Here is a 72,089-nt window from a genome sequence, read left to right as displayed (position 1 = left end):
GATTAGTCTACACAAATAAACCTTACTAAAATAACTCATTTTCCATTAGTTTCTCCATATATTTACCTTTCCACAATTTACTGCTCCTGAAACCCCCAAAACCGTCTTCTACTTGTCTAGTCACTTCTCCACAATTTATTACCCTTTATTAAAATGGGATATAAACTTCCAGGTCTAACCACTTCTGTGAGTTTCCACTTCTTTTCTGTGAAGTCATGTGCATGTAAAAATATTAACACCAATAAAGAAACATATATTTTCTCCTGTTAATCTGTTGCTTGTGAGTTTAATTTACAGACCTCAGTGACAGGGTCCAAGAGGATGGAGGAAGTTTTTCCTCCCTTATAAGTGGCAAAGTTAAGTCTAAGATTCCCTGATCTTTTGATAAACTTTTTGGCAACCAAAATAGAATGAAAAACAAAAATTATATTCTATTTGTGATATATTGTTAATATATTACATATAAATATATTCTATTTATGAAATATTCTTAATACACTACAAAATACATGAATACATTACAAAAATTATATTCTATTTATGAAATATTCTTAATACATTACAAAATATCACCTTGTATCTTTTGTTATATTTCCCTGTTTCTTGTTGAGAAAGTTTGGAGGATTAAGATTAAGGTAATATTTTCTTTGAATTCACTGGAGAATTTTCATATAATCATCAACTCAGGAAGAAAATTCTGGTTTGCTTATCCTCCCTCAACTGACAAGTGCTTATGCAAATGAGTACAGGAGAGTGTATAAAAGCTCAATCTTTAGCCATATGGGCCTGAGTTAACCCAACGATATATTACATCAAGGCTGGTTATGAGATCTTTGACAATATTACTTTTGTGTGTGTATTGACGCCGCAGACAAATTGCTTGAGGGGCCTGAAATCTCAATCTGATATTTATCTTAGCCTTTTGAAAAACTACTTTTTCTGCAGCTTCATTTAAGCAATTGTTGAAAATCCAGAATCCAGGTAGGGTAGAGTGAGCCTCAGTGCTTGATTTTCTATTTTCCTCAGTGAAATCCAGCCTATGCTTTAGAGAAAGTTGTGCATTTTTCCCAGCCAGAGCAAGAAGCTGATGGAATCCTTTTGGTTCTGTGTAGCGGAAATGAACTGACTTACGAAGGCTACAGTGCTTATGTATGTGTAGAGCTTAATGCTAAAAGGTGCCGTTAAAGGTGAAGACCGCATCTAATGTCAAAGCAGTTAAAATCTTAAACATCCCTAATGACTTCTTTTAAGTCATAGCTATTCCTTTACAAAAACACACCAGTGTTAGATTAAGTGCCGGGCACTCACATTACAAATGATACCAGTCATCTGGATTTCTCATCATGGAGCTTCTGCCAAGTTCAGACTCTTTGCCAAGGATGATTTAACCATTCAGTGTCAAACTGACCTTGCACTTGGGGATGGGAGTGGAGAGAAGCCTAATTGCCTGAGCATTATTTTCTTGAATTCTAAATTACTGAGGGCATGAAATTTTAAGCTGAAGATCTTTCTTCACCACTGTAGTTACGATCTACTCTCCATAATTGCACTATTGAAACTGTGTGTGTGGAGGCCTCTTTTGCTTTTGCGTATTAAATCAAACAAATACTTTAAAGAACGGTTTTAAGGGACAATGGAAGAAAAAGGAGATAAATGGGTTAGACCCTAAGAGTTGGCAAAATTAATGAAGACTGTTTAATTGTTGGTGTCTGCATATGTGTGTTTGTTTCTTTTTGTTTTTAACATCTTTATTAGGGTATAATTGCTTTACATTGGTGTGTTAGTTTCTGCTGTATAACAAAGTGAATCAGCTATACATATACATATATCCCCATATCTCCTCCCTCCTGCGTCTCCCTCCCACCCTCCCTATCCCATCCCTCTAGGTGGCCACAAAGCACCGAGCTGATCTCCCTGTGCTATGCGGCTGCTTCCCACTAGCTATCTATTTTACATTTGGTAGTGTACATATGTCAATGCTACCCTCTCATTAGTCCCAGCTTCCCCTTCGCCCTCCCGGTGTCTTCAAGTCCATTCTCTACGTCTTTATTCCTGTCCTGCCCCTGCCCCTAGGTTATTCAGAACGTTGTTTTTTTTTTTTTAGATTCCATATATATGTGTTAGCATATGATATTTTGTTTTTCTCTTTCTGACTTACTTCACTCTGTATGACAGACTCTAGGTCCATCCACCTCACTACAAATAACACAATTTCATTGCTTTTTATGGCTGAGTAATATTCCATTGTATATATGTGCCACATCTTCTTTATCCATTGATCTGTAGATGGACCCTTAGGTTGATTCCATGTCCTGTCTATTGTAAATAGAGCTGCAATGAACATTGTAGTACATGACTCTTTATGAATTATGGTTTTCTCAGGGTATACACTGAGAAGTGGGATTGCTGGGGCATATGGTAGTTTTATTTTTAGTTTTTTAAGGAACCCCCATACTATTCTCCACAGTGGCTGTATCAATTTACATTCCCACCAACAGTGCAAGAGGGTTCCATTTTCTCCACACCCTCTCCAGCATTTATTGTTTATAGATTTTTTGATGATGGCCATTCTGACTGGTGTGAGGTGATACCTCATTGTACTTTTGATTTGCATTTCTCTAATGATTAGTGACGTTGAGCTCATGTTCATGTGTTTGTTGGCAATCTGTATATCTTCTTTGGAGAAATGTCTACTTAGGTCGTCTGGTCATTTTTATATTGGGTTGTTTGTTTTTTTGATATTGAGTTGCATGAGCTTGGTCAGTTGCTTCATTTGCAAATATTTTCTCCCCTTCTGAGGGGTGACTTTTCATCCTGTTCATGATTTCTTTTGCTGTGCAAAACCTTTTAAGTTTCATTAGATCCCATTTGTTTATTTTTGTTTTTATTTCCATTTCTCTAGGACATGGGTCAAAAAGGATCTTGCTGTGATTTATGTCATAGAGTGTTCTGCCTATGTTTTCCTCTAAGAGTTTTATAGTGTCTGGCTTTACATTTAGGTCTTTAATCCACTTTGAGTTTATTTTTGTGTATGGTGTTAGGGAGTGTTCTAATTTTATTCTTTTACATGTATCTGTCCAGTTTCCCCAGCACCACTTATTGAAGAGATTGTCTCTTCTCCACTGTATATTCTTGCCTCCTTTATCAAAGATAAGGTGACCATATGTGTGTGGGTTTATCTCTGTGCTTTCTATTGTGTTCCATTGATCTATATTTCTGTTTTTCTGCCAGTACCATACTGTCTTGATTACTGTAGCTTTGTAGTATAGTCTGAATTCCAGGCGGATTCCTCCAGCTCCGTTATTATTTCTCAGGATTGCTTTGGCTATTCAGGGTCTTTTGTGTTTCCATACAAATTTTGAAATGTTTCTTCTGGTTCTGTGAAAAATGCCATGGGTAGTTTGATAGGGATTGCATTGAATCTGTAGATTGCTCTGGGTAGTACAGTCATTTTCACAATGTTGATTCTTCCATTCCAAGAACATGGTATATCCCTCCATCTGTTTGTATCATCTTTAATTTCTTTCATCAGTGTCTTAAAGTTTTCTGCATACAGGTCTTTCTTCTCCTTTGGTAGGTTTATTCCTAAGTATTTTATTCTTTTTGTTGCAATGGTAAATGGGGGTATTTCCTTAATTTCTCTTTCAGATTTTTCATCATTAGTGTATAGGGACGCAAGAGATTTCTGTGCATTAATTTTGTATCCTGCAACTTTACCAAATTTGTTGATTAGCTCTAGTAGTTTTCTGGTAGCATCTTTTGCATTATCTATGTATAGTATTATGTCATCTGCAAACAGTGACAGCTTTTCTTCTTCTTTTCCAATTTGGATTCCTTTTATTTCTTTTTCTTCTCTGATTGCTGTGGCTAAAACTTCCAAAACTATGTTGAATAATAGTGGTGAGAGTGGGCAACCTTGTCTTGTTCCTGATCAAGTGGTTTCATTTTTTCACCATTGAGAACGATGCTGGCTTTGGGTTTGTCATATATGGCCTTTATTATGTTGAGGTAAGTTCCCTATATGCCTACTTTCTGGAGGGCTTTTGTCATAAATGTGTGTTGAATTTTGTTGAAAGCTTTTTCTGCATCTATTGAGATTATCATATGGTTTTTCTCCTTCAATTTGTTAATATGGTATAACACATTGATTGATTTGCATATATTGAAGATTCCTTGCATTCCTGGGATAAACCACACTTGATCATGGTGTATGATCCTTTTCATGTGCTGTTGGATTCTGTTTGCTAGTATTTTGTTGAGGATTTTTGCATCTATGTTCATCAGTGATATTGGCCTGTAGTTTTCTTTCTTTGTGACATCTTTGTCTGGTTTTGGTATCAGGGTGATGGTGGTCTCGTAGAATGAGTTTGGGAGTGTTCCTCCCTCTGCTATATTTTGGAAGAGTTTGAGAAGGATAGCTGTTAGCTCTTCTCTGAATGTTTGATAGAATTTGCCTGTGAAGCCATGTGGTCCTGGGCATTTGTTTGTTGGAAGATTTTTAATCACAGTCTCAATTTCGGTGCTTGTGATTGGTCTGTTTATATTTTCTATTTCTTCCTGGTTCAGTCTCAGAAGGTTGTGCTTTTCTAAGAATTTGTCCAGTTCGTCCAGGTTGTCCAATTTATTGGCATATAGTTGCTTGTAGTAATCTCTCATGATCCTTTGTATTTCTGCACTCTCAGATGTTACTTCTCCTTTTTCATTTTAATTCTATTGATTTGAGTCTTCTCTCTTTTTTCTTGATGAGTCTGGCTAATGGTTTATCAATTTTGCTTACCTTCCCAAGAGCCAGCTTTTAGTTGTATTGATCTTTTCTATAGTTTCCTTCATTTGTTTTTCATTTATTTCTGATCTGCTCTTTATGATTTCTTTCCTTCTGCTAACTATATGGGGTTTTTTTTGTTGTTGTTCTTTCTCTAATTGCTTTAGGTGTAAGTTTAGGTTGTTTATTTGAGATGTTTCTTGTTTCTTGAGGTAGGATTGTATTGCTATAAACTTCCCTCTTAGAACTGCTTTTGCTGCATCCCATAGGTTTTGGGTTGTCGTGTTTACATTTTCATTTGTTTCTAGGTATTTTTTGATTTCCTCTTTTATTCCTTCAGTGATCTCTTGGTTATTAAGTAGTATATTGTTTAGCCTCCATTTCTTTTGTATTTTTTCCAGATTGTTTTCCTGTAATTGATATCGTGTCTCATAGCATTGTGGTCGGAAAAGCTACTTGATACGATTTGAATTTTCTTAAATTTACCAAGGCTTGATTTGTGACCCAAAATATGATCTATCCTGGAGAATATTCCATGAGCACTTGAGAAGAGAGTGTATTCTGTTGTTTTTGGAATGAATGTCCTATAAATATCAATCAAGTCCATCTTGCTTAATGTATGATTTAAAGCTTGTGTTTCCTTATTTATTTTCATTTTGGATGATCTGTCCATGGATGAAAGTGGGGTGTTAAAGTCCCCTACTATTATTGTGTTGCTGTCGATTTCCCCTTTTATGGCTGTTAGCATTTGCCTTATGTATTGAGGTGTTCCTATGTTGGGTGCATAAATATTTACACTTCTTATATCTTTTTCTTGGATTGATCCCTTGATCATTATGTAGTGTCCTTCTTTGTCTCTTGCAATAGTCTTTATTTTAAAGTCTATTTTGTCTAATATGAGAATTGCTACTCCAGCTTTCTTTTGATTTCCATTTGGAAATCATGGAGTATCTTTTACCCTCCCCTCACTTTCAGTCTGTATGTGTCCCTAGGTCTGAAGTGGGTCTCTTGTAGACAGCATATATATGGGTATTGTTTTTGTATCCATTCAGCCAGTCTATGTCTTTTGGTTGGAGCATTTAACCCATTTACATTTAAGGTAATCATCGATATGAATGTTCCTATTACCATTTTCTTGATTGTTTTGGGTTTATTATTGTAGGTCTTTTCCTTCTCTTGTGTTTCCTGCCTAGAGAAGTTCCTTTAGCATTTGTTGTAAAGCTGGTTTGGTGGTGCTGAATTCTCTTAGCTTTAGCTTGTTTTGTAAAGGTTTTAATTTCTCCATCAAATCTGAATGAGATCCTTGTTGGGTAGAGTAATCTTGGTTGTAGGTTTTTCTCCTTCATCATTTTAAATATGTCCTGCCACTCCCTTTTGGCTTGCTGAAAGATCAGCTGTTAACCTTATGGGGATTCCCTTGTGTGTTATTTGTTGCTTTTCCCTTGTTGCTTTTAATATTTTTTCTTTGTACTTAATTTTTGATAGGTTGATTAATATATTTCTTGGCATGTTTCTCCTTGAATTTATCCTGTATGGGACTCTGTGCTTCCCGGACTTGATGGACCATTTACTTTCCCATATTATGGAAGTTTTCATCTCTAATCTCTTCAAAAATTTCTCAGACCCTTTCTTTTTCTCTTCTTCTTCTGGGACCCCTATATTTCGAATGTTGGTGCATTTAATGTTGTCCCAGAGGTCTCTGAGAGTGTCCTGAGTTCTTCTCATTTTTTTTCTTTATTTTGCTCTGCAGTAGTTATTTCCACTATTTTATTTTCCAGGTCACTTATCCGTTCTTCTGCCTCAGTTATTCTGCTATTGATTCCTTCTAGAGAATTTTAAATTTCCTTTATTGTGTTGTTCATCCTTGTTTGTTTGCTCTTTAGTTCTTCTACGTCCTTGTTAAATGTTTCTTGTATTTTCTCCATTCTATTTCCAAGATTTTGGATCATCTTTACTCTCATTGTTCTGAACACTTTTTCAGGTAGACTGCCTATTTCCTAGTTATTTGTTTGGTCTGGTGAGTTTTTACCTTGCTCCTTCATCTGCTCTGTGTTTCTCTGTCTTCTCATTTTGCTTATCTTACTGTGCTTGGGGTCTACTTTTTGCAGGCTGCAGGTTCGTAGTTCCCGTTGTTTTTGGTGTCTGTCCCCAGTGGCTAAATTTGGTTCAGTGGGTTGTGTAGACTTCCTGGTGGAGGGGACTAGTGCCTGTGTTCTGGTGGATGAGGCTGAATCTTGTCTTTCTGGTGGGTCTGCGTCCGGTGGTGTGTTTTGGGTTGTCTGTGACCTTATTATGATTTTAGGCAGTGTCTCTGCTAATGGCTGGGGTTGTGTTCCTGTCTTGCTAGTTGTTTGGAATAGGATGTCCAACACTGGAGCTTGCTGGTCATTGAGTGGAGCTGGGTCTTAGCGTTGAGAGGGATATCACTGTGAGCACTTTCGTCATTTGATATTACATGAAGCCAGGAGGTCTCTGGTGGACCAGTGTTCTGAACTCAGCTCTCCCACCTCACAGGCACAGGCTGGAGCACCAAGACCCTGTCAGCCACATGGCTCAGAAGAAAAGTGAGAGAAAAAGAAAGAAAAGAAAGAAAGAAAGAAAAAAAAAAATAAAATAAAATGAAATTGTTAAAATAAAAAATAATTTTTTAAATAAAAAAAAGTAAAAGTAAAAAAAAAGAAAATAAGGAAAGAAAGAAGAGAGCAACCAAAGCAAAAAACAAATCCACCAACAATAACAAGCGCTAAAAACTATACTAAAAAAAAAAAAAAAAAATGACAGAACCCTAGTACAAGTGGTAAAAGCAAAGCTATACAGACAAAATCACACAAAGAAGTATACACATACACACTCACAAAAAGAGAAAAAGGAAATATATATATGTATATAAAAAGAAAAAAGGAGGAAGAGAGCAACCAAATCAATAAACAAATTACCAATGATAATAAACTCTAAATACTAAACTAAGATAAACCTAAAGCCAAGAACCAATTAGATGCAGAAAGCAAACCCCAAGTCTACAGTCCCTCCCAATGTCTACCACCTCAATTTTGGGATGATTCGTTGTCTATTCATGTATTCCAGAGATGCAGGATACATCAGGGTGACTGTGGAGATTTAATCTGCTGCTCCTGGGGCTGCTGGGTTAGATTTCCCTTTCTCTTGTTTGTTTGCACATCTCCTGGGGTTCACCTTTGGATTTGGTCCCGCCTCTGCATGTAGGTCACGGGAGGGCGTCTGTTCTTCTCTCAGACAGGACGGGGTTAAAGGAGCAGCTGCTTGGGGGGCTCTGGCTCACTCATGCCGGGGGGAGGGAGGGGTATGGATGTGGGGTGAGCCTGCGGCAGCAGAGACCAGTGTGACGTTGCACCAGCCAGAAGCATGCCATGTGTTCTCCGGAGGAAGTCGTCATTGGATCCCGGGACCCTGGCAGTGGCGGGCTGCACAGGTTCCCAGGAGGGGAGGTGTGGATAGTGACCTGTACTCACACACAGGCTTCTTGGTGGCTGCAGCAGCATCCTTAGCCCTTCATGCCCATCTCTGGTGTCCGCGTTGATAGCCGCGGCTCACACCCGTCTCTGGAGCTCGTTTAGGCGGTGCTCTGAGTCCCCTCTCCCCGCGCACCCTGGAACAATGGTCTCTTGCCTCTTAGGCAGCTCCAGATTTTTCCTGGACTCCCTCTCAGCTAGCTCTGGCACACTAGCCCCCTTCAGGCTGTGCTCACGCAGCCAACCCCAGTCCTCTCCCTGGGATCTGACCTCCAAAGCCCGAGCCTCAGCTCCCAGCCTCCACCCGCCCTGGCAGGTGAGAAGACAAGCCTCTTGCTCTGGTGAGTGCTGGTCGGCACCGATTATCTCTGCAGGAATCTCTCCGCTTTGCCCTCTGCACCCCTGTTGCTGTGCTCTCCTCCGTGGATCTGAAGCTTCCCCCCTGCCCACCCCCATCTCCACCAGTGAAGGGGCTTCCTAGTGTGTGCAAGCTTTCCTCCTTCACAGCTCCCTTCCAGAGGTGCAGGTTCCGTCCCTATTCTTTTGTCTCTATTTTTTCTTTTTCCCTACCCAGGTACGTGGGGAGTTTCTTGCCTTTTTGGAAGTCTGAGGTCTTCTGTCAGCATTCAGCAGGTGTTCTGTAGGAGTTGTTCCACATGTAGATGTATTTCTGATGTATTTGTGGGGAGGAAGGTGATCTCCATGTCTTACTCCTCCGTCATCTTGAAGGTCTCTCTTTGTTTTGTTTTGTTTTATGGCCCTGAAAAATATTAGGCTTCAGTGGCAGGGCTATGTAACAGGGAATGAAATATTGTCTGAGCCATAAGTCCACCATTCTGAATGCATTAAAAAATAAGATCTTATGTCTTTAGTTTTAAATGCTTCCTTGTCACTCTGCTATTATACTGGGAGATATAATTGCTGTAGGGTTAGTTAAGGGAACCAAGCTTTGCATGATCATTAAAGTAATTAGAAGTATTACCTAATCTGAGTTGTCATTAAATCACCCTCTTTTATGCTGAATAGGACGGCATTATATTAAGGGGTCCTTAAAATATTCTGGAAGTAGTTTGTTATTTATGGTGTCTAGATAATGCTGTGGGGGGGGAAGAGATTAAGGCTTGCTGAGCTCCATAGCACACACACTGAAGCCATTTTTCTCAAAGCACAGAGGGTGGCCTAAAAAAACTACTCTGTACCAGGAGGCCACTGGTGGTAAGTGAAATTCACAAGATTCACTCACTTAACCAAACTCTTTACAAGTCCTACGGATACAACTTATCCATCTAGACCTGACATTTGCTGATAAGGAATTGTATACCTCCTTCTGTGGTCCTGGCTTGTTGGTATACATGATGATGTCTTCTCCAATGTTACTGGCTTGCCCAAAAGCTCACCGAAGTCCCAGGGAGATATTTGGGACAATTTTATCGGCAATAGTGCAACTCCTTTTCATGAACATTTACTACATGTCAGGTACTATTTTACATGTTATCAAATTAAATTTATTATTCATGCAAATCTTATGAGGAAGGTTTTAACCCCGTTTACCAACTAGGACTGAAAGATAATTTAAGTATATTGCTTAAGATTGCACAATATTCAGTGGAAGTGAGGTTTAAATTAGGCCTGGCTCACTCCAAAGCCCAGTTTTCCATCAGAACATTCTGTGCATGCTGGCCCCAATCAACCACCCTGGTGGTATCAGTGATTGTTAGTTATTATTTTCCTTTACGATGTCTCATTGATTTGCTTCTGTAGTTATGAATTTAGAAGAGGCTGTAGAATCTTTCATTTGAGATTTTTTTTAGTTTGTTGTTAAATAAAAGCTAATTTGGAAAAATGGTTTGAATGCAGCCCTGCTCAGAAGCTACTCCATGAGCCTATGATTCCAGGAACCATCAGTAGACTTGACATTTATTTATTTGTAAGTTGCTTGCTAGGAGAGAGTTTTGAGAACTCAAAAGTAGTCACTACTTGGTCACTATTGCATGCTACATTTATTGGACAAGTTAATTGCCCTTAGGTTCTAAATGTTATTTTCAGGTAGACTTGAGAGAAAAGGTTAAAAACTAATTAGCTAAGAAATTTTTGGAATGATCAGGAAGATTCAATACCTGGATAGGATTTTAGAAGTTCTCACATACACAGCCTCTAAGCATTTCTGTTTCAGCATTTTCCTTTGCATTCTTAATCTACATGTCCCAGCACTTCTTTGTTTATTTTGGTGGTGAAAAAGTTTGCAACTCATTGTTTATATTGCTAAGAGTTGCTTCTTCGAATTGTCTTCCTCTAGGCGAACGGCAAAACTTTGCTAGGGGCAAAACTGCAAAAATGTTCATCCTTGGCACCTTGCTAATCTGTCTCACCCTCAGCCCCCATTCTTGGCCTTTTAATTGGTTGCTATTACTAGCGCCCAGTGGTGTCATATTTCCTCATCCCCTACCCAGGATAAAATATTGAGTAAACCCATTCATACCAAGGGATTTCCAAATGAATAATATCCTTACCAGTAGCGTTTGTTTGCTTTATCTTAAAAAACCTAGGGAGAGCATCAACAATTATTTCAAGAGTATAAAGGACTGATAGTACTAGACAAATGCTGTGTGTGTATGTGTGTGTGTGTGTGTGTGTGTGTGTGTGTGTGTGTTTATATTCCCCCCCCTCCTTTTTGGGAAAGCACACTTCTGGCGCTTGATGCCAGGGAGAGGCATGTGAGGCAAATGGGCTAATTATTTGTGCATCATCCCCTTGGCAATAGAGATTAGCTCAAGGCTTCTGTGATGGAGCCAACTAAGTTCAAAGTTCTTTCTTGGAATCAACATAGAGAGGGAGGGAGAGAAGTGTTCTTTCTGCTGGGGTTGCTAAAACAGGTAAGCGTGAAAATGAAGTACCTAGGCAATCATTTTGGCCCCACGTAAGAAGCGTCTATGCAGTGAGAAAAATAAAGTCAGCACACAGAAAGAGGTACTAAGAGATGGAGAGACAGCACTGCCACTGTGACTCATTTCAAGCCAATCTAGCTGTACCTGAAACTAGATTTAACTGTACTGCTCAAATTGTGTGTGTGTATGTATGTGCACATTGTATGTATACGTTATTCACAAAATCCTTCCTTATGTGGGATCACACTTCTCCCACTCAGTGCCAGGGATGAGTATGTGAATCAGGATGACTAGGCTTCCCATCAATTTCTACGCTGCTTTTGGTGAGAACAGGTATTGGGTCTTGGGCGGATTCAAGGTTTTTGGTACTTGGAAGTGAAAGGGTCCTGACTAATACATTAATGGTAGGATTTAAAACACGTTTCTTTTTTTTTTTTTTTTTTTGCGGTATGCGGGCCTCTCACTGTCGTGGCCTCTCCCGCTGCGGAGCACAGGCTCCGGATGCGCAGGCTCAGCGGCCATGGCTCACGGGCCCAGCCACTCCGTGGCATGTGGGATCTTCCCGGACCGGGGCACGAACCCTTGTCCCCTGCAGCGGCAGGCGGACTCTCAACCACTGCGCCACCAGGGAAGCCCCTAAAACGCTTTTAAGTGAAATATTTTTGGGTAGACAATATTCCTGTTGCCTTGCTTATACCCTGGGAATATCACTTTGCTGCTGGTTTTGAGTAATAATGCTATGCTGATGTCACAACCTGAAGTTATTTCCTGATAGGCAGCAGTGATCTGTTGTCCACCATTTCTTGTTGGTGTCCTCGATATGATTCAATGCAATTCAATTTTGATTCAATTCAATTTAATTCAATTCAATTTAATTCAATTTTGTCCAGTCTACTTAATCTGGACTAGGGGCTCAATGAGGTCCTTTTCTGGAAGTAAGCAGTGAAGTGTTAGGAAAGTATGAGCTACCGTTTCAGATCTTGTAGGACAATCTACACATCTTAGGTCCATCTGTTGAGCACTGATAAAAAATAATGACTTGTCTCTGTTTTGACCCTGGGTGCAACTCAGAGGCCTTTGGTGAGCAGAAGATGAGATTGGTGACTACAAGCTGATACTTGACAAATTCACTGAAAGGAAAAAGACCAACTTGCATTTGTATTTCTAGTCCTGGGTGGTCATATGGCTTTTTCAACATCATTGCCAACACCTCAGTTAATGAAAGACTATACAAACGTGAGATGAAAGTATGAATTCTTTGGTTCTTGGTTTGAATTTTTATTTATTTAAGTGATTACGGCTGTGTATTTATTTATATGCACGTAAACTCACGCAGTTCTTTATAACACTCTATAAATAGCAATAATAAGCAACCTAGTGAAATATCACATGGATTCCAGTGGAAGAAAAGACCAAACTGGTGGGACTGTTGTAACTTTCTATTACTGCTCACTCCCTTTTTTCTTTTCTAATAGACTTTATTTTTGACTCCTAAACTGTTGCCTTTGGGTGTGACTAAGTCTTTGCCCTGAGAACCTTTCAGACTCCTAGTCACTGACCTTTGCTTCCCATCTGGAGCTCGGATTGTCTTTGACCCTCTGGGATGACTCCAGGCTCACCATGCAGTCAGGGGTCCTGTGTAGGAGGCTCCAGTAATGTGGGTCACTTCCCTGGTCACCAAGTCAAGGTCTGCACATGTCAGCTGAGGACTTTTTCAAACTTGCTTTTATGAGGCTCAGTCGTAGATTGGACCAAACAATACAAAATCAGCTGGTTGAAAAGTAAAAAATTCAGGCAGTCATGGGCCGCTTTTGTCTACAGATTGGCAGATAACCAGTTTGCGTGATTGTTTTTTTTCAAATTTAATTATGCAGGTTTGAAGCTATATCTTAACAAAATCCAGCGTGCTTGCTTTGATTATCTTGACTGGTCAAGAAAGTCATTATGAAAAAATAATGTATGAATTTTGTGTATTGAATCATTAAAATAACCAACTTAAATTTTTTGTGATAGATTTATTTGATGAAATTTGATATTTTATTTTATGGCAAATAAGCCTGTGGACATATTACAAATACAATTTTGGTTTTTTTTTCCTTCCTCCTTTTTTTTGACAAAGGCCATTTTTATTTTATCAATTTTATTTATTTATTTTATTTTTGGGCTGCATTGGGCCTTCGTTGCTGCTCGTGGGCTTTCTCTAGTTGCGGCAGCTTCTGTTATTGCAGAGCACGGGCTCTATGCGTGCAGGCTTCAGTAGCTGTGGCTCGTGGGCTCTAGAGCGCAGGCTCAGTAGTTGCGGCACACGGCTGTAGTTGCTCTGCCGCATGTGGGATCTTCCCAGACCAGGGATCGAACTCGTGTCCCTTGCATTGGCAGACAGATTCTTTTTTTTTTTTCTTTTTTTTTGCGGTACGCAGGCCTCTCACTGTTGTGGCCTCTCCCTTTGCGGAGCACAGGCTCCGGATGCTCAGGCTTAGCAGCCATGGCTCACAGGCCTAGCCGCTCCGTGGCTTGTGGGATCTTCCTGGAGTGGGGCACGAACCCGTGTCCCCTGCATCGGCAGGCAGACTCTCAATCACTGCGCCACCAGGGAAGCCCCGGCAGGCGGATTCTTAACCACTGAGCCACCAGGGAAGTCCCTCTTTCTTCTTTTTAAAAAAATTTTTATTTTATATTGGAGCATAGTTGATAAACAATGTCATGTTAGTTTCAAGTGTACAGCAAAGTGATTCGGTTTTACATATGCATGTATCTATTCTTTTGCAAATTCTTTTCCCACTTAGGTTATTACAGAATATTGAGCAGAGTTCCCTGTGCTATACAGGAGGTCCTTGTTGGTTATCTATTTTAAATATAGTAGTGTGTACATAATCCCAAGCTCCGAATCTATCATTGAATTTTAATTTTCATGTCATCCATAACCCAAATGAGATAAATCTTTGATGATCAGAATTATTTTAGTAATAGGAGCCTTTAACAAGAGAAAATATGTTTATAGCCTTAATTGGATCTTTTTTCATTATATCAAAGCTGAGTTTCTTAACCAGTTGTATAGTAGACTGTGACAATACATGTAAATTTTACTGATTACTTTCATTATAAAGATTTGCATATTTATGAGAAAAAAAAACCCAGGAATTATTTAAACACCAATTATTTTCTTTTCACCAAAATGACAATCTCACTTAAATTATGACTTTTCAATGTGTTAGTCTGACTTTATAAATAGATTGGTTTATGCATAGAAATATGTCTTTTCAAATGACTGGATCAGGTTGACTGGTGATCATCCATTTTGATGTTAGAAAAAAGCAATTTGTGATTACGATTCTGACACCAACTCTGATGTGTGCTTTTTTTCTGTACCACCAAGCAAATCTCCAACCCCATCTGGGTGTCCTACAGCTCAACTCAATTCTGACACTGTCTTCCTGGAGATAGTGTCAGATCTCAGAGGCTAAGGGTTCCGTCCTACAAGACTGCAACCTCCCCCCTTCTCCCCCCAGGTTGTCACCTGTGCTTCTGACCTATCAACTATAGATCAGAGGTTTTCACAACCCATCATGGGGTTCAATTAATTTTGGTGGAGTGGCTCACAGATCCTAGAGAAACATTTTACCTGCTAGATTACTGGTTTGTTATAAAGGGACGTAACTCAAGAACAACCAGATGGAAGAGACGACTCTCCAGATTGTCCTTCTCTCCTAGTTACCTCCATGTGTTTACCAACCCAAAAGCTCTCTGGGCCCTGTCTTTTTGAGTTTTTATGGAGGCTTCCATACAGAGGCTTGATAGATTGAATCATTGGCTAGTGGTGACTGAACTCAACATCCAGAACTCTCTCTCTCGTCTCAGGAAGTCAGTGAGTAGGACTGAATGTGTCAACCCTCAAAACACATGGTTGGCTCCACTGGCAACCAGCCTCCAACCTTGGGTACTTTCAACCTTGGGAAAGCCATCTCATTAACATAACAAAAGACACCTTTAGGGCTCTCATCACAGGAAATTCCAAGGGTTTTAGTAGCTCTGTGCCAGGAATGGGAACAAAGGCCAAATATATATTTATTATGTCACAATATCACAGCTATCGAAATGGTGTATCAAAAAAATTCATCATGGAATATTATAAAGCACTATGTTACAGTTCAATGGGATGCAGAAGTTTGTAAACTGAAATGTTATGACATTACTGAATTTATAATCTATTTGATGAAGGTATGTGAAGTCATACACATACACACATGTACTCTAAATAACAAATAAATGTTGTCATCAGAAGGGTAGAGAAGTTTGGAAATGTCCCAGAGGGCTAAGATGACCAGGGACTTGAGAGGGGCTTGAAGAACGAGACAATTCGTACGGTTGAAGAGGGAGAAGAAAATACTGTGGAAACAAAATTGTAAAATGAGTCCTTATTCTTCTCACAGAGAAGTAGTGTAGCAATATTAAAAAAGTAAAGAAGGATAGGGTTTTAATAAAAGGTCAGAGAAGTGACCTGATGTCTCTGATCAAATCCCCGTTATTCATAATCTTTTTCTACATACTGGTTCAATGTTTCTCATTAACCAAATTAACAAGCTACTTGATTAAATTAACAGGTCAGTAGGTGCTCTGATTTCCTATTGCTTTATAATAAATCACTCCAAAATTTAGTGGCTGAAAACGATACTATATATTTACAGTCTCTGATGCTTTCTGTGGGTCAGGAATTTGAGGAGCGTTTGATTGGGTGGTTCTGGCTTGGGGATATCTCATGTGATTTTAGGCAGATGTTGGCTGGAGCTGTCAGAGCAGGGATGAGGGATGCTAAAGCAGTTGGGGGTTGGCTGGGTACCTCTTTTCATGGATTCTCAGAGCCAGTGTATGTGGTCTTCCCATACAGGTTAGTTTGGGCTTCTTACATCATGGTGGCTTCAGGACTGTCAGATATAAACAGGGCTCCTGAAAGCGACAAGAGTTAGAATTCTAACAAGTCAAAAACTTTGTTGCCTGAATTTTGTGACCTAGCCCTGGAGGTCACACAGCATCAGGACCACCTCACAGTCATATTGCATCCAATTGCAAGAGGAGGAAACACAGACCCCAACACTTGATATCAAAATTCAGGTATAAGAAGGGAATACTGAATAGAAGATACTGTTTTATCAATTTTGGAAAATATAATCTAAATCATTTTGGGCATTTTGCTTGGTTAAGCACTCTCTTTGAGGAGTAAGAAAGTAGTAGAAAAACCTTGAACAAGTGATGCTTATTTATGATTATTGGTTGAAATGGATAAATAGTATGCACTCAAAAGAGTGGGTAGCATTCATTTATACCCTGGTATAATCACATTTACTAGTGACCCAAATAACCCATCTCCCATCCACAATTCGTGGCTTTTGGTCCATAATAATCATATAACATTTGGAGATTGGCCCTGTTAATAATAGAAAAGTCATCTTCAAAACACTTCACAGGGTTTTAAGATTTTATTTTCTTATTTATCCTTCATTTGAATCAAAACCCAACCTGGTAGTGTTCCACAGTAGTTTTCTTTAGGCTGGATTTAATTGCTGGAGAGATGTCTTCTATGAATCCAAACTGTAACCTGCATTCTTGAGACGTGGGCTCATGTGTTTTTGTTTTTTTGTTTTTCCTTCTTATGTTTTTTTATGTGGGCTCATATTTTAAAACAGAGCTAAGGGTGAAATAGACTTTTGAAACAGAACAGCTTTTTATATTATTATTGCTGTTATTGTTATTATTTTAAACATGCAGCTTCATGTTCCAAGCATATTTCTTATGTCCGTTTACAAGAAAGAGTAATCCTCCTTGTAATTCTCAAACATGAGCCAGAAAAAATATTACTGAATACCATCCTCTCACCTAAATGAGAAATAGATTTCCTCTTCATTTCCTGGCATTATTTTTCAAGAGACATGTTCTCTTGCCTCTGCTTTGGGATTCTTTTCCTTGTTTTCCCTTCTTTCATGGATGAAACATCACCAGGGAAACATTAGCTACAACTGCACGTGGTTAACTTGCTTTCACCCCAGTTTTACAAGGCACTTTGGACTGAACCAGATTACTCCACTAAATGCTTCTTAACTGTCTAAAATTGTCATAAAAGTAAAACTTGTGTTTGTACACTTTCCCTGAGTGCCTTCACCCCTTCTCCAGCAGGGTCCTGCTTCACTAAGGATCATTGGTGTTTTATTGGCAGTCCATATAATACAAACTGTTGTTTACATGAGGGAAGCCAAAAAGACTGTACAAAAGGTCGATGGCATTGACCTTGGCTTGTTATGAATATCCCCTGTGTATAACAAGATTATAATGAAGACTTTGGTTTAATATCCAGAATTCTAGACAGCATCCCTAGAGTTACAATTTGGAATAATAGCTATTTGTTTTGCCATCAAGAATAGGAAACTGGAAAACACAATTTTCTAAGAAATATGCTTTTTAAACTGTCAGCATTTCCAATCATCAGGTTAGATAAGATTGCTACTAGCTTAAATGTTTAACTAGTAATCTCTTCAAGTATTTCTCCTTATGTCTAGATGCTGTTAGGGATACGACTAAGGAAGCAGTAAAACAACTAGAAGCTTGGTTAATTCATTAAAAACTATGGTATGATTTCTTCATCTCTAGATACTAAAAAAAGCAACAAGCTTTTGAGAATTTCACTTTAGTTTCTACTTTCCAACTCTAGGCATGCATTTCTGACTTTTTTTTCTCATTGGTATCCTCTATGAGGATTAAAGAAAAAGTTGTAAATAAACTTCAACCTGAACTTTACACCTTATATAAAATGAACTCAAAATAGGTCATGGGGACTTCAGTGTAAAATATAAAAATATTACAACTTTTAGAAAGAAGCATAGAAGAAAATCTTTGGTACCTAGAGCTAGGTGAAGAGTTTTTAGACTTGACACCAAAAGCACAATCCATTAAAAAGTAAAATTGATAAATTAGACCTCATCAAAATTAAGAACTTTAACTCTGTGAAAGACCCTATGAGGAAGATAAAAAGACAAAGCTATTTATTGGGAGAAAACCTTTGCAAAACACATATCCAATAAAGGCCTCATGTCTAGAAAATGTAAATGACTTTCAAAACTCTATAGTAATATCATGAACAATCAATTAGAGAATGAACAAAAGATATGCGCAGACACTTCAAAAAAAGGACATACAGCTGGTAAATAAGCACATGAAAATATGTTCAACATTAATGGCTGTTAGGGAAATGAAAACGAAAACCACAGATATCACTATATGCCTATCAGCCATTAAAATAAGAAATAGTGACAACGCCAAATGCTGGTGGGAATGCAGAGAAAGCAGATTGCTTACACATTGCTGGTGGGAATGAAACCGTCACAGTCACTCTAGAAAATAGTTTGGCACTTCCTTTAAAAACTCAACATGCACTTACTGTACAATTTAGCTATTGTAGCCTTGGGCATTTATCCCAGAGAAATAAAAACTCATTATCACAAAAACCTGTACATGAATGTTCATAGAAGCTTGATTTGTTATAGCCTCAAACTAGAAACAACCTAAACATACTTCAACAAGTGAATGGTGAAAAATTCTGTGACACGTCCATACCAGGATGGTTATCTAGCAGTAAAACTATTGATATAGGCAAAAACTGGGGTCCATCTTAAGGGAATTTGGCTGAGTTTAAACACCTACCTCAAAATGATACTTTATATGATCGCATTTAAGCAACATTCCTGAAATAACAAAAACTATAGAGACTATCTCTATAGAGATGGAGGGGGTTGAGAAAGCTTAGGAATGGAAGGGTATAGAGGTGGCTGTAAAGGGTTAACACAAAGGCTCTTTGGAGATAGAGCAGTTCTGTATCTTCATTTGTGGTTATGGTTATGTGACTCCATACATGGGATAAAATTACACAGAACAAATAGACACACTTGTGGGCAGGGAGGCCCCTCTCCAGCCCTCCACATACAAATGAGTGTATGAGGGCCTGCAAAACTTGTGAAATTTGAATAAGCTTCCTAGATTGTGCCATTTTCATTTTCGTGGTTTTGATATTGTACTATAGTTTTGCAAAATATTACCACTGGAAAAACTGGGTGAAGGATACTGGGTGAGACCTCCCTGTACAATTTTCCTGCAAATTTCTGTGAACATATGATTTCAAAATAAAAAGTTAAAAGTCATTTGCTGGACTCAATTTAAGGTGTAATCCTGTATTGTTAAGAAGGATGTATTTATTCCTGCTAAGAGAAAGGAATAAAAGCGATTAGCACCAAAACAAGATATATTAAGAAGCAAGGAACATGGAGAAGGCTGTCACTGTAATTTATTAGTAATTCATTTAGAAATTCGTGTATGGTAGATATGTTTGATAAGTGTTATGCTTGCTTACTTATTTTTTTAATGACTATAATTATAGGAGGGTGAGAAGGAGAGCAGAGGTAAATGCTACCAAAACACAGTGCAAAGCCTCATAGCCTGGGCTCAAATTCTTACTGGCTTTGTTGTAGTAGCAATAGCAGTTTCTTCCAGATCTAAGCCTAGAGAAGACAGTAACAATTGAAAATATGCAAAAAGTAATAAATCTATTTGTTCCCCAAAAAGTTTTAATCATATTTTAAAAATTTCTCATTTTATATCATCCATGTTGGAATTCACTTAAGCCTGAAATCAGATGGTTTTTGGAGAAAGAAAAGCAGTTTGGGAACAAAATTTTGAGATGTTGGTATGCTTAGTCTTTCATACAAATAGATAAGCAAATATTGAAACCTTTTTACGTCTTTTCAGCAATGGTAGTATATTTGAACTGTATTTGTGTATGTGTGTGTGTGTGTGTGTGTGTGTGTGTGTGTGTGTGTGTATATGTTAAATTTTGGATGGTTCCAAAGAAAATGTCATGTTTATTAAGAACCTTCAAAAAAGTGCAGAAGTTGTATAATTGGTTTTTGAAAAATCACTATTTGTTATAGCAATAGGAGACTTCTTTAAGAATTATAGCACATTCACACAAAGAATAATTATGCTATAAGCTGTATATGTCAGACCTCAATGTATTACTATGGGGAGGGGTCTCTAGAAAATATTATTTAAAAATTCAGAATAGAGAAAAGTATGTAAAGTCTCCACCATTTAGCTAAAAAGGGGGCATACAAAAGTGTGTATATATATTTGCTTATATTTAAAAAAATCAAAGGAAAAATATACACATTTTAAAATTCATTTCTTAGAGGGGGGTAGAGAATAAGGTGAAGGTCACAGGGACAGAAACTCAACTTCTTTCAGTCCACCTTGTTTTGTAGATCTGACATTGAAACCATATATATAGGTCACATAATTTTATTTATTTTTATTTTTTAAATTTATTTATTTTTGGCTGTGTTGGGTCTTTGTTGCTGTGCTCGGGCTTTCTCTAGTTGCCCCAAAGGGGGCTACTCTTTGTTGCCGTGTGCAGGCTTCTTATTGCGGTGGCTTCTCTTGTTGCAGAGCACAGGCTCTAGGTGCACGGGCTTCAGTAGTTGTGGCTCACGGGCTCTAGAGCGTAGGCTCAGTAATTGTGGCGCACGGGCTTAGTTTCGCCGCGGTATGAGGGATCTTCCCGGACCAGGGCTCGAACCTGTGTCCCCTGCATTGGCAGGCAGATTCTTAACCACTGAGTCACCAGGGGATCTCACGTAATTTTAAAATAAAATTAAAAAGCAATCCTTCAAACTTGAAAGGAAAATGAATCATATGATCCTAACTATGCACAGAGTTGGTGGCATAGCCTCACAGAAGAGCTAAGTGACTGTAAAGCACAGAAGTTTCCCTGTACAATCCAAGTGGGATACAGTTTAAAGACAAACAGAGCTGCAGAACATTTTTCAACTTTTAAAATATTTTTGAAATATATTTTTGATGTTAGTGTTAGCATGTTATTAAGCAATGATTGGACATTTGATACTAAAGAATTAGCAGTTTTTTTAGATGTGATTGTACTTTGAGTATATTTTTAAAGAGTCTTCATCTTTTGGATAAACATGCTAAAATATGTACACATGAAATAATATGATGCTTATTTGTTTCAAAATCATCCAGGGGTAGGGAAGTGGGGGAAGGGTAGTTGAAAGATGGCCATGAGTTGGTAATTACTGAAGCTGGGTGATGAACACATGAGGTTCATTATCTTTTTCTTTTTCCTTTCATGTAAATTTGAAAATTAAAATATTAAAACTTTCAATCAAATCACAGTTGAAAATTTAAAATAAAAGAAGATGTGCTGCTTCTTTCAATACCAAAGAAGATGGTCTCTATGGAAACTCATTATTGATAAGCTCAGGATAATTTTTAAAAATTACAAAAGCAGGGCTTCCCTGGTGGCGCAGTGGTTGAGAGTCCGCCTGCCGATGCAGGGAACATGGGTTCATGCCCCGGTCCGGGGAGATACCACACGCCACGGAGCGGCTGGGCCCGTGAGCCATGGCCACTGAGCCTGCGCGTCCGGAGCCTGTGCTCCACAACGGGAGAGGCCACAACAGTGAGAGGCCCGCGTACAGCAAAAAAAAAAAAAAAAAAAAAAAAAAAATTACAAAAGCAAATGTTCTCCATCAAGGTTCATTAATTTACTTTATTTCAGACTACAGGAGTACAGGAGTCTGGTATAAGATTTTTGAAAATCGTCTTCAATTGTACAAATGGAAGAAAAGCAGGGCTTCCCTGGTGGCGCAGTAGTTGAGAATCTGCCTGCTAATGCAGGGGACACGGGTTCGAGCCCTGGTCTGGGAGAATCCCACATGCCGCGGAGCAACTAGGCCCGTAAGCCACAACTACTGAGCCTGCGCGTCTGGAGCCTGTGCTCCGCAACAAGAAAAGCTGCGATAGTGAGAGGCCCCCGCACCGCGATGAAGAGTGGCCTCAGCTTGCCACAACTAGAGAAAGCCCTTGCACAGAAACGAAGACCCAACACAGCCAAAAATAAATAAATTAATTAATAAACTCCTACCCCCAACATCTTCTTTTAAAAAAAAAAGAAAAAGAGAAAAGAGAATTAGTTTTTTCTTGGGCCTGGAAGAAAATACCGCTTGTTAGATAGCTTTCTGTGAGAAAATGTTCAGAAACACGGAAGCACAAACTTGCATCTCCTGCTTGTCTGGTCCTGCTGATGGGAGTCTCCATCACCCACCATTACTCTGCTGGAGAGAAAGAACCATGACCATTAGAAGGCCGAGTGTCAGACCTGGAGCTAATTTTTCTGAACTTTATATATTTTACTGTAAAATGAAAAGACTATACCTATTTCATAAAGCAATTGTGAGGCTTAAATGAAAAGAAAGAAGGTAAAGTGCTGAAGATGGTGGCTGGAAATCAGCAAGTACTCAATAAATGGTTTTTTTTAATGTTTTATTTTTCCTTTTTAAAGGAAATAATATCCACTGCATGTGGTTATTAGCTTCAAGTGAAATAATGCATGTAGAAGTCGTTATTATTATGCCTATGTTACTGCTGGGTCACAGGATGACGATATCACCACTTAGCAGACCTCTTATCTCATACGGGGTTTTTGAAACACATGGGGCTCAGAGTCTGATGGACTTCCAGAGCCATAAGTAGGCTGATATCATCGATGGAAGCATATTTATTTGGGTGAGACTTACTGTTGACTTGGTGACTTATGGCACTCAGAGCTTTGTTTACTGGAGTGAGTCTGCCCTTGATTGTTTGACTTTCAGAAGAGAGTTGCTGATACTGGTTGCTTGGCTTGCAGAAGTGTGTTCAGTGAAGTGAGTTATTGATGGACCAAACAAGTTAAAACCTGGTTTTGATGACTCTGCTACCAAAACTACAGATCAATGAATCTTTTCCTAAGCTTGTGGGGACTTTTAGGTTCGCAAATCTCATTTTGCGCATACCTAATTTTTGCGTGCCCAATTTTCTTAGGAGCTATCTCATCTAAAAGAAATACATCTTACATCCCCTGACGCTGAATACCAATCTACAGCTCCAAAGCGAAGAGAAGTGAAGAAGCAATCCCCTACTAATGGTTTTAGGATGGACCAAGATGTTTAAACTCAAGATGGAAGATTTGACAAAATTGATTTGTCCATTTTGTGATTCCTCTCATTTTGTCTCATCCATGCTCATCACCTGGTTGGCTGGAGAACTGAAATTTATTGGTGAGTGTAGCAGGTGCTTAGCAAATTTCACTAGTATTACTCTTGGTGAGAGGAACTCATATTCCTAGGGAGTAGGTGGGGTGCTCACCAATTCAACTGTTTTCAAGACTGTTGAGAGAGTTATCTATGAACAGACTCATTTTCTCCTACCTGTAATTTCTTTTCAGGTGGAGAGGTAACCAAAACATTTTTGAGTCACTTATGATATTTATTACAATTGCATTTGTTTTTTTAAACTTTTAATTTTATATTGGAGTATAGTTGATTAACAATGTTGTGTTCGTTTCAGATGTACAGCAAAGTGATTCAGTTATACATATATATGTATCTATTCTTTTTCCAATTCTTTTCCCATTTAAGTTGTTACATAATATTGAGTAGAATTCCCTGTGCTGTACAGTAGGTCCTTGTTGGTTATCCATTTTAAATATAGTAGTGTGTACATGTCAATCCCAAACTCCCTAACTATCCCTGCCCCCCATCCCTCCCCTCTGATAACCATAAGTTCATTCTCTATGAGTCTGTTTCTGTTTTGTTTGTATGTTCACTTGTGTCATATTTTAGATTCCACATAAAAGTGATATTGTATGGTATCTGTCTTTCTCTTTCTGACTTACTTCACTTAGTATGATAATCTCTGGGTTCATCCATGTTGCTGCAAATGGCATTATTTCATTCTTTTTAATGACCGATTAGTATTTCATTGCATATATGTACCACATCTTCTTATCCATTCATCCACTGATGGACATTTAGGTTTCTTCCATGTCTTGGCTACTGTAAATAGTGCTAGGCACTGTTCTTGATGCTTCTGAAGATAGAGAGATGAAGACAAAGTCAATGCTGCTTTAAAGCTTAAGCTCCACCGAGGAAGGTTATGAACAAATAAACAAATAAATATAAAATGCATGAATGTCAGGTAACAATAAGTTATTTAAGTGCTGGGGTAGAACTTGTTAGGTCCCTTGAAGAACTAACAATTTGGTGGAGGAGACAAAGCATGAACATACAAAAAGTTAAATGGTTAAAAGTGTCAACAACCTAAATAAGAATTGAAAAAGGCATCAAAGATTAATTTCTATTAAGTGTTGTAGAAAGCAAATGATGGAAGTGTGGAAGGGGGCAAGATTTGCTCTGGGCGTCAGTGTTCTGGGGACGTTGTGGGGAGAAGACTGAAGAATAGATACGGCTTGGCTGGTTGGAGGGAGGAAGGTGTATTCCTGGGGCAGTGAAAACAACTTAATTGCCTCAACGAGACAACTGAAAGTTCATTTTTCTGCTCATAGTTGCTAAATGTGACAGATTTAAAGAGTGTAAGTTTGGCCCTTACAGCTCTTAACACTAAATCTGAAGCCCCATTCAATTTCATCAACCTGACCTCAAAAACATCAGCATGGTGCCTGGAGGTTCATGCATCAACTTCTGAACCTCACCAGATGGATGTGCTTTTAAAAAAATGCAAACAAAACACTACATTTACCATGCCCTGTAGAGTATGAAAACCTGGCTGACATTCTCATTTACTCATCATCCGTCTCCTTTAATATGTCATCCATCATTTGCTCTCATTTCCCTTAAGAGCTTGTGAAAAGTTGGAGTGCAAATAGCTGAGCAGTCCAACGCTTTCCGTTATTTCTCTGATGGGACTGCAAGGAGGAAGCTAAGTTCCGTTGACAACAACGGCTGATGCACAACTGAGTCTTGAGGCAGGATGAATAGCAACGTGATTTTGAACTAGTGGAGTACTTCTCTGTTGGGTAGAGCATTGAAATGCCGGTTGAGAGTAAAAAGTTCATTCGGGTTTTTCCGTAATGTCTTATGGAAAAACCCGAATGAACTTTTTGACCAACCCAAAGGATACAGCTTTGTACCTATCCAAGGATAGGTATATTTTAAAATGAGGTGCTGCTAAGCAACCTTTCTGGAAAGGAGCCTCTCTGTCCTTGCTCCCTGGAATTTGAACAGATGTCTAGAAGAGTAGGGCCAGATCCTTTCACACATTCCCTTGAAATCCTAGAAAGGTAAACTTGAAATCAATCCTGTGGACTAAGGTGGCCGAAACATATGTGAAAGAAATGAGAGAAGGTTTTCAAGCAATGAAAAGGAAGTGGTAGATGACTTTTTTCTCCTATATTGATGGAGACATTGAGGAAAGAACAATGGCATATTTTTTAAAAAGCAACCAACAGTACATCCTTATTTAACTGTTATTTAACTTCAACAATGCCTTAGGTGTCAGAGACACATTTAGAGGAAGGGGAATCAAATTAAATTTCCAAGCTCAATGATTGCCCATGGAGCCTTGTAACCTGAAGACTCAACTGCCTCCTGAGTAGGCTGTTTTTCCAGCCCACTGTGATTTTTTTTCTGAGACTTTTTGAGGGATGGGGGTAGCGGTATGGTGTTGAGATAAAGATAAAGTTCACGAGTGTTTGTGATATATACACACTTCAATTATTTAGAAATATTTGAATTGATCTCATCAGAGGGAATGTGTTCTAAAATCAAAAACTCAGAATTGAATATATCAATATTCCAATCACCAAAATAAAGAAATTTAAAGTTAATTCAGTGAGTTAATATTAAGTGCTGAGTGTTTAATAAAAGTCACTATGTTACATGCCATGGGGAATATGAATAAAGACATGACATACATCCTTTGAGAACTGCCACTCTTACTAATGTCCCAAACCGAGTCTAAAAAATAGAAGCAAATAAATGTTTATAAAACTTTAGTGGCTGTGTTTATATATACATATTGGTTTCAAAAATCTTATCAATGTCCAGTGCCGTCAAATAAGATTTTCTGTAAGAGGGCCCTTCTTATGGGAGATTAGACTCTAAGTCAGAGGAAAAATGAAAATGGTAAAATCCCATTTTGTCTCAAGTTGTGCATTCTTCTACCTCATCATAACATAACCAACATAGCCAGATTTTCCTCTAGCAGTGGAAAAAAGCTGCTGATGCTTGCTAGACCAGCAATAAGAGTTGGTTTGTGTTTAGGGCCCTTACTCAGCTCTGTCCTTGGACCTGGGTAAGAAGAACTCCTGTCCTGAGCCATGTATTTTAGACTGCCTCCCTAAATATCACAAAGTATTTTTTAAAAGAGTAAATAAGTGTATTAAAAATATATGACTGCTTCTTGTCACTTAGGATCCAGGGCTCAGTGCCAGTCCAGCATGATCCATTACCAGGGCTGGCTACATAATTTGTGGGGCTGAGTGCAAAATGAAAATGTCCCTTTTGCAAAAAGCAGGAAAAATTGTGAAAGATGCAAATGACGATATTCTCTGTCCTTCTTCCACTAGTGTCTCCCTCGCGTGACTTGGAACAATGTTTTTTAATTTGCTCCTTAATATCCCAAGTAAGGGAGCTTAAATTTTTAAATTATTAGCACGCATCTTACCATTCATCTTTATTTTGTACAATGTTAGCTGTAAATGTGAACGTCAGATCATTTAGCTTATAGGCAGAATTACTGAAATTACACATTCTGCGTTGTGTGGCCCAATCCCAGGAACAGGCCAGGAAAGACAAAATGCAAGCCAGAGGAAGAAAGAAAGGCTACTGCCCCCAACCACGGTTGCAGCCAGCTGAGGGAGAGCTTGGGATGGAGATACTGGCTGGGTAGGGACCCTCCTTCCTCTCCGATGGCATAGATGCAAGGGAATCTTGCATAAAGTATTCTTTCCCGGTAGTTCTGAGCATCCATAGTCTTGCTTTCCTTCCTATCCCCATTTATGGTTCTGAAAATATTTAAGAATAAGTGTGGTATTTTCAACAGTTGGCTCAGTAGGTGAGAGACATGTTCACGTTACTGAATATTCATTTCGCTATTAAAGTTGTAAAATGTAGGTCTAGATATAATGTGCATCGAATGTGATTGTGACTCTTTATATAGGCAGCTAGATGCTGGAAATGTGAATAGTCTTTTCATTAAAAAATTAATGACAATGAAATGTTCAAGCCTTTTCAACTTTACTTAAATACTTTCATTTAGATTTTAGATAAGCATGAATTATAATTTATATCATGTCTTTTCATTTTAACAGATTTTTAATATTTTAGAAGGATAATTTTGAAAACATGTATACAAAAATAACTAACTTTCCTTTTTTTACATTTACTTTAATTTACATTTTTGTATATGAAGCATATATTTATATTTTACTTTGTGCTAGAACAATACCATAATGAAACAAAAATTTTGTGAAAATATTGTTTGTAACAATATAATTAGTGAAACAAAGGAAAGAATGATACATTTTTAAGAGAAAAATGCATAATACTTTGTGTATTGTGTATTCTTTACCTTATTACTCATCCAGACACCACTAGCCCATAAACAGGATATTCCTACATGCATAATAATAATTCCATTATCTTTGATGTTTTGCCTACTTTATATAAAAACAGTAGCTTTAATTACATTCATTTTTTAACTTTTGTCAACATGAAGGTATAATTTTCAAGGTTCAGTGGATAGGATTTTTCTACTTAACTCTTTGTTAACTTGATTTATATCTTTCAAGTATTTAGGCATGGTTTACAGGCCTCTATCTGTAGTCTTGCCCTGGGCCTCAATTGTTTGGTGAAGAAAAAAAATCCCACTCATAGAAGAGAGTTTGCCTTTATGAATGGGACCAGTTGAGAGACTATAGATTCAAATGTCTCCCTTCTCAGGCTCACTCCAGGGTATGGACTCTTTGAACTTGGAACAGTTGATAAAATTACTTGCGTTGCTAGATTGATTTTTCTCTTTGAGCAAACACACGTAGTTGAATATTGTAAGTTAAATGTAATCATAATGCTACTCCACTCTCAGTCAGATGCTGAAATGAATAAATGGTTCATAATTAGTTAATTAGTTGTTTTATTAAAGTTAACAGGTTATGGCTTTGCTATAATTTTAGTGTTTTACCTTCATTCACCTAGTCATTCATTCAACACAACTTAATTGTTGGGCATGGAAGACACAAATACAAATAAGATATTCCATTTTTACTTTTGGCAAGATCCTGAAATAGACACTATGAATGGGTCTTTGCTACAAAATAGCTAGCCATACCTTTAATAAATTGAAATCTTTACAGAAAATAAGAGGAAATTTCAACATGGCTTTCCAACTGTCAAAAACTGTGAAGCCTCTGAGACTTTACCCTGCTTTCCTGCTAACAAGTTGCCTGCCACAGGTTCGTGGATGCTGGTGGAAGACACGAAACACCCAGGTCAGAGACAATGCATATTACTACTCACAACACAGCAGGCAGCATGTGCTTCATGCTTTCATAAGTTTCCTTGTCCTCCAGGCCTCATGGGGTAGTGGAGCAGCCCAAGTGGATGCTGTATATGCAGTGGGTTTATATCCTAGCTGAGGAATGCTCAGATTAGGAAAACACCATCTTTTAAAGGGATTACTTACAAACTTGCTCAACTTTTACCCTAGAGGGAGAAACTATGTTTATTATTCTGGATAAATCTGCCCTTTGCACTAAATGGAAAGAGTATCTACATCTTCCAAGGCAGTTTGCTCTACAAAAATCCTTAAAAAGATAGTTCAGAACAAAAACTTCTACTCAGAGGACACACAGAAATGTGAGAGATTCATGGATAATTTTCTTCCAACACCCATCAGAAATAACTTAAAACAAACACAAATAAAAGGTGAATGATGAGCAGTGAACAAATATAAAGTGGGTTTTCTATGTCTTTCAAAATTGGAAATAATCCTCTCAAACCTTACCCCTGCTTTATCAACTCAGTTTATGTAACATTCTAAATTCTTTGTTGTCGTTTCAACAATCTTCACAGCATCTTCACCAAGGATATGTTCCACTTCAAGAAATCATTTTGACCTCTCGCCATGAATCACAGATGTTTGTAATGGCTTCTAGAATGGTGACTCCTTTCCAAAAGATTTTCAATTCGTTTTGCCCAGATCCATCAGAGGTATCATTATCTATAGCAATTTTGACTTACAAAATATATTTAAATGATAAGACTTGAAAATCAAAATTACTCATTGATTTATGGTTTACAAAATGTATGTTGTGTTAGCAGGCATGCAGACAACATTAATCTTGTTGCACATCTCCATCAGAGCTCTTGGGAGACCAGGTGCATTGTCAATAAGCAGTAACACTTTGAAAGAAATTTATTTTCTGAGCAGTAGGTCTCATCAATGAGCTTAAAATAGTCAGTAAACCATGTTGTAAATAGATGTGCTGTCATTTAGGCTTTGTTGTTCCATTTAGAGAGCACACAGAGTAGATTCAGCATAATTCTTAAGGGCTCTAGGATTTTCAGAATGGTAAATGAGCATTGGCTTCAACTCAGTCATCAGCTCTGTTAAACCCTGGGAAGAGAGGCAGCCTGTGCTTTGAAGCTTTGAAGCCAGGCACTGACTTCTCTCGAACTATGAAAGTCCCAGATGGCATTTTCTTCCAATAGAAGGCTGTTTGGTCTCCACTGAAAATCTGTTGTTTAGTGTAGCCACATTCATAAATGGCCTGAGCTAGGTCTTCTGGATTACTTGCAGCAGCATCTCTATCAGCATTTGCTGCTTCCCCTTGCACTTCTATGTTATGGAGCCGTTTCTTTCTTTAAATCTCATGAACAAACTTCTGCTAGCTTCACACTTTTCTTCTGAAGCTTCCTCATCTCTCTCTTAGCCTTCATAGAATTGAAGAGAGTTAGGGCCTTGCTCTGGATTAGGCTTTGGCTTAAGAGAATGTTGTGGCTGGTTCGATCTTCTATCTAAAGCAGTAAAACTTTCTCTGTATAGGCAATGAGGCTGTTTTGCTTTCTCATCATTCGTGTGTTCACTGGAGTAGCACCTTTAATTGCCTTGAAGAAATTTTCCTTCTCATTCGCAACTTGGCTAACTGGCACAGTAAACCTAGCTCTCTGCCTATCTCAGCTTTTGACATGCTTTCCTCACTAAGTTTAATCAATTATAACTTTTGATTTAAAGTGAGAGACATATGACTTTTCACTTGAACACTTAGAAACCATTGCAGAGTTATTCATTGGCCTAATTTTAATATAATTGTGTCTCAGGGAATAGGGAGGCCTGAGAAGAAGGAGAGAGGCAGTGGAGTAGCTGGTCATTGGAGCAGTCAGAACACATAAAACATTTATTAAGTTCACTATCTTATATGGGCATGGCTTGCATTGCCTCAAAACAGTTACAGAAGTTACATCAGACGTCACTGATCACAGATCATCATAACAAATATAATAATAACGAAAATTTTGAAATGTGATGAGAATTACCAAAATGTGAGATAGAGACAAAGTGAGCAAATTCTGTTGGAAAAATATTCCCAATAGACTTGCTCCACTCAGATTTGCTGCAAACCTTCAATTTATAAAAAAAACCCCACAATATCTGCAAAGGGCAATACAGAAGAGCAATAGAATGAAGTATGCCTCTGTAACTTGTGTAAATCATGTGTTACAGGGTCCAGCACATAGAAATCACTCAATACATAAAACTGAATTATTTTTCGTGTTTCCTGGAGACTGTGGTTTAAGTTCCAATACTTCAGAGGTTTGACCTGAGAACACTCCCATTCTATGAGGAAAAAGATGATGAGATGGTGGATGTTAACTCAACTAGTCATTTCACAATATATGGAAGTCAAAGCTTTATGCCACACACCTGGAACTCATGCAGTGAGGCATGTCAATTACATCTCAGTAAAACAAGAAAGAATTGATGCTGCTATTTAAAAAAAAGAAAAAAGTTCTCCATGACCTATTAAGAAATGATAGAACTGGCTCTGTCCCTTCCTAAATGTCACCCTAATTTGTTGGGACTCCTGGGCCTCTCCAGTCTATGTGAGCAAAAGATGAAGAGTTTAGGAAACCATCTTAGAGGGTGATTCAACATGGCACAGATGAACTCAGCGATTGGAGGAGAAAAAAACTACATCATAGTGAGTTCACACAGTTCAGTAAACCAGTCACATGTTCTATTCTTATTACTATAAAGGTCAAAAGAATAGAAATTCCATGTCTAGAATCATAATTCTATCCATCCTAATATCATTCTGATGCCCTAATTTATATTCTAATATTAAGTAACAGTGTTTTCTAAGCATAATTTTTAGTTTTCATGGAGTATACCATGTTTTGTAATTTAGAAAGCACTTTAGCTTATATTATCTCATTTAATCCTAACATTTGATACATTAGGTAGGGTAAAAAAGTTCTTATTTTTGGTATTTTACACAGAATGAAACAATTTTCTAAGATACTGAGGTCACGCAACTAGAACTAGGCTGAGCTAGGATCCTTTCATCCAATATTTAGCAAATGCGTACTAAATATGATGACATGTCATACACTCTTTAAGATAGCAGAAGTACAGTGGTCAAGGTGACGTACAAAATACTTAATTTCTTAGTACTTACATCCTGGTAGAGGTAGATAGATGAAAAATAAATAACTAAACAAGGCTATCTCAGCTAGTTATAAATTCAATGAAGGGAAAAATCAGAGTACGTTATAGAAAGTGAACAGAGGTAGGGATGAGAGTCCACTTTGGGCTTGGTTGCAGGAGATTACACTGGAGCGTAGTCCTGAGTGAGGAAGAGCCAGCCACATAAAATACCTGGGGGAAGCATACTCCAGGCAGTGGGAACAGCCAGAACCACAGACTGGAGGTGAAAGTAAGTTTGTCCTTTTCAAGCAACAGAATGTAACTGAGCTTTAGTAAAGTAGGGTAAGAGTGTGAGGGAAGACTTAGGTGAGGAAAGCAAGGGCCAGGTCCCGTAGGGCCTTGAAGACTTCGCGAAAGAGTTTGCATTTCATTTTCAGTGCAATGGGAAACCACTGGAGGGTTTTAAATTGGGGTGTTTACATTTCAAGAAGTCTTTCTTGTTGTGTAGAGACTGATGTTGGGGAACAAGAGTGTAGGCAAGGCGCCGTTTTGAAAGTCTTCTAAGCAAGAGATGATCCCAGGCTCCGGTGGTGGCAGCCAGACCGACTGAATGACTGGATGCCGGATTTAAAAACCCATTGTTGGATTAGAAATCTAGCTCCCCTTTCATTGGAACCCATGTGACTTCAAAGTTTCCAAACTTATCACCCAGCTCTGGTAGGACCTTGGCAACACAGCTCTCTCTCCCCCGCACTCCTGTGGTTCAATAACTTTGACCTTCGTCAATTCCTAGAAACTACCGAACACGTTCCTTTGCACCACCTTCTTGCTCTCACAACTGTCTTCTCATCCTTCAGGACTTAACATAAGAGATGGTCCCTAACTACCTTAGAGAATTATATAGTCCTCTCCTGCTCTTGTCTATCCCTTCTGATCCTTCCTATCAACCATCGTAATGTCTAACAATTTATCTGTTTACTTGTCTGTCTCTCTCACTAGAATATAAGCTTCTTGGCAGGGGCTATGTCTTTCTTGTTCATAGTTATGTCCCACCACATTAGGTTTTCAGTCAACAGTAATAGCTAGCACTTCGGATCACTAAATATATGACAAAGAGTGTCGTGAGCACTTTACATATATTAATGTAATCCTCCCAATAACCCTGAGGTTGCATCTATTATAATTCACCTTTTATGGCCGAGAGAATTACAGGGTTGAAGGAACTTGCTGAAGATCCCCAAATTAGTGAAAAAGTGATTCTAGGATGTGGATACAGGCAGCCTTTCTCCTGAGTCTTCAGTTTTGACCATTACCTTAATCTTCCTTCAGAATAATGGATAAATCAACAATGATGATACTTAATCCTCCCCTTAGCTCTAAATGATGTTTTAAGTGTATTTTTTAACATGGATAAATGAATGAATGTTGTTACGGATGAACAACAACAAAACCCAAATTGTTCTCAGCTCCACATATGCTTTTATTGAAATGACTCAATGGAAACGATGTCACTTTCCAGTTTCTGCTGCCTAAGATTGTTTATTTATTTTTTTTTTACCCTTCGAATAATGGGGGGGGCATGATGAATTTTTGCTCCCACTGCTTCTTACCCTGTGCTTTCTATGGATCATGTGATGTTTTACATTTCATTGAGTTCTGCTACTTCTAAGCTGCCAGGTTCACTGTCAATCTCATCTCTCAAATTCTTTGACCAAGTTATTGAGCAATCAAAAAAGCAACCTTGAAAAATATTTATAACAGAGTTTTCTCCATAGCCTGTTGGTTACAGACTGATTTACATGCTCAGTCATGACTGGGTGAGTCTTATCCAGGTTTTCCTCATGTTTGTGGCCCCGGCACCCGGCACAGTGCTTGGCACACAGTGGAAACTCGATACCTATTTGTTCAATGAATAATGAACCCAGCATATGAAACCTATTAGATAATCTTGGCCATGTGTCTCATTTGGTGAAATCATATAAAATGCATCCAGCTGAGGCTCTGCTACCTGCTTAGGTCCTGGCTGATAGACAAATCGTAGCACTGAAGACTTCTGGCAGGTGGGAACCATGGGGTGACTAGCTCTGCTGGTCTCCTGCTGGTCTAGCAATACCACATTTCCTCTCTGACTGTCTGGTCACCCACCTTTGCTCATTCCATGGCTGATGCCCTGTTCAGCTTCTCCAGCCTGACTCATGGCATGACCTGCTTTCCAGGCTCTGCGCCTTCCTTCTGGTTCCCAGACTCTGACGGGCATTCTCCTTCCTGGCACCGAGCTTCTGTGGACAGATATCTGGGAACAATCCCACCTTGGCATGGCCTGGGGGATCTCAGTTTCCACCCCACCTTCATCCTGAGCCTGCCCCCTCGCCAAAAAAAAAAAAATTACTCACTGCCAGTGCTGATGGGTCTTATCCTAGGTTGTCAACTGCCAGATTCATCTTTGTTCTTACAACTTTTTGGATGCTTAAACGCCTTGTTTTTTTTATTTCTCTTTTGGTCACCTTAATTCTCCCTTTCTTTTCTTATCTACAGTTTAATCAAACGTTTTTCCTGTCTCAAATACATATCTGACCAATCTGAAGACAAACACGAATGCCTCAGTGCGTCTTGAAAAGAAAACCTCCCTGGTGAGGGAAAACCTCACAGAATTTCTCTGTGTTAAGAGTTGAAAACAATACTTGGAACAAAAGTATGAAAACGAAGGCAGCTTTTCAAGCTTTGCAAAGGAGAAACAAAGTATGAACTGTATATACAATAAAAAATGTCCTTTAATTTTTTTCTTTTTTTAACACATTTTTGGAGTATAATTAAAATGGTGTGTTAGTTTCTGCTTTAAAACAAAATGAATCAGTTATACATACCATATGTCCCCATATCACTTTCCTCTTGTGTCTCCTTGCCTCCCGCCCTCCCGATCCCACCCCTCTAGGTGGTCACAAACCACCGAGCTGATCGCTCTGCGCTATGCAGCTGTTTCCCACTAGCTATCTATTTTACGTTTGGTAGTGTATATATGTCCATGCCACTCTCTCACTTTGTCCCAACTTACCCTTCCCCCTCCCTGTATCCTCAAGTCCATTCTCTAGTAGGTCTGTGTCTTTATTCCCATCTTGCCCCTAGGTTCTTCGGAATTTTTTTTTTTTATTCCATATGTGTGTGTTAGCATACGGTATTTGTTTTCCTCTTTCTGACTTACTTCACTCTGTATGACAAACTCTAGGTCCATCCACCTCACTACAAATAACTCAATTTCGTTTCTTTTTATCACTGAATAATATTCCATTGTATATATGTGCCACATCTTCTTTATCCATTCATCTGTTGATGGACACTTAGGTTGCTTCCATGTCCTGGCTATTGTAAATAGAGCTGCAATGAATATTTTGGTACATGACTCTTTTTGAATTATGGTTTTCTCAGGGTATATGCCCAGTAGTGGGATTGCTAGATCATATGGTAATTCTATTTTTAATTTTTTAAGGAACCTCCATACTGTTCTCCATAGTGGCTGTGTCAATTTACAATCCCACCAACAGTGCAAGAGGGTTCCCTTTTCTCCACACCCTCTCCAGCATTTATTGTTTCTAGATTTTTTGGTGATGCCCACTCCGACCGGTGTGAGATGATATCTCATTGCAGTTTTGATTTGCATTTCTCTAATGGTTAATGATGTTGAGCATTCTTTCATGTGTTTGTTGGCAATCTGTATATCTTCTTTGGAGAAATGTCTGTTTAAGTCTTCTGCCCATTTTTGGATTGGGTTATTTGTTTTTTTGTTATTGAGCTGCTTGTAAGTTTTGGAAATTAATCCTTTGTCGATTGCTTCATTTGCAAATATTTTCTCCCATTCTGAGGGCTGTCTTTTCATCTTGTTTATGGTTTCCTTTGCTGTGCAAAAGCTTTTAAGTTTCATTAGGTCCCATTTATTTATTTTTGTTTTTATTTCCATTTCTCTAGGAGGTGGATCAAAAAGGATCTTGCTGTGATTTATGTCACAGTGTTCTGCCTATGTTTCCCTCTAAGAGTTTTACAATCTCTGGCCTTACATTTAGGTCTTTAATCCATTTTGAGTTTATTTTTGTGTATGGTGTTAGGGAGTGTTCTAATTTCAGTCTTTTACATGTATCTGTCCAGTTTTCTCAGCACCACTTACTGAAGAGGCTGTCCTTTCTCCACTGTACATTCCTGCCTCCTTTTTCAAAGATAAGGTGACCATATGTGTGTGGGTTTATCTCTGGGCTTTCTATCCTGTTCCATTGAGCTATCTTTCTGTTTTTGTGCCAGTACCATACTATCTTGATTACTGTAGCTTTGTAGTATAGTCTGAAGTCAGGGAGCCTGATTCCTCCAGCTCCATTTTCTTTTTCTCAAGATTGCTTTGGCTATACGGGGTCTTTTTTGTTTCCATATAAATTGTGAAATTTTTTGTTCTAGTTCTATGAAAAGTGCTATTGGTAGTTTGATAAGGATTGCATTGAATCTGTTGATTGATTTGAGTAGTACAGTCATTTTCACAATACTGATTCTTCCAATCCAAGAACATGGTATATCTCTCCATCTATTTGTATCATCTTTAATTTCTTTCATCAGTGTCTTATAATTTTCTGCATACAGGTCTTTTGTCTCCTTAGGTAGGTTTATTCCTAGGTATTTTATTCTTTTTGTTGCAATGGTAAATGGGGGTATTTCCTTAATTTCTCTTGCAGATTTTTCATCATTAGTGTATAGAAATGCAAGAGATTTCTGTGCATTAATTTTGTATCCTGCTACATTATCAAATTCACAGATTAGCTCTAGTAGTTTTCTGGTAGCATCTTTAGGATTCTCTATGTATAGTATCATGTCATCTGCTAACAATGACAGCTTTACTTCTTCTTTTCTGATTTGGATTCCTTTTATTTCTTTTTCTTCTCTGATTGCTGTGGCTAAAACTTCCAAAACTATGTTGAATAAGAGTGGTGAGAGTGGGCAACCTTGTCTTGTTCCTGATCTTAGTGGAAATGGTTTCAGTTTTTCACCATTGAGGACGATGTTTGCTGTGGGTTTGTCATATATGGCCTTTATTATGTTGAGGAAAGTTCCCTCTATGCCTATTTTCTGGAGGGTTCTTATCATAAATGGGTGTTGAATTTTGTCAAAAGCTTTCTCTGCATCTATTGAGGTGATCATATGGTTTTCTCCTTCAATTTGTTAATATGGTGTATCACATTGATTGATTTGCATATATTGAAGAATCCTTGCATTCCTGGGATAAACCACACTTGATCATGGTGTATGATCCTTTTCATGTGCTGTTGGATTCTGTTTGCTAGTATTTTGTTGAGGATTTTTGCATCTATGTTCATCAGTGATATTGGCCTGTAGTTTTCTTTCTTTGTGACATCTTTGTCTGGTTTTAGTATCAGGGTGATGGTAGCATTGTAGAATGAGTTTGGGAGTGTTCCCCCCTCTGCTATATTTTGGAAGAGTTTGAGAGGATAGTTGTTAGCTCTTCTCTAAATGTTCGATAGAATTCGCCTGTGGAACCATGTGGTCCTGGGCTTTAGTTTGTTGGAAGATTTTTAATCACATTTTCAACTTCAGTGCTTGTGACTGGTCTGTTCATATTTTTCTATTTCTTCCAGGTTCAGTCTTGGAAGGTTGTGCATTTCTTAGACTTTGTCCATTTCTTCCAGGTTGTCCATTTTATTGGCATATAGTTGCTTGTAGTAGTCTCTCATGATCCTTTGTGTTTCTGCAGTGTCAGTTGTTACTTCTCTTTTTTCATTTCTAATTCTATTGATTTGAGTCTTCTCCCTTTTTTTCTTGATGAGTCTGGCTAATGGTTTATCAATTTTGTTTATCTTCTCAAAGAAGCAGCTTTTAGTTTTATTGATCTTTGCTATCGTTTCCTTCATTTCTTTATCATTTATTTCTGATCTGATCTTTATTATTTCTTTCCTTCTGCTAACTTTGGGGGTTTATTGTTCTTTTTCCTCTAATTGCTTTAGGTGTATGGTTAGGTTGCTTATTTGAGATGTTTCTTGTTTCTTGAGGTAGCATTGTATTGCTATAAACTTCCCTCTCAGAACTTCTTTTGCTGCATCCCATAGGTTTTGGGTCATTGTGTTTTCATTGTAGTTTGTTTCTAGGTATTTTTTGATTTCCTCTTTGATTTCTTCAGTGATCTCTTGGTCATTTAGTAGTGTATTGTTTAGCCTCCATGTGTTTGTATTTCTTACAGATTTCTTCCTGCAATTGATATCTACTCTCATAGCGTTGTGGTCGGAAAAGATACTTGATACAATTTCAATTTTCTTAAATTTACCAAGGCTTGATTTGTTACCCAAGTTATGATGTATCCTGGAGAATCTTCTATGAGCACTTGAGAAGAAAGTGTATTCTGTTGTTTTTGGAATGAATGTCCTATAAATATCAATTAAGTCCATCTTGTTTAAAGTATCATTTAAAGCTTGTGTTTCCTTATTTATTTTCATTTTGGATGATCTGTCCATTGGTGAAAGTAGGGTATTAAATCTCCCTACTATGATTGTGCTACTGTCCATTTCCCCTTTTATGGCTGTTAGTATTGGCCTTATATATTAAGATGCTCCTACGTTGGGTGCATAAATGTTTACATTTATTATATCTTCTTCTTGGATTGATCCCTTGATCATTATGTAGTGTCCTCTTTGTCTCTTGTAATAGCCTTTGTTTTAAAGTCTATTTTTGTCTGATATGAGATTTGCTATTCCAGCTTTCGTTTGATTTCCTTTTGCATGGGAAATCTTTTTCCATCCCCTCACTTTCAGTCTGTATGTGTTCCTAGGTCTGAAGTGGGTCTCTTGTAGACAGTATATATACGGGTCTTGTTTTTGTATCCATTCATACAGACTAAGTCTTTTGGTTGGAGCATTTAATCCATTTACATTTAAGGTAGTTATCGATATGTACGTTCCTATTACCATTTCCTTAATTGTTTTGGGTTTGTTATTGTAGGTCTTTTCCTTCTCTTGTGTTTCCCGCCTAGAGAAGTTCCTTTAGCATTTGTTGTAAACCTGGTTTGGTGGTGCTGAATTCTCTTAGCTTTAGCTTGTCTGTAAAGATTTTAATTTCTCTGTCAAATCTGAATGAGATCCTTTCTGGGTAGAGTAATCTTGGTTGTAGGTTTTTCTCCTTCATCATTTTAAATGTGTCCTGCCACTCCCTTCTGGCTTGCAGAGTTTCTGCTGAAAGATAAGCTGTTAACCTTATGGGGATTCCCTTGTGTGTTATTTGTTGTTTTTCCCCTGCTGCTTTTAATATTTTTTGTTTGTATTTAATTTTTGATAGTTTGATTAATATGTGCCTTGGCATGTGTCTCCTCGGATTTATCCTGTATGGGACTCTCTGTGCTTCCTGGACTTGATTAACTATTTCCTTTCCCATATTATGGAAGTTTTCAACTATAATCTCTTCAAATATTTCTCAACCCCTTTCTTTTTCTCTTGTTCTTCTGGGGCCCCTATAATTCGTATGTTGGTGTGTTTCATGTTGTCCCAGAGGTCTCTGAGACTGTCTTCTTTTCATTCTTGTTTTTTTATTCTGCTCTGCAGTAGTTATTTCCACTATTTTATCTTCCAGGTCACTTAGCTGTTCTTCTGCCTCAGTTATTCTGCTATTGATCTCTTCTAGAAAATTTTAAATTTCATTTTATTGTGTTCTTCATCACTGTTTGTTTGCTTTTTAGTTCTTCTAGGTCCTTGTTAGATGTTTATTTTATTTTCTCCATTCTGTTTCCAAGATTTTGGATCATCTTTACTATCATTATTCTGAATTCTTTTTCAGGTAGACTGCCTATTTCCTCTTCATTTGTTTCATCTGGTGGGTTTGTGCCTTGCTCCTTCATGTGCGGTGTGTCTTCCTATTTTGCTTCCCTTACTGTGTTTGGGGTCTCCTTTTCGCAGGCTGCAGGTTCATAGTTCCCGTTGTTTTTGGTGTCTCTCCCCAGTGCCCAAGGTTGGTTCAGTGGGTTGTGTAGGCTTTCTGGTGGAGGGGAGTAGTGCCTGTGTTCTGGTGGATTAGACTGGATTTTGTCTTTCTGGTGGGCAGGTCCACATCTGGTGGTGTGTTTTGGGGTGTCTGTGGCCTTATTATGATTTTAGGCAGCCTCTCTGCTAATGGAAGGGGTGTGTTCCTGTCTTGCTAGGTGTTTGGCGTAGGGTGTGTACACTGTAGCTTGGTCATCGTCGAGTGGAGCTGGGTCTTGGTGTTGAGATGGAGATCTCTGGGAGATTTTTGCCGTTTTATATTATGTGGAGCTGGGAGGTCTCTTGTGGACCAGTGTCCTGAAGTTGGCTCTCCCACCTCAGAGGCACAGCCCTGACGCCTGGCTGGAGCCCCAAGAGCCTGTCATCCACACGGCTCAGAATAAAAGGGAGAAAAAAAAGAAAGAAAGAAGATAAAATTAAATTTAAAAGTTATTAAAATAATAATTATTTTAAAAAATTTAATAATAAAAAAGGAAAAGAAAGAAGAGAGCAACCAACCGAAAAAACAAATCCACCAATGGTAACAAGTGCTAGACACTGTACTTAAAAAACAAAAACAAAAACGGACAGACAGAACCCTAGGACAAATGGTAAAAGCAAAGCTATACAGACAAAATCACACACAGAAGCATACACATACACACTCACAAAAAGAGAAAAAGGGAAAAAAATATATATATCGTTGCTCCCAAAGTCCACCTCCTCAATTTGGGATGATTCGTTGTCTATTCAGGTATTCCACAGATGCAGGTACATGAGGTTGATTGTGGAGATTTAATCCACTGCTCCTGGGGCTGCTGGGAGAGATTTCCCTTTCTCTTTGTTCTCACAGCTCCCGGGGTTCAGCTTTGGATCTGGCCCTGCCTCTGCATGTAGGTCGCCTGAGGGTGTCTGTTCTGCGCTCAGACAGGACGGGGTTAAAGGAGCCGCTGATTCGTGGGCTCTGGCTCACTCAGGCCGGGGGGAGGGAGGGGTACGGAGTGCGGGGCGGGCCTGCGGCGGCAGAAGCCAGCGTGACGTTGCACCAGCCTGAGGCGCGCCGTGCGTTCTCCCGGGGGAGTTGTCCCTGGATCTCGGAACCCTGGCAGTGGCGGGCTGCACAGGCTCCACGGAAGGGGGGTGTGGAGAGTGACCTGTGCTCGCACACTGGCTTCTTGGTGGAGGCAGCAGCAGCCTTAGCGTCTCATGCCCGTCTCTCGGGTCCACGCTGGTAGCCGCGGCTCGCGCCTGTCTCTGGAGCCCCTTTAAACAGCGCTCTTAATCCCCTCTCCTCGCACACCAGGAAACCACGAGGCAAGAAAAAGTCTCTTGCCTCTTCGGCAGCTCCAGACTTTTCCCCGGACTCCCTCCCAGCTAGCCGTGGCGCACCAACCCCCTGCAGTCTGTGTTCACGCCACCAACCCCAGTCCTCTCCCTGGGATCCGACCAAAGCCCAAGCCTCAGCTCCCAGCTTCGCCCGCCCCGGCAGGTGAGCAGACAAGCCTCTCGGGCTGGTGAGTGCCGGTCGGCACCGATCCTCTATGCGGGAATCTCTCCGCTTTGCCCTCTGCACCCCTGTTGCTGCGCTCTCCTCCATGGCTCTGAAGCTTCTCCACTCTGCCACCCACAGTCTCCGCCCGCAAAGGGGCTTCCTAGTGTGTGGAAACCTTTCCTCCTTCACGGCTCCCTCCCACTGGTGCAGGTCCTGTCCCTAGTCTTTTGTCTCTGTTTTTTCTTTTTTCTTTTGCCCTACTCAGGTACGTGGAGAGTTTCTTGCCTTTTGGGAGGTCTGAGGTCTTCTGCCAGCGTTCAGTAGGTGTTCTGTAGGAGTTGTTCCACCTGTAGATGTATTTCTGATGTATTTGTGGGGAGGAAGGTGATCTCTGCATCTTACTCTTCTGCCATCTTGAAGCCCCTCCATGTCCTTTTATTTTGAAAGCAGTCACTTTCTAGAGATTGTTCTTATTGTATTTCCATTTTTTCATTCTGCTAACTCTCTAATGCCTTTTTTCTTCAAAAAGATAATATTCCCAGGACAGTGGTATACAGTTTGAAAAAGTTTGCCTTGTGTGCCCCCAGCATCAGAACCAAAGCCAATGGCATTTTCTACTGAGGAAAGTCATCTCTTAATTATTTCTGTCTGGATTATCTACTGTTTGTTTGTTCTAGATTTCCTTCTCCAAAACCCAGCTTGTGCCAGAACATCTCCAAGTTCCATCAACTCCTCTAGTCTAGTTTTTTTTTTCTCAAAAACAATGAGAATTAACTCTGAGATTAGCTTAACGAAAAAATAATTGGGTAGGTTGCTCTACAGAAAAATGAATTTCACAGAGTAACATGAAAAAGAGAGGAATCATTTTGGATTCTCTATTATTATTATTACAACTACCATCACTAGTACTCTGATTATTACTTGGTCACATGACACTTTAAGACAGACCCCACCCTTTATTTTTCTGTAACATCCAGCTGAGTCAAGCACCATTTTGGAACTCTCTTTTTAGTTAATCCAGAGGCCATAATTCTCCTAATGTTGAAAAATTATTTGGAACAAGGCTATTTCATAGCCTTGCAAGGTTCGAAGAGATCTTCAAGTTTAACCTCATACAACCACCATCAATTGTTCTGGTGTCCTCTCTGAGGTTCCTGCCAAGAGGGTGGTCTGGCCTCTGATGGAGCACTTTGGGGATGGTCTGTTCTCTGAAACACTAGGAGGTCCTCTCTTTGATCATCTTTCACCTCATTCCTGGAGCCATTGTAATTTCACTGTGGTTGGGTGGCGGAACACTCCAAAGGGATTGAAGGTAAGACTTGTCAGACAGGCCAGCCAAATCCAGTTGCAAAAAGGCAATTTGCTGTTGCTGGAATTAGTCCAGCACAGATACCATTCATATTAATAGGGATCTTTTTGAATTCGAATCTTATCTCCATGAGCCAGGGAGAACATCCATTGTTCTCCTGTTGTAAGTTAACAGCTTTGCATACTTTAGAAGCAATGAGCCTAAACAAAAAGGAATTTTCTTCCAGTGGTTTGTGGCCAGCAGGAGCTGTAGTGCATACCGCATGCAGAAGAAATTTACTGGATTTTAGAGCAAGTCTCTCTGTTGCTTATTGCTTATTTTGTTACTCTGAGCTCCTCTCCTGTCCCAGTACTAACCCTTAGCTAATGTTAACCATTAGGCAAGGTAGAATTTCTTTTCTTAAGCAACAGCTCATACTTAATAACTGTCATGACAAATAACTTTGTTCTATTATACTAATTACTCAAAGGAATGTGTAGCTTTCTCGTATTTTAAACGTTCTGTTTCTCATATAATTAGCTTGTTAAAAAAGCTACCCTTACCTGTAACAGGATGTGGTCATTTGGGGAAGCATATCTTGCATTGACAAAACATATTTTGATATGAAACAAACCCCTCTTCCTCTCTTGCTGTTTTATATCTCACAGGTCAGAATTATAAAGAGGTAGCATTTAGAAGTAAGAACACTGATGAATGAACAGCCACTGAATTCATCTTTGGGAGGATGGAGTTTGGGGACTCTTAGCTACTCAGGGCACAGTAAGTCTAGTGGTCCCCGAGCAGGACCACAGAACTACAGGCTTCCAGAGTATTAGACGCTGGGCGTGATCATCAGCCTTGTGACTCATTCACGGGTGAGCTGGAATGGGGTGATCCAGGCAGGAGAGAACTTTAAAGAGAAGCAAAACTGTAGCCAAATGAATAGCAGGGCCGTGGAGTGCTGGGAAACCCAGTCGTCTGTTGGACTTCCCTCCCCCAAAAAAGGGCTTGTTTGTTAAAAAGGCCCCAGGCATTAAGTTTAGGTACAAGATTGGACACATCTGGAAGATGTAATTACTGAGCCTGCAATTAGTAAGCATGGTATTAACACACACACAGCAGATTCATCTACTTTTCTTACACCTTCTGGGAGAGTTCAGCCTTTCAAACTTAGGTCTTAACTTTTCATTTGGGAAAATTGGTAACCATTCAATTGTTCGTTAGAGGTGAATTCTCATTGGGTGATGGAATGCGGCTCCTGTGGAAATGATTTAATTTGATCAGACCCCTAAATTTCTAAGCCCTCCAAAAGGTGATTTCCTGAGACACAGAATGTTCTCTGAGTGTGTTCCTGGACTGCAGAGCACTATAATTGTCCTCTAATTATATTTCAAATAATGTCAGTTTAGGAGCAAAGCAATTTCTGTTTAAAAATGTTGCCCTGAGTGAAAGTCCACTGGTGATCTTTCTAGAAGATTGAAAGAAAACAGAACTCAGAAGTTTATACATGCATATAAATATAGGTATAGGTATAAATTCCAGAATTTAATCTATGTAGAAATGAATATAATTATATAATTGTATACATATACTTATATAAATTCATATACATTTCAGAAAAAATATGTGTGTGTTTATCTTTGTAGGTCAAAACTGAAATCTCCTTCTAGATATGCATTATTAGTATTTGACTGCCGGGCTTTAAGGGTTTAAGAAGAGGTAGGAAGGGGGGACATCTATGAAAAAAGGCTGTTCTCATGCCATTTTCCAGTCTGGGTGGAATTCAAAAGTATCAGAGTTGGTGAAAAAAACCAGCCTTCTTCTCAAAGGTTTCTTGGCCAAGTTTTGATACCCCAAGAGGCTGAGGAAAACATCTGACCTTCTGGACACATACCACACTATCCAAACCTTTTTAGGCCAACCCATCACAGGCAATGGCCTCAACAAAACAGGCAGTACCTTAAGCAAACAAGACAGGGAGACTCTAAAGACAGGCAGCCGTATACTTTAGTTCCTGTAAGAAATGGTCAACTCAAAAATGTTTTCTTTTAACGGAGTTAAAAATAGTTGAAGCTGAAATAGCTCATCCTATGAAACACTTCAGAGTAAAATGTGTGCTTTACTTTTTTTTTTCTTTTTCTTTCTTTCCTTAAAAAATGTGTTGGCATTAGACAAGTCGGGCCGGAGCAGCCAGGATGGAATGTTAACCATGCCACCGGATGGCAAATTGGAGAGGAACACGCCTTTCATCTGAATTATAGGCTGGATAAGGAATGCACTATATTCTCTGCTATGTATGAGCAGGAGAAAACTTTCCCAGGGTATTTTTCTTTTGCATTTCTGACTCTTATTGGATTGGAAGCTGGTCCATGTGACCCAGCGGGGTCCATTTTCCATAATAAGGCTAAAAATATGCCAGAAATGTTTTCTTTAGCACAGTGTCTGAGTGTCAAACATGAAAGCGACAGAACTCCTTTTCCTGCAGATTCAATTTCACCTTTTCCTGGAGAAAGTTCCACTGTTATCCTACCATTCTGTCCTAGTGTTATTTTTTTGATAGGCTCCATCACCTGGCATGTAGTTCCAAATGGAATAATTGTAGAAATGTATTCAGTGTCCCTGTAAACTACAGATTTTGTTCTTTCTCTATAGTTATGTCTCTAATGACTCACCTTCAGTAAATCATAGCCCTCAAAATGTTTTTTCCTGTAATGGGAATGCATTGTCACTGAGTCACGCATATCCTTAAACCAGGTCTGTTATGATCAGTGAATTGCATCTAGGATTAAGGGGAGTCCAGGACAGTAACAGAGTCTATCTAACTGGATATGAAAGGATAATAAAGTGATCAAGAGCATATACTTTAGTCAAGAAGAATTGGGTTGAATCAATTGATAGCCATATAATCTTTGGTAGACTTTATTTCTAAACTTTTACTTCTTCTTCTGCAAACTGGGTAGAGAAAGTTGTTGAAAACATTCTGATGTGTTTAGCATAGTGCTGGGGCTATTTTAAGAAAACCTGTAAACTTGGTCTCATTTCTAATTGATTGACTCAACTAACCAGAAAAGGAGTTCATAATTCCGTGGATAAAAATGCTCTCACTATGATTAGGAATATTGTTCCCGTCACCTGACTCCTGGGTATGCCTGTCATTCAAGCAATTAAGACCAGTGGTTCTCAAACGGAGGCAACGTTGCTCCCCCAGCAGACGTTTGTTTTTGGCTGCCGTGCCTTTGGTGCGGTGGGGATTACTGGCATCTAGAGAGCAGAGGCCATGGATGTTGCTAAACATTCTATCATGCACAAGGCGAAACTCCCCTCAGCAAAGAGTTGTCTGGACTGAAATGTCAGTCATGCTGAGGATAAGAAACCCTGGAATACATTTTTCAGAACAAAAACTTTAAGGTCTATTGTTTGATCTGGAAAGCTACCACAGGAGACATTCAAAGAAGCAAACCCATTACATTTCTCTCCCTGCCTCATCTATTCTAGGAACAGTTTTGAGCTCCTACTAAGTTCAGAGCCACTTTATTGGTGGTTAAAATATAGTCTGGATTTCTGAAGCCCATGTGCTTCTAAAGAGGCCGTGATGCTGGGTAATGGGTAAAGGACAGATGGAGGAATTAGCTAAATCCTCCTGATGGTAAATGCATGCATTTAATCCTAGAGATTAAATATAAATGAGAAACAGCTTTCGATGGTTTAGTATCATTCCTAAGACTAAAGGAGAATTTTCCAGACTAAATTCATCTCCACAGCAAGTTGATATTTTTACCGATTTAAGAGGTTTTTACTAGCTTGCAGTAATATGTAGAAACCAGCCTGTCTACAGAATAGTTGCTACTTTTCCCAGTCCAGGCATTGCCAGATGCCAGGTATGAAGAAGGCCAGCTTCAAGGCTCACAAAAATGATATTCATTTCAAAGAAATTCAAAGTCTTGTTTTCACTGAATTCAAAAATTAAAGTTAAAATTTTCTTTTTCAATTCAATAAAAGTATTTTGTCTTAGCCTCCCATCTTTTAAAGCTCTGAATCTTACTTTACTTTGCAGGAAGTGTTATCTGCTTCTGTCAAACTGCAAAGAGGCTGGTTTCAATTTAGAGATCTAACTGTATATGTAATCACATACATTAACCAATAACGATTTATAGTGTACATTTTTCTCCACATGTTTGTAGTAAGTGCTTTCAAGATTATTCCACTTTCTTCCTCACTGCCCATGCTCTAGAAGTATTTGTCATAATTTGCTTATGATGGCTTCTCTATGATTTCCCCAGAGTAAAAGTTCACTCAAATCACCACAGCCAACTAAGGTGGTTCCATAATCAGAGGAATAAATGAGTCCAGGCTCCTGTCTCTTGAGGTCTGTTTATGGTTCATGGCAAACTGAAAAGTTCTCAACCACTTATTATTTCTATTCTTGGCCCTGAGAAATTATTTTGCTTGTGTTCAGGTTAAATTTTTATCAGTACTAAAATTGTTGGTGTTGTAATTGGTTGATGATTGATTAACACTAGAAAAAAATTAGAAAAGCTTAGTATAAAAATATCTATAGAAAGCTACACTGCACTCTGGTAAATTAACTTAAGACCATGCACAGTTCATAAAGACTGGACAGTGGAAAGGACTTGATAAAGGGGATCCATAGATTCTAGTTTTACTCCCAGATGCAAACTAAGTAAGTTCACTTAGTACTTCTAAGTGTCCGGTAACTCGTCTAATAAAAGTGGATGGATTGAACTTCATGATTCCCTTTTAATGCTATCATTCAACAATTCAGTTGAAAATAACACTTTATTCCAAGTGTGTGATATTACACAGAAAAGAGGTCTATAATTAAATTTAGGGCACATGGGGCCACTTGGTTAAATAGTCAATTGTTTCTTAGCAAAAATACCAAGAAGGGCTCTGTGATCTATAACTATCCATCATATTCATAGCTCTGTTTCAGAAAGCTGCCTCTGGTGGCTTCTTCCACATATGCTGAGATTCTTGCCATGTGAGTTCATCGCCCTGATCATAGGTGATTTAGCCATGGAAGCACCTGATACAAAGGCAACAATGTGTATTTCGGGCAGTGGCTCCTAACATGCCCTAATATATCTCTTCTATACTGTAAAGTAAATGGCTGAGCCAATCCTTGAGAAGTTTGTTATGAGGGGAAGTCAGCAGATAGTAGAGTGGCGGGGAAACCAAGAGACGCTTAGGAAAATGGCAATAAATAGAAGGCATGAGGCATCCAATGCCATAAGAAAACAGAATCCATGGAGGAATAAAAGCCTGAGGCAATATTTGCTATAAGTAAGCAGAAACCCTCTAGTGCCAGTTCCTGTCTAGCCACAAGAGATATATTCAGAAAAGAGACACACTTGGAAACATATATTACAATCCAAACCAAATTTTTTGGGTTGTGAAATCATCATCATTCACGGTATTCATAACATTAAGAAGAATTAAAGGAGAAGAAAATAATGGGCTTTTCTCAAGGGGGATGCATTGTAAACAAATGCTAGTTATGTGTCTATGAGCAAGTTTGATCTAGAGTCTCTGCTGGTGCCTGTACAGTGTGCCTTGATTTAACTTTGACCTTGAGTTCCATGAAGGTTGAATTGTGTTTCATTTAAGTGTGGTTGTATCATCTCTAGGTGGTAAGTGCTAGAACTTTGATATCCCATATTGTTCCTCTCCCTCCCCCATCCCCCTGCCCTTCTTCTTCTCCTTCTCCTTCTTATTTCTCTCCTTCTCCTTCTCCCTCATGTCTTATATATGTCTTTTTATGCTACATATATCCAGAAGAGATGAACCGTCCCTCATACCTCTCTGCATTCCCACTGACAGCCTGTTAAGGTGCTTCACACATAGTAGAAACTCCACAAATATTTGCTGAGGCAGTGATGAGGTGACACAGAGTAGAATTACTTTTTCCAAACACGCACAATTTAGTTAACGCACTTTATGGAATGCTAAAAGTTATTTTTATTTTTCTTTCTACATCTTAAAAAAGTTTGAGAAAAATGTATGTGGACTGGACATATGAAACATTCCCTGGAGTATCCTGGCTCTGGTTACCTAAAGTCATGGCTGGGTCATGCATTCACCAGAGGTCAAAGCTTAGAGGATGCAGCTTTGAAGCTGCTCTGCATCAAGGTGTAATTTCAAGTTACTAATAACTCAGGAACACTTGATCTCTTTCCTTATTCTTGCCCAGATGAGTCATTTTCTTGGTAGTTTACCTTGAGCTCCTCCTATTTATACACAGCAGACTAGCTGGCATGGAAAATTGTGCGCATCTGTCTTTCATATTGAAACATATAGCTTTATGTATTTTCTTCCTCTCCATACTATTCTTTTTCTCAGTGGTACGTTTCTCTAGTCCCATTGTCTTTGCCTAAAACTAGGGAAATTTCTTCCAGGGTGAGTTTGTCCTAGATCTATCAGGAAGCTGGGGTCTGTACCTTTGACTGAATTTATTATATAAGAACAAAATAAATAACAAAAAGACTCGCTGCATTGTTTCCCAAAGAATGATCCAGAAGAATTTCCACTTTTCAGAGCCTCATTTGTTTTCTAAATCCCCAAAGAGAGATTTGACTCAGCAAAAAATGAGTTTTGAGCCTTCTTCAGCAGCAGCAACGGCAGCTGAGCTGTGGATCTTGGCTCTAGGACTGGCCTAGTTATTCAGCAGATACTGTCCCAGCCAAGCCCTGGAACGGCTTTTAGCCACTGCCACAGATGCTGCCTACCAACTGTTGCCTAGGTGAGGAGAGCCTTGGCCATATATCCTGGCACCCTCTCCTTCCCCAAATCTGCCTGATTCATTTGTTCACACCACACCTTCAGAGTGGAAGGTATGATTGCTTGCCTTCTTGCTCACTTATTTTTTCCTTTTCTCCCTTTCTCTCTTTCTTTTTTGACCTCGCAAGTAATCCAGCTAAAAAATGGAATTAGAGAAGGCACCCATGGATCACCAACACACAAAACAAGAAAAACTATTGCTGCTTATTTAAAACTGTTTTGGGTTCTTTAAAATTTCTTTCACTTTATCATTTTTTTCTAAGAGCATCTTGGGTTTTGAGCAACAGTTTGCTTTTTGTAGTTTTTTTTTGTTTGTTTTTTTTTTCCGGTACATGGGCTCTCACTGTCGTGGCCTCTCCCATTGCGGAGCACAGGCTCCGGACGCGCAGGATCAGCGGCCATGGCTCACAGGCCCAGCCGCTCTGCGGCACGTGGGACCCTCCCGGACCGGGGCATGAACCCACGTCCCCTGCATCGGCAGGCGGACTCCCAACCACTGCGCCACCAGGGAAGCCCTGCTTTTTGTAGTTTTGACTTAAAGATTTGTCTTCTCTGAGTCTATGTAGTTGTAGGAGAGGTAATTGGTTAATAAATGGTATGACACACACACATAAAGCTGTGTGACACAAACTCAGAAGCCATTAAGGAAAGATTGATAGATGTGACTACATAAAAATAAAAATATTCTGCATGGTTAAAAAAAAGGAAAAAAAATAGAAAACACTGTAGGTAGAGTCAGAGAACAAATAAAATAGGGAAATTGCTTGAAGCTCATTTCTCAGGCAAAGGACTAATTTCTTTAATATATAAAAAGCTCCTGCAAATCATCAAGAAAAAGATCAAATCTTTAGTTTAAAAATTGTAAAATATATAAATTGAAACTTCATGGAAGTGAAATTAAAATGACTTCTTAATGTATGAAAAGATGCTCAAACTCACTCATAATAAAAGAAATACAAATTGAAATAAATTCAGATACGAGTTTTTGCTTATCAGACCCAAGTGTGAGTCTACACTGTGTTGGCAAGGCTGTGGATGATCAGGCACTTTTATACAGTGCTGGGGGTGAATATAAATGGTTAACACCTCTAAGGAAGCAATTTGGCAGAATCTATCAAAATTATAAATGCACACATATGTTGACTCAGAAATTCTACTTATAAAAAAATTACCCTAGGCATATACTCACCCCTGTGTGAAATGGCACATATATAGAGCAATTCTTTCAGGCAAGAGATTTTAGACAACCCAAATGGAATATTATTAAGCTGTTAAAAAAGAAAGGAGGCTCTTTGGGTACTGACATAGAAAGCTCTCCAAAAAATATTATTAATAGAAAAATCAAGGTGCAGAACAGTGTGTATAGTATGTTCCCATTTGTAGAAAAAGAAGAAAAAGAAGAAAAAATTAGAGACTGATACAGAATATGTATTTGCTTATATTTGCATAAAATAACTGGATGGAGGATGCACAAAAATTCCCACAAAAGGTAATAAAATGGCTGTAGCATTTAAAAATTTGTATGCTAGGGCTTCCCTGGTGGTGCAGTGGTTGAGGGTCCGCCTGCCGATGCAGGGGACACAGGTCTGGGAGGATCCCACATGCCGCGGAGTGGCTGGGCCTGTGAGCCATGGCCGCTGAGCCTGCGCATCCGGAGCCTGTGCTCCACAACAGGAGGGACCACAATGGTGAGAGGCCCATGTACCACACACACACACAAAATTTGTATGCTATGTGAATGTCTTTCCTAATTAAAAAAATGAATAAATAAGATTATTAGGAAAGAATGTGTCTTAAGGCAGTAGTACTTGAGACTACACACCAGCAAGGTGGTCTATAGCATGTATCATCTGAAACGCCGGTTGCATCATCATTTCTTTTTGTCTTAGTTCAGCTGTTATGAGAGACTATCATTGACTGGGTGGCTTAAAGAACAAACATTTATTTCTCACAGTTCTGGAAGTTGGAAGTCCAAGTTCAAGGCACTGGTAGATCTGGTGTCTGGTGAGAGCCTGTTTTCTGGCTTTCAGATGGTTGCTTTTTCATTGTTTCTTCACATGGCAAAGACGGTTTGGGGGTAGAGAGAGAGAAGGAGCTCTCTTGTGTCTTTTTATGAAGGCACTAATCCCATTCATGAGGACTCCACCTTCATGACTTAATTACCTCTCAAAAGCCCTACCTCCTAATACCATCACAATGGGGGGTTAGGATTTCAACATTAGGATTTTGGGGGGACACAAACATGTAGTCCATAGCATCCTTACACATACCTTCTTTCATATTCTACCTTTAAAATTTTGCCCTTGCTTTCCTCCAATTCTCATTAATTTTCTAAATACATTTCTACTTCTAAATTTCCTTCATTTATTATTCTTTTGACCTACACATACATTTATTAGCCTGCTCAGAGCTTGAATAGCATTAAACACTATTTGTAAACTTCATTGAGACAGGCGGCTGAGTGAGTTTTTAAGCCTGGAGACCTTATTCTGAGAATCAGTGGAGACAAGAGTGTGGTTTGACTTATAAAGTAAAATTAAACATGAACAAAAGATTTAATCAAGCAGATCACTTACTGCCCAAGGAAATTTTCTTATAAGTACCTGGGCTTAAGCCAGGTATGCTGCTCAGGTCTAAACAAATTGAGAAAACCTTTCAGTTCACGTCTTATTCTTTAGAAGTTTTGCAGAGCTGCCACTCAGTAATAAAAGAAGATTTATGGGTGGTCAGTTAGTTCCAAGTCACCATGACCAGGAAAACTCTAGCAACTAAGAACAACTTACTAAAAATGTGACCTTATTCAAATCACTAAATCTCCCAGAAATCCCAGCATCTTCATTTGTATGATTGGGATGTTTTTGAGAGACCAAATAAATTATCAGTATGGATGACAGCAATAACCACTGTGGTAGCCGGTCTCCAAGAGGGCCCCCAATGAGCCCTACTTTCTGGTACTTATACCCTTGTGTCACCTCTCCCACATTGGACCAGTGTCGTCCTGTGACAAGTAGAATATGGCAGAGGTGGTGATATGTCATTTCTGAGGTTAGGTTATAAAAGTTCTTTGTTCTGTTCTCTCTTTCTCTGTCTGTCTGTCTCTCTCTTTCTCTAGGAGAAGCCAGTTGCCCTATTGTGTGCAACTTTATTGAGAGGCCCACACGGTGAGGCACTTAGGCCTTCTGCCAGTGGTCACATGAGTCAGCTTGGAAGCAGAATCTCTAGCCTGGCCAAGGTGTCATATTGTTGTAGCTCTGGCCAATACATTTGAGTACAATCTTTTGAGATACTTTAAGACAGACTACCTTGTTAAGCTGCTCCTGGATCCCTGCTCCCCAGAGACTTTGTGACATAAATGTTATTTTAAGTTGCAAAGTTTTGGGGTAATTTGTTACAGTGCAATAGATAACTCATACAACTCACATATCACCAGCAATAACTCACATGTCACCAGCAATAATAACCAGTCAATCTCTTTTCTCCTTTTTTTTTTTTTTTTGCTTTTCCATACCTTTTAACCATTTTTACAGCTGTTCACACGACAATCACATTTCCACTTTAAAAAAAATTGTTACAAAGATGCACAGAGAAAAGAGGAAAGCAAAGGAGTAAACTACAAGCAATTACGTAAGTGATACTTTTGTGATCTGACATTTTGTATCTCTTCTCTTCTTCATAGAAAGAACCTCATGGTGTTACTAAGGTCTAGATTTGGGTACAGTGATTCCAGTGGAATGATTGCCTTCCTGACTCACCATTTAGGTACCTGAGGCTATATCATCCACTAATTTAAACACTTGTCACCTCTGCCATGTTGTCCTGATTAATTACCACTCCTGGCACCCAATGCACGAGTCTCATGGGCAGCTACTCAGAAGACCAAGGTCCCTGATGGGAACAGGTATTCTGTTTTTATTGCCGCTGATAGTGAACAATTGCATCAGATTTGTTGCCTTGATTCTGATTCAGATGGTTTCCATGAATTGTATTCAGTTTTAACCTGTAACAGCCCTTCCTAGAACACACACAAGGACTGAGAAAGTGGAGAGTACTAAGAAACTCTCATCACTTACACCTCAGTCCTGAAGCACTTCTTCCATCAACCTGATTCCTTACCTTCTAGCCTTTTTTCTTACCATTTGGGCCCCTATCTTATCTCTGTTTCCCTAATTCTTGTTTTCTGTCCTTCAGGTCACCTTTGATAAACATCATACTTTGTTTCGCTTGGCCCTGTGATCTTTTCCTCTTGGTGCTGCCTCATTGGTAGAGATTTGGCCATAGTTTACTCTGTTACTTATTCCAGAGCCCCTTGTATACAATGCTGTCAGTCCCTAAATATAGACTGCAGTTGTTCTCAACCGTGGTTGGCATAAAAATCACCTGGAGAGTTTGAAAAAATATTCAGATGCCCAGGTCCTATTCGAGACCAATTCAATTAGATTATCTAGGTATAGGGCTCAGGCATGAATATTTATTAAAAGCTTTCCAGTTGATTTTCATGAGTAGCCAGATTTTAAAAGCAATAATGTGCAGCCAGTTCCATTGCTGTACCCACTAAACGAAAACCATCTGGGAACCAGATTCACACTCAGTGGCCAGTTTTTGACCTCTGACTAGAGGATGAGTTGACAGGCTTGCTGGGAAGCCCAGGGGCTTTGTTTGTGTACTTCCACAAGATGCTCCAGATGGGTAGAGGAAACAGTGAGCAGAGAATTCAGAAGCAATTAGCTAGTGCATATGCTTTCAGGGCAACCCTGCTCCAAGAGGACATCTGATAACCTGCAGATAATTATAAGTTTATGATGAACAAACCATTGCTGAAAGATGGCATCGTGCACATCTGTTGTTTAGAAAAAACTGTTGCGGAGTTTTTGACTTGGCACTAGGAATCTCAATCCATGGCTAATGATGTTTTCCTCTGACAAATTCTGTTTGTGCACATGGAGATTCAAGATAGGATGGGTGTTAAAGCTATGAGAAAGAAGGAATTAGGAGCTTGCCATTTTTGGGGAAGAATCAAACTACTGCTGTCTCCATATACAATTCTTAACCTAAGCATATGAATGGCCATATATTTTGGCAGCTGTTAGATATAGATATGACATTGAGAATATGGATCTGATCTTTCAATTAGCAAGATTCTCAAGATGGATAAAATATCATTTTAATGAACTTTTCAAATTTATCTCCTCTAACACATTTATATTATGACAGCAATTTTAAGGGATGCTAATATGCAGAGCAAATGCTTTTTGGATTTCTTTTCACATTTTAACATATCAGTTTAAGATCTTTTAATATAGCCACCGTCACTGCTCTGTTGACTAATTAATGGAAATGGTATTGATAATCTTAAAAAATTTTAAAGTTAGTTCTATTCATAAGCTAGATGCATGGGTATGGGCTAAACTCCATCCATAATCTTGATAAAGAAAATTTATATATTGAATATATAATGAATATATTGAATGGATATGAATATTGATAAAATAAATTCAGCATTTGAAATTGGGAGTTCTTAAACATTTACCAGTATTCCAGGCTCATTCTGACTGATGGTCCAGCTGACTGGGGGGTGGGAGCTCCTAGTGGGGCACAAGGAGTCTGCCTGTCCTGAGAGGTACCAGCCTGTAGAGGCGCACAGATCTTCTTTTGGATCCTGGCTTCAGCACACACAAGTTACGTGACTCTAAGCAATCACCTCCCCCCTCACGCTGAGTCTCCAAAAGGAAGGTTGTAATATCTGCTTTCCCAAGTGATTGTTACAGTCAAATATTGTGAATGTAAAGCACACACCTGCTATTTACTGAGCTCTCCCTCTGAACAAACACGTCATTAAGTGCTGAGGGGAAGAAGGAGAAGTATAAAGCATAATCGTTGTCTTCTAGCAGCTGACAGTATATTTTGGACAATAAAATACAAAGAACCAAAAGTTAACTAATTAAAAGCACAAGGTATTATTTTTTAAATGTAAATCAACACACATTATCTCACACATTGTCTCACTATCACTGTGGGTCAGGAATCTGGGTCTCACAAGGCTGCAATCACAATGTCAGTTGGGCTGTGTTCTCATCTGGAGACTTTACTGGGAAAGAATCCACTTTTAAGCTTACTCAGGTTGTTTGAGAATTTTTTCCTTGTGGCTGTAGGGCTGAGGGCCAAGGACCTCAGCTTCTTGGGGGTTTTCAGGGGCCCTCAGCTCCTAGAGGTTATATGCAGTTCCTGCCATGTGGCCCTTTCCACAGCCCCTCTTACAACATGGCAGCTTGCTTCTTCAAAGCCAATGAGGGATAATGTCTTTAGAGTGAGTTTGCTAGCATGACAGAATTTTACATAATGCAACATCATCCTGGGAGTGACAGCCCATCACCTTCGCCATATTTGGGAAGAAGCAACAGGTGCTGCCTACACTCAAGGGGAAAGGGATCACACATGGGTATAAATACCAAAAGGCAGGGATGATTGTGGTGGTGGGGGGAGTCTGTCCAACATAGCTGTGTTCCAATAAAACTTTATAAAAACAAATGACATAATCATTAGATGCTATTAAAGTATACAAATTCAGATGAAGATATTTGTCTTTTATAATCTCATGTATCTTGCATGTAATAAGCCATGAAATTTCCTTTTATTAAACAGGTCTTCTCACCCTCACCTTATGTGTAAAGATATGTGATTTAACTTAATCCTCAAAATGACCATTAAGAGGTATCATTTGATTGATAAGAAGTAAGCTAAAAGATGTGTCTTAACTATGAGGCATATAAATACTCTATGTAATGAGTCAGAGATTCTGAATATGAGTCAACCAAATGCTATTTGTAGTACAGGTGGGATTAAGAATCTGTATGTTGGGCTTCCCTGGTGGCACAGTGGTTGAGAATCCGCCTGCTAGTGCAGGGGACACGGGTTCGAGCCCTGGTCTGGGAAGATCCCACATGCCGCGGAGCAACTGGGCCCGTGAGCTGTAACTACTGAGCCTGCGCATCTGGAGCCTGTGCTCCGCAACAAGAGAGGCCGCGATAGTGAAGGCCTGTGCACCACAATGAAGAGTGGCCCTCGCTTGCCACAACTAGAGAAAGCCCTCGCACAGAAACGAAGACCCAACACAGCCAAAAAAAAAAAAAAAAAAAAAAATCTGTATGTTGTGAATATTAGGCTTGGGATGTGTAAGCTGTTATTATCAATCTAAGGCCTGCTGGAGTGTAAGGCCAAGTGAGTGGAGAACCAGTGCAAGGAAGCAGATTAAGTCAGGTTTCCATAACTACCAGTGGTTTGCTTTCCAAGGGCTGATCTTCAGTACATGTTGACAAAAATGCTCCTGGAACAAAAGGTGGGGTGAGTCATCTTAGGGGCTGGTCAGAGTCAAGGGAAATAGGGTAACCAAAGACAGAATAGGGATTCTGCACATAAAAATTTTTCTTTTGGGAGCAAAGGAGAGAAAGGGATTTCATTTCTTTTCTGTGAAGTTGACTTACAATGAAACTATTCATTTTGCACTCATGGCAGCCTAATACTAATAGTGGATCAGTTTCATGACACTTTCACAAAGGTAGACTTCCTAAAATTATTAAGCTTGATTATAACCTTAGAAAGTGTTTGTCACTGAGCTTGTAATTATGCAAGTCTCCTATGCTGGGTTTTTGAAGATCAGCCTCCAAAGATAAATCTCAATCCATCATTTCGTGGATAAGTGACATGCTTTGTGGACCCTTAAAGTTTTACTGCATCTGCACAGTTCAAATTGCTTTGATCAATTTAATGAAAATAATATTCAATAAAATTTGGGGGCGGTTGTATAAACAAAGGTTTTTGATGAAATACAAATACAAAATTGATAGGTTATATTTTTCTTCCTTTTTGAAACCTGCAGACGAATGGTGCACAATTTGATGAATCACCTGGTATTCACTAGCTGCATGGTATGAAACAAAGAACCCAGGACATGGTTTGTGTCCAAGAGGTGATTCCTGAAAAACTGCAGGGCTTTAAAGACAGCAAAATAACCCACGAAAGTATTTTTCTCTAAAGATATGAACAAGAAAATATGACTTTTATAAAAAAAGACAATTTTAATGTCTGACGGACACATGAAACATGGCGCCTTAGAATAAATTCACCGTCACAGAGAAGGTAATGTTATTTGGAAAGTATAGTGTCCTAAAATGAAGCGGATTTATGGAGAACGAGCACTATTCGTTTCCTTGGAAGGCCTTTGGGAAAATATGTCTCCAAGTGACCGTGTGGAGCCAGTATTTCGGAGACAACATAGAAACCACGTGTGCTTTTTCTCGCATGTCCAGTGATGCCTAATGTGGGTGTTCATTGAGCCTGACAACCAGATTGTCCTTAAAAGCAGCTGATCTCATTCCCCGTGGGCGCCAAGTTCCTTCTTCCTGAAGTCGTGGATGAATCCAGAAGCTCGGGCGCTGCCGCATGACTCACCTCCCTGCCTGTAGGCCCCCTGAGCGGGCCGTAGGACCCCCGCCGCCATCAAGCAGCAGCACAGTCTCTCTGCTATCAGCCGTCCCAAGAATGCGGATGCAGCCGTTAGCCTGTGCTCTTAAGCCTCTTGTGGTTAACATGAATAGCATTCTTTCAATTGCTGCAGATATGAAATATCCTACGTCTTCAAGTCAACAATTAAAAACTCAGGGTCATATTTTTGCAGGAGATGCTGAAAATGTTTGAGTTGGGGGGTGAAACATTTTGAACTTGAGTGGTATGTATATTTATTCTGTGTCTAAACGCTGCAAATGAAGTAGAGATCTTTCAGTTATTCAGATTTTATTAGGATAAGGAAAGTCAAGACAGATGGTAGGCTCACCAAATAAAATATTTTTTATTGCATTACTGAATACTTAACAAATAGTTATTTTTGTTAGTGGAAAATGGACTGAATTAACTTCTCTGCCCCTTAGTTCTCTCATCTGTAAAGTGGGGATAATAATCTATATGCTACAGAGTTAACAAACACCTCTGTCAGTTTTAATATCTATAAAACTGGGGTAATGATACTACCTGCATATTAAGGCTACCTACCTAGCCTGGTCCCACCTTATTTTTCCTTAGGAATTTAGAAGCATAGCCAAAAGGAAGTGTGCTAACATTCTCTGCAGATTTGTTTTCTCAGAAGCCTTTTCTTTCCCTTTTTTTTCCTTTAAAAAAATTCTAAATCTCCTCTTCTGTCTTCTACTACTTCCCTGGAGCACTTTCCTCATAATCCCTCTTGTTAGGTTCCTAACAGTGTCACCCAGCCTCCTACTCCTTTCTACGTGCTACTCTTTCCCCTGAAATGACCCTCTTCCTCAGTCAAATCAACCACCTCTGCTCCTTTCAAGGTCAGTTCCAGGGTCCCTTGGAGCCCCGTCAGCTGTACATGCTGCACCCCCTTCATCCCCTGCCGACCCCAAGGACCCTCCTAGCATTCTGAGTCTACTGTTGCCATCATGCTGAACTATAACTGCTGATTTACAAGCCTGACTCAACCATATTTATAATATTATATATATTTTGATCCTGTGGGTTCTGGCAGAGTGCCTGACACCTAGTAAGTGCTTATTAAATGCCCACTGATGCAACAAATCAACTTGATAAAATAACTCCCAATATTTTGCGCATCATCTAATTACCTGCTTCTTCGGATTCCCTTTCTAACAGTGATCGCTCCCCAAAGAACAAATACCTAGGAGAAATATCCATTTATCTGATACCTCTTTGTTCTATAACTAGGTGGAATAGCTTCCGTGGAAGAATGCGCCCACCTTGTTTGTGTACTTTGTGTACTGAGCTCCCTGTTCCTTTGTTTTCTTTTTTTTTAAATAGTTAAGTAATAAAACTGAAAATTATTTGCCAATATAGCCATCGCCAGATCTTCATGGGCTGGTTAATGTGTTAAGATAACCAACACTACATTTGTCAGAGCAGATAAACCTATTTCTTTCAGGAAGATGAATGGTTGTCCAAGTTAGTTCGGCCACCAAAATGTTCTTTCACAGGATACAGGATGGAGAGAATATTACCATGTACCAGTAGCAAAATCTTGATACGTGGGTGCAGAGCCCAAGAGGTTGTGACACAATATGTCCTAGTTTGCTGGGAGAGCTCCAGTTTATATGGGTTGTTTGAGTATAATTATTTGCAGCACCGTATTTCTGTCTTAAAGATGTCCTAGGTTGAAAAGTAATGGCCACCAGATTGAGAGGGGGAAAATGATGGTGGCTCACACACGTATGGATCTATCTGCTGGTGAGTGTTCCATGTGTTCCTTTCATCTTATTTCTTGTCCTCCGTCTCCCAAGGAAGAACAGTCTCCCCTCTGGTGGCTGCACTACCCAGACCATTTTGCATCAGGGCGTAGTCATCTCACTCTTCACTGGTAAAGTCTCACTTCTTCTAGTATTTCTTTTATTAGACCATTTTGAATGAACTATACTGATTATTGAATTAATTAAATTATGTAAGTAAAACTTATGGTAATTTGACTAAAATATAACCATGAGAGTTGTTTGTCCTTGCATTTTGTCATTTTGTTCAGATGACTTACAGCTGAAGTGGAAGCACCTAGAATCTTCCCCATAGATAATTCTTCTTGCTTGAGTTCTCAAAATAATAAGAACCAATAAATTCAGACGAAAAGTGGGGGCAGAATCAGGATAGGCACAGAGGGCAGCATAGAATAATTATTTCTACATGGCGACTTTTGTCCAAATTACCAGTTGGATCTTCCCAGTTTAAAGAAACAGCTCACTGTGGTTGGCCTCGAACATGGTTGGGGTCAAGATTGGGGAAAGGATGCTGTGGTGCCCATAAGCTCATCAGCTAAATCAAGCCATTCGGGTTCAGTGCACATGTGCAAACCCTCCTGGGAAAATCTGAAAGTTCAAGGTGCAGAGTTTTCCTGTTTCAAGGGCAACAGTCTGTCATCATAATTAGAATTCAAATGTTTTGTCAGTTAGCTGGAAGGATTTGTCTGGTAAATGAAGGGAGAAAACGCAGTGGCAGAAGCAGTTTGGATAAGTTTTTGAGTATCTCATACGTGTGAAGGGGAAGAATCAAAGTGTTCTAAGAAAGAAAGAACAAATTTCTCCCCCTTTCTCCTTTGTTTGTTCTGAGTTTAAGCCTGAATCTGAAATTCTTTAAACCAGCATGAATAGCCTTTCCTTATTTCTAGTGGGACATATTTCCAAAATTTTCTTTACATCCTTGAACTTAGCTTCTTTTGTTTACATTTGAACACACCCACTTGCTTATGAGCATATCAGGCTAGAGACCTGCAGCCTCAGAATACCTAATGATTTCATTTGACTTGATCACGTTAGTTATCAGTACCTTCTCCATTTCCATTCATATTCATGTAATAGTAAGGCCAAAATTCAGTGACATATTACGTAATTGCACAAGCTGCTATACAGTCAGCGAGAATTGGGCTTTTTCCCAGGCAGATGATAAAATCTTCTATGCAATAGCTCAAAATGTTTGATGATGGATGAATGCAAGTCCATATTTGGCACAGCAAAGGCTGGTTATAATGTCTAGAAGAGAGTGTGGGATGTGCAGTGCTAAGTGTATGAAAGCCCACCTATACATACACACCTGCACTTTTACACAAATCTACACACCTCTATGCATATACGCATGAGGCTCCACAGGTGCTCGGGAAGGATTTCATGACTCAGCTTTCAGGACCCTCTTTCCCACAATGGACATAGCGAGCACTTAGCCACCATTATTAAAGAAGAACTGATCTATAAGGATAGCTCCCCTTCAAAAGGAAAACATAACAAACCAAAATAGAAAACGGCAAACGCAGTGCTCCACAGAATAATTCAGCCATCCTTCTGTTTCCTTTCAACTTCCTTTCCCCTTCTCCACAGTGGCCATTTCAAGTCTCCATGTTCCTCAATTTTTTTTTTTTTTTGGTATGTGGCCTCTCCTGTTGTGGAGCACACGCTCCAGAAGCGCAGGCTTAGCGGCCATGGCTCACGGGACCAGCCACTCCGTGGCATGTGGGATCCGAACCCGTGTCCCCTGCATCAGCAGGCGGACTCTCAACCACTGCGCCACCAGGGAAGCCCTTCCTCAAATTTCTTAAGCCATCATCTCGCCTTTTCGAAAGGTAATCTAACTTACCAATTTCCAACTTCACAGAGTAGGTAAACGTGGTAGGATGGGTTCTCCATCAACCTCTGCCCACCAGTCTAGGGCCTCACTGGAACCACTCCCATCATTTCTTTCTCCATCTAATTATGATGGACAGGATGTCCCTCCTCCCATCTAAGATAAATAACTTTCTGTATTCTCTCTTGCCTTCCTAGAGACACTCTGCCCCTCTTATTTCCTCATTCACTTTATTGGAGCTCTTCACTGTAGCCTTAGAGCACTTGATAGGCCCTTTCTTCCGGTCTGCAGAAATATTCTGCAAGAAAAAGACAAGCCTATGCTGCAGGCAGCATGTCTGAAAGAGTAGTTACTGAGTGTCTACTCTATCAAACACTGTGCTCCCCAGGGCACATATGGCCAACAAGTGCCTGCCCACATGAATCTTACATTCTAATTCACAGAGATATGCTTTTAAAAAAAATTACCAAAAAGAAAGTTAGGTAGTGACAAGTTATTAAAAAAAAATAAAGCAGGATAAGGGGATAGGAAATGATATGTGCTGTTATTATAGGATGATCAGGACATCTGAGGCAAAGTTCCTGGGCAGAGATTTCAGCATGCCTCAAGGCAGAAGCATGCCCGATATTTCAAGGAATAACAAGCTAAGTGGCCAGGGTGACTTCTGTGCACAGTGAGATGGAGGAGGGGGGGGTAGGAACAGAGGAGGTGGACTAGATCACATGAGACATTGTAAATAAACTTAGGTCAGGAGACAATCATGATATCTGCAGAGAAGATGGTGGTGAAATAATTGGACCATCTAGAAGGTGGTAGTGGATGGGGTGAGAAGCTTTCCAAACTGGGATATGTTTTTAAGGTAGAACTGACAAATTGCCTTATGAATTAGGTGTGAAATGTAAGAGGAAAAGAAAAGTTAAGGAGACATATTGCCAGAAGTTCCACCAATCTAATCTGGAATCTTGCAAGGACACAAAGGCCACCATTTCCACCTCAAGTCAAGGATGGTGACAACAGAGGTAGGGAGCTGGGGAAATATAGGAGGAAATAAGAGTGAGACCAGAATTCTTCCAAGCCCCTCCTGCTAAGCAGTCTTTGCTAGACAGAGGGAAGAGACATGCTGTGAAGATACAGATATGGAGTAGCCTAGATATAAGAAATATATATAGGACCTCCATCCATAAAAGTAGTTTTTCAAATCGCTTCAAAGCACAGGTCAAGGATATGGTTGTAGCCATTAAATAAGGGACTGTGAGATGGGAAGAGAAGAGAGATATGTTTCTAGGAGATAAAGTTGCCTGGATTCATATAGCTATGAACTGACAAGGGAGTTGGCTTTGATACTAGCCCATGGAATTTATCACAAGCACATAGACCCAAAGCAAATAGACCAAGAGCCTACTAAATTTTTAAGTGAGCTGTACTGCCAAAAAAACCCTATGACTGGCCAAAAGAGCCTGTATTTCTCAAACCCTGAGATAATCCCAAGGGTCCAGGAATAACATCAACAGGAAGTGGGCTGCTCAAGTGGTCAGGCCCCAGAAATTGCATCCTTTCCAAAATCTATCTCCATGGAAGACAATGGACAAGGGAAATCCTTTCATAGGTTAGAACCAGGGGTGTTCTGATTAGTTGACCAAGGAATGCCTTCCAATTGCCAGGGCAGGTTGTCCTTGTTATTTATGGCCAGCAGATGATGATATGTGCCATGTACCAGTGATTTCTGCATGTTTCACACTGCCCTCTTTTCCAAATGGAAGTTTTATTTCATGTATCCAGTTCTCTGCTAATCTTTGTTAGTGGAAGTGCCCAGATCTATTACATATTATCTTGGCCTGTATTTTCCAGAAGGCTGAACCTGAAACAAAGGCATATGTACTATCACTTTAGTAAGATGTGCAAACCTTGGGAACAGGGTTGAGAGCAAAGGAAGTCAATCAAGTAAGAAGGAAGAGCCAGTGTATGTTCTTTCAGTTGGCTGCAGCTAAATGCTTGTACGTAATTTGTCACACAGAGTTGTCCTCAGGGAATCCATATAAAGTATGTCTTATAGGTGTACATAGGTGAGGTGTTGGGATGGAGAGAGACAGAAAGAAAAGTTTTCCATTAGCTCTTGTCTCCCAGCAGTCAAAAGTTTACCCTTTGGAGTTCAACAATTTTGTATTCTAAGTTGCGCATACATGGGCACCAAGTAAAGACCCATGGTCTCCAATATCTCAGTATCAACAAGGAAGCCACAGGGCAGGGGGGAGGTGAGCTGGTGCCAGGTTGCACCTGCGTGATGCTGATGGAATCCCACTTACGGTATGGTATGATGATAGAAGGGCAAAAAAAAAGGCAAGTGAAACTGAGTGTATCTGAAGTGCTGGGTAAGAGGGGTCTGAAATACTTTAGGATTAGTTTTCAGGATTGTGAGGAACATACATGGGTCTGATGAACGGGGCTACCTATCAGTCACTGATCCTAGACTCAGAATTGGGTTCACTAACTAGATGAGAACTTGCTTGTCTCTCTTTTTTGGAGAGACTTCATGTAGTGTATGTAAGTGAGAATTTTTGAAAGAGTGTATACAGAAACTGGGTGTAAATGAATGCTGTGTAACCGAGAAGTAGACAGAAGCTGTCTCCCCAGCAACCATTATACTGACCCCCACAATCATGTAGTGCCCATATAATTTCTGTGGCCTTGACCCTATACCCTCTTCCAGTGGCGAGTTCCAGTTGGGGTGAGCTCACCAACATTGTCTCAACCCCTATGGGCTACAGTGGTTGGCTCAGGAATCCAAGCCCAAGTCAATCCAACTTACCAACAAATGTACAAGACTTTTGCTTAGTGGAGAATTTTTCCAGACTGTACGCTTTGCAAATGTGAAGCCTGGAATTGCTGCAGCCATTTTGTTAATCATGAAGGAAGACAGTCTGAGGGTGAGGCCAGCTCATGGAGAAGCACAACAGTGAGAATACAAAAGAAAAGTATGGTTGATGCCCTGAACCAACTGCCTGCGAACTAGCCTACATTTTACACAAAGTGATAAGTTCTCTTTATTGTTCAGACTACTTTGATGTGGGTTTTTCTTCCCTGGTACCTGAGAACACCCTAGTTGATATACTAATTGGTGGGTCAAGCTGAGGATAATTTTGCCTGGGTTATAAACTACTAAATGGTGCACTTACAGAGTCACAGTAGTAACTCAGGAGATTGTAAATGTGTGGTGAAAGACGTCTGCAAACCACCAAGTTCAGTCAGGGAGACTAGGTTATAGGTTCCTGATATAGTTGCAAGGAGGCAAACCAGAATATGGACTTAACTAGCTGAGTTAAAAATGAGTCAGCTGGGCTTCCCTGGTGGCGCAGTGGTTGGGAATCTGCCTGCTAATGCAGGTGACACGGGTTCGAGCCCTGGTCTGGGAGGATCCCCCATGCCGCGGAGCAACTGGGCCCGTGAGCCACAAATACTGAGCCTGCACGTCTGGAACCCGTGCTCTGCAACGAGAGAGGCCGTGACAGTGAGAGGCCCGCGCACCGCGATGAAGAATGGCCCCCGCTTGCCACAACTAGAGAAAGCCCTGGCACAGCAACGAAGACCCAACACAGCAAAAATAAATAAAATAAATTTTAAAAAAATGAGTCAACCAAATTGCACATATGCAAAGAGAGAATGTGTTATCAGAGGGATATGAGCATCACGGGACCTAGAATTGGTGTTTCTTAAGGAAAAAGGATTTTTAGTGGTTACCTAGTATTATCCATGGATCTGAAATATTGGATTTAGGGTCATAAGCACCCTCATCCCCCAGATAGTATATTAGGAATTCCCAATAGTCACGAAGCCAATCTATCTCTCTTTACTTGGATTCTATGCTTTCCAAACAATTTTTAGGAAAATAAGACTAGTATAACCTCACTAAAAAGAAATACCTTCCAGTGTACATTTTTCTTTAGGAAGAGTAGCTATAAAATTAACGCTAAAACTTAGGCATAATGAAACAGTCAGCTATTACTTTTTCAACTGAGTGTTTTCACATATACTAACTAGTTACAGTGCCTTAGAGGAATGGTCATATCTTGGCATCAACTAACAAGTTAGTACTTCTAAACATTTATCGTATCCCTGTGAAATGTGAACTTCCATAATTTTAATAATGATTTGGTAAACAGGGCTCACATTGTTATGACTCTGACTTGGTAATAAATATATTCACCATCATAACCGTCACCATGACCACCATTCTGAAGCTGGGAAAGGGGTTATGGTGGTGGTAGAAAAGACACACATAATTGTCTTCTCTGTTATATATGCCTCACGCATTTATGCATCGTATCACAATATACTGCATCTATTGTGCTCAATAGCTATTTGAAAATTATTTGGATGCATAGGTTAATGGATGAGTGATCAAAATGAACGCATGGTTAAACCAGGATCAAACGAAAGCACCACGAAATCGTAATATATAGAATTATAAAACTTACAAAATGCCTTTATATATATCATCAGGTTTAATCTGCACGACATGTAAGGTTATTATTATCCACATTTTATAGTTGACAGTTAGGTCTGATGAGATTGACACAAGGACACAAACTGCTGGTTAAGAAAGTGGACCCAATGAACTACTTTCATTGAAATCTAGTCCCCTCCCTTACTATCAATAATTGGACCAATGCCACAGCTCTCTCATCTATAAATGGGGAAAAATAATGAAATCTACCTCATAATTCTGTTTGAGAGGTAAAGGAGAAAATTCATGTCAATGCTTAGAACATGTCAAAGATGTAATAAACATTAAAAAAATATTAGCTATCATTTTTGCTGCTGAGTGCCTTGCGTTATGTTGCAAGCTAGAGTTCTAATCAAGGCTTCAATAAAGAGGGATATGTTGAAAACTAAAATAGTGTCTCATGGAAATAAAGTGGACCTAAAATAAGAAAACCATCAGGGGTCTTCTGCAACTCTCTCTCATTGTGGCCACGTATTCTCTAATTTTTGGTTCTCTCTGTACGTTTATTCCATTGCTTCTTTCTGCAAAAGGAATCTTTCTTCATGCTCATCAGTAGCAAATAGCCAAAGTGGTGGTCTCAGCATTACTTTTATGTATTCTTTCAGTTTAAGCACCTACCAATGTCTACCTACAATTTCTGTGTCTCTAGGCTGAATTTTTCAATGTGAGAATCCCACTGGCTTTCACCACTTAAACTCTCCACTTATACTAATCAGAAATGTCTGAAGATCACAAGGTCCCAACATGAACACAAAGACCTACTCCTTCTGTGGAGCCTTTTTTTTTTTTGTCTTAGGGAAGGCAGTAACAGAGAGCTGGACAGTCCTCCCTAAAACATGACCTCAGTGAATGACTGGGTTCCGAAAACCAGATTGTCTTCCTCTTCACCATTCTGATTCCAAAACACCTGTCATTTGACTCCATTCTGACTCCAAATACTCCTGTCTAACCTTCTAGAATGCATTTTTAAAAATTGAAGTATAGTTATTTACAAAGCTGTGTTAGTTTCAGGTGTATGGCACAGTGATTCTAATATATATATTCTTTTTCAGATTCTTTTCTCTTATAGGTTATTACAAAATATTGAGTATAGTTCTCTGTGCTATACAGTAGGTCTTGTTGGTTATCTACATATCTATTTTATATGTAGTAGTGTGTATATGTTAATCCCACACTCCTAATTTATCCCTTCCCCCCTTTCCCTATGTCTATGGGTCTATTTCAGTTTTGTAAATAAGTTCATTTGTATCTTTTTTGTTTAGATTCCACATACAAATGATATCATATGATATTTGTCTTTATCTTGCTTACTTAGTATGATAATCTCTAGGTCCATCCATGTTGCTGCAAATGGCATTATTTCATTCTTTTTTTATGGCTGAGTTATATTCCATTGTATATATACACCACATCTTCTTTATCCATTCATCTGTCGATGGCCATTTAGGTTGCTTCCATGTCTTGGCTATTGTGAATAGTGCTACTATGAACATTGGGGTGCATGTATCTTTTGGAATTAAAGCGTTCTCCAGGTATATACCCAGGAATGGGATTGTTGGATCATATGGCAACTCTATTTTTAGCTTTTGGAACTCCTTTTTTTGATGGAACATAGACATAGTAAAAAATCACCAGTTCCTTCAGTGGTTCAGATGTGATCCTGTGCTTCTGACAGAGAGCTCAGATCTTAGCCTCCTGCATCGGTCACCTCCTGAATTGGTACTGAATCAAGGCAACGTCTTGAAAAGCTGGTTTCTGCCTTTCCTGGACTTGTCTTCAGGCAAGCACCACCACTGTTCCTGTAGTTACACTGATACCCCTTGTAAAAGTGACAGGGCTGGTCTATCATTATTCATGAACATGCTGTAGTAGCAACAGTTTTCTCCACCTATGCAAAACTTTAATTTTCTCTTTACTTTCATAGATTTCTACATTGTTAATGTGTTCATTTACATTGAAGAACATGAAGTCAAGACTTGGACCTGTTATTATCATTCTAAAGTAAACATACCTTCTGTCAACACATCAGTAAAAATAAGTGTGACACCCACATAGACTGAATATTTCAATTTCATTGGAAAAAGAAGACATTAAAATCTATCTGTTAGACTCTTTAACCATGTATCATGAAGACCTACGCTATGGATTTTATTTGGGTCCTAGAGAGTTATCTCTATATAGGAACCAGTACCATCTTTTTGAACTATTCTGACTATTATTATTATTAACTGATTATTCTTTAATTCAAATGACTTACATACCTGTGAATGTTACTGGTTTAGTGATTTTTTTTCTCTGTGTTAACCAACTGTTCCAACAAACTGCTTGAAATGTGTTACTCTTTCAGTGTTGTGTAGGGAAAAACAATGTGAAATCTTTCGGCACCTACTCTGCTGGAGCAGTGAATCATCCCCTTAATCATAAACACCAGGATGTTCATTGAGACAGTAAGGAAATAAAAGAGCTTAAGAGGAGAAAATAAGAAAAAAAAATCTCCTTAAAACTGTTTACTTGATCGAGCAAGAAATGGCAAAATAAATCAACTCATACTTTAAACGGAAAATATACCCGAGTCCTTCTATCTAAGGCTCCGAACTTAGAAAAACTGGGCAAAAGGAATGAACATCAATAGGTCCAGTGTTTGAGATAGTTAAATATGTGAGCAATTAGAAAGGCAAAAGGACAAATGAGATGTCAAGCTTTTGGCTCCAGTTTTTATAGTCCATTTATGTGTTTCCTGATTTTGATTCCTATGTAGCCTCCAATCATGGCTTATCTCAGACACAGCCTTTAGTAAAATGAAATACTTGGAGTTGCTTAAATATCTTATCTCTTCTCACTGCTTTCCAGGCTCTTGGTACAGTCACTGTATTTGTTGCGTTATTAAACCTGATGGACATTTTTTATTCCTCTCATTACTTGATCTCTCAATAGTATTTGACACTGTTGTTGACATGGTTGTACAATACATGCCTTCCTTCTTGAAACACTCCTCTTCCCCAGCTTCTGTGCCTCACTACTCTTTCATTTTCCCTCCTACTCTGGCTTCTCTCTCTTGGCATCCTACCTCAACCGACCAGCTTTGATCAGATCTTTAAATGTTGGAATTCCTCAAGGCCAAATCCTGGGTCTTCTTTTCTTCTCACCCTATACTGTACCCCCCTAGATGAATCTATGACTCCAATTATCATGAATTCTCTCAAATTTATAGCTTTCACCCAGATCTCTCAACTAAGCCCTAATGCCTCAATCAGTCAGGCTGCCATAACAAACACCATAGACTGGGTGGCTTAAACAATAGACATTTATTTCTCATGGTTTTGGAGGCTGGAAAGTCTAAGATCGAGGTGCCCACAGATCTGGTGTCTGATGTGGGTCTGCTTCCTGGCTTATAGATGGATGTCTTTCTATTGTATCCTTGCATAGCAGGAGAGAGAGAGGAAGCAAGTGCTCTTGTATCTTCTTATAAAGTGGCTAATACTATCATGAAGGCTCCAACTTCATACCTAATTTCTTCTGAAAGGCCTTACCTCCAAATAACATTGCACTGAGGATTAGGTTTCAACATAAGAATGTGGGGAGTGGGTGCACACAAATGTTCAGGCCATATCACCTAGTATATCCAGTTGCCTCCTCAAAATCTCCACTGTGATGTCTGTCATGCACTTTTTTTTTTTTTTTGGTTGTACTGAGCAATACTTTATTAAGAACTTTGTTTTGTTTCCTAGTAGCTACATTTTTTAAAATGGAAGTATCGTTGATTTACAATGTTGTGTTAATTTCTGCTATACAGCAAAGTGACTCAGTTATATACATTCTTTTTCAATACAGTTTATCACAGAATACTGAGTATAGTTCCCTGTGCTATACAGTAGGACCTTGTTGTTTATCCATCTTATATATAATATTTTGCATCTGCTAATCCCAGACTCCCAATCCGTCCCTCCCCGCTGACCCCTTGGCAACCACACATCTGTTCTCTATGTCTGTGAGTCTGTTTCTGTTTCATATATGTTTGTTTGAGTCATATTTTAGATTGTACATATATGTGATATCATGTGGTATTTGTCTTTCTGAAACTTAGCATGATAACCTCTAGGTCCATCTATGTTGCTGCAAATGTCATTATTTCATTCTTTTTAATGGCTGTGGAGTAGTCCATTGTATGTGTGTACCATATCTTCTTTATTGTCAGGCACTTTCAACATAACTTTATGAGCCTAAACTCCCTAGTTGGAATTCAGGGAAGATCAGGGCTTAAATGAGTCTCAACTCTTCTTTACTTTCGTCACCATCCACGTGTTCATACCTAATATACATACCTAATCCATGTGTAGCAGATTGGCAGATGTTGGGGGAGAGAATGGTTTCAGAGTCATCCACGCTCACAGGGATCTTGAAAAAGAGATCTGATACTTTATCCCCTTTGGTCTGGACAAGAGCTGGGGGCTTTCTTCAGAGAACCTTGCAGTGAGGATCAAAAGGTGATGGGTATAAAACATGGTGAGAACTCACTCGGATGCAGAGATCTTGGGAGGAGAGACAACAATGGCTTATAGGAGTGTGAGCTTACACATCTCTGTTCCCCAGAAGAACCAAGGAGGACCTGAAAGGAGTGTGAAGTCCTTGAGACCTCACAAGGTGTGGGAGCAGGAGGTCTTCATCTGAGGAGGCTGGCAAACAGATAGGATTTTACACAGCCAACAAGAGTTGATGACCTGCTTGATGCAATGGCACCTACCCACCGGAGAGGTAATAATCACCACCTCCAGGTCTAACCCCAGTATTCCAACAAAGGTTCTGTCTCTGAAGGAATCCAGAGATTAGAGACAGGGAGGAAAAAAGAAATCAACATGAAGCACATGGTTGAACTAGAGTCGCTGGGAGAGATTTAAAATGAGCCGTTAGAGATGAATATTCAGGAAAAGTACAAAACAATTTTCAGGAACTAAAAAAAAAAATAGGATTTTTGAACTCAAATAATACAGTCCTTGACAATGAAGATGATGACTACTAGACCTGAATTAGTAGCCTGAAAAAATACAGAAGATAGAAATATTGACAGAAAAGGTAAGAGATTTGGAAGCTAGATCCTGAGACCTAAATATATAAATTAAAAGAATGTCAGAAGCAGAAAGAGAAAGAAGCACTTTAAAATTTTAGTAAATAACTTGACATGTTAAGCTATCTGTATATTTTGCTCTATATTTTAATTAAGTTAATATTATATTAAGATTATACTGATACAGGAAAAGAAAGATAAATCTGAGGAAGAGTGAGGAGGCCCAAATAACTGGAAGACAGTGAGGGAATGGTGTGAAAAGATGGAGTTGCAGAGGCAGTGTAGTTTGGGGTCACTTAGGACCTCGTGGGTTATTATATAGACTTCCACTCAGAGTGATGAGGCAGCCACTGGAGGATTTTAAGAAGGGGGATGATGTAGTCTAACTGATGCTTTAACAGGCTCACTCTTGTTGCTTGGCTGAGAATAAACCGTGGGGAGACAAGGGCAGAAGCAAGGAAACTAGGGAGAAGGCTATTGAAATAATTCAGGAAAGAGACAAAAGGCGACCGTCATCATTCAGGCTTGAACAACTATTTGGAGTTGGCAAAAATCTAGTCAGATGCTGAAGGGAGAACTGGAAGGGTAATCTGATTGATTGGATATGGGATGGGAGTTAAAGACAAGTATTCAAAGGACTCCAAGTTCTTTCCCCAGAAGAGACTATGGGAAGAAAAAGTTGGTGGAAAAATCAGGGGTTAACTTATGGATTATTCATTTTTAGGTGTCTAGTAGACTTTTCCAGTGCTGCCAGAACACCAACCCTGGGTTTTCACGGGCCCAGAATCTGCCACAGTCTCTCCTATCTTCCTTTTATGTCTTCCCACCACCTACCCCTCTAGCTCAGGTATTCTTCCTCTATCGGAGGAAGACAGGGAAGAGAAAACCTATTCTCTCCCTTGCTCCTCCAATACATTCTGTCTCTCCTCACAAATTTCCCACTTATCTCCCCACAAATCATCCAAGATCTCCTAAGAACTTAAACCTCTGGGGAGAAAAATCCACAAAGACATTTAGGTACTTTGGCTAGTGTCTCACAGCTTACTTCTCTGGAGGAAATGAAGTTTATCACTCAGAATATTCTCTAGACATATTAATATTACTTAGCATGCATTAAGGGTATACTCTATTCCAGCCCTGTGCGTTAGTTTAATTATCTCTGTAAAA

This window comes from Phocoena phocoena, chromosome 1 (assembly GCF_963924675.1).
Source record: "Phocoena phocoena chromosome 1, mPhoPho1.1, whole genome shotgun sequence".
Taxonomy (NCBI): domain Eukaryota; kingdom Metazoa; phylum Chordata; class Mammalia; order Artiodactyla; family Phocoenidae; genus Phocoena; species Phocoena phocoena.
This window is presented reverse-complemented; position numbering follows the sequence as displayed.